The 72,089-nt window shown below is 47.4% G+C and overlaps 1 protein-coding gene and 1 long non-coding RNA gene across 5 annotated transcripts; one reads left to right on the top strand and one right to left on the bottom strand.

Moving 5' to 3' along the window:
- Positions 1-29,066: 29,066 nt before the first annotated feature.
- Positions 29,067-37,081, bottom strand: LOC139262385 (uncharacterized). Of its 4 annotated transcripts, none has more exons than XM_070877571.1 (3): positions 36,992-37,081; positions 36,365-36,501; positions 29,067-32,014 (listed from the first exon to the last, which is right to left on the bottom strand). In XM_070877571.1, the coding sequence occupies exon 3, from the start codon at positions 30,591-30,593 to the stop codon at positions 29,298-29,300; it is 1,296 nt and encodes a 431-aa protein (XP_070733672.1). In that variant the 5' UTR covers positions 30,594-32,014; positions 36,365-36,501; positions 36,992-37,081; the 3' UTR covers positions 29,067-29,297. The 4 variants fall into 3 exon arrangements, with proteins under 4 accessions (XP_070733672.1, XP_070733675.1, XP_070733674.1 ...); XM_070877573.1 differs by having other exon boundaries at positions 36,365-36,496; XM_070877572.1 differs by lacking the exon at positions 36,992-37,081 and having other exon boundaries at positions 36,365-36,535.
- Positions 37,082-37,215: 134 nt separating this feature from the next.
- LOC139262384 (uncharacterized) lies at positions 37,216-50,808 on the top strand. The gene is made up of 3 exons (XR_011592962.1): positions 37,216-37,319; positions 39,075-39,195; positions 50,712-50,808. It is a non-coding gene; the product is annotated as an uncharacterized lncRNA (long non-coding RNA).
- The last annotated feature ends 21,281 nt before the right edge of the window (positions 50,809-72,089 follow it).

The raw sequence follows: 72,089 nt of genomic DNA, 5'->3' as shown, positions 1-72,089 counted from the left end.
TGACCCCTGGTTCTGGACTTCCCCAACATTGGGAACATTCTTCCTGCATCTAACCTGTCTAACCCCGTCAGAATTTTATATGTTTCTATGAGGTCCCCTCTCATTCTTCTGAACTCCAGTGAATACTAGCCCAGTTGATCCAGTCTTTCTTGATAGGTCAGTCCCGCCATCCCGGGAATCAGTCTGGTGAACCTTCGCTGCACTCCCTCAATAGCAAGAATGTCCTTCCTCAGGTTAGGAGACCAAAACTGTACACAATACTCCAGGTGTGGCCTCACCAATGCCCTGTACAACTGTAGCAACACCTCCCTGCCCCTGTACTCAAATCCCCTTGACGCACAATTCTTCAGCACGGCAACCGGGATGTTTTTGGGGCCCAAACACTTTGCTGTATCCAATGTGCTCAGACATTCCTTGATATCACGCAGAGTTGGCTGAAGACTGGCTTCTGTGATGGTGAGGATCTGAGGAGGAGGCCGAGATGGCTCATCCACTCGGCACTTCCGGCCGAAGATGGTTGCAAATGCTTCAGCCTTGTCTTTTGCATTCTCGTGCTGGGCTCTGCCACCTTTGAGTATGGGGATGTTCATGGAGCCTCCTCCTCCCGTTAGTTGTTTAATTGTCTACATCCATTCACAACTGGATGTGGCAGGACTGCTGAGTTTTGATCTGATCCATTTGTTGCAGGATCACTTAGTTCTGTCTATAGCATGCTGTTTAGCATGCATGTAGTCCTGTGTTGCAGTTTCCCCAGGTTGGCACCTCATTTTCAGGTACATCTTCTATACCGCTCATTGAACCAGGATTGTTTCTCTGGCTTGATGGTAATGGTAGAGTGAGAAATATGCAGGCCATGAGATTACAGATTGTGGTGGAATGCAATTATGCTGCTGCTGATGGCCCACAGAGCATCATGGATTTCCAGTTTTGAGCTGCTAGATCAGTTCTGAATATATCCCATTTAGCATGGTGGTATGCCGCACAGCAAGTTTACATAGGATTGCATTGGATATATGGCACAGAAACAAGCCAGTCGACCCAACCAGTCCATGCCGGCGTTTATGCTCCACTCGAGCCTCCTCCCATCTTTTCTCATCTAAATCTATCAGCATAATTCTCTATTCCCTTTTCCCTCATATTCTTATCTAGTCTCCCCTTAAATGCATATTTGTTATTTGCCTCAACTACTCCCTATGGTAGCGAGTTCCACATTCTCATCAGTTGAAGGGTATCCTCCACGTAAAGATGGGACTTCGGCTGCACAAGGGCTGTGCGGTGATCACTGCTACCAATGTTGTCATGGACAGATGGTGGGGCAGGACATACCCAGGGATAATGATGATGGAGTCTGGGACATTGGCTGAAATGAATGGCTCTGTGAGTACGACTATGTCAGGATGTTGCTTGACTAGTCTGTGGGACAGCTCTCCTAGCTTTGGCACAAGTCCACAGATGTTAGTGAGGAGGATGCTAGTGAGGGTTGATTTGGCAGACCTGGTGTGCCTTGTCCGTGTCTGAATCTGGTGACTGGGTTGATGTCGGGCGGGCCCTCCGGACCTTGCAGGACAAGGTTGGGCACAACCACGGGCAACAGGAGCTAGCCAGAGGGAGACAGGCACACCTGCATGTCCTAACCTCCATGGAAGAGACGGTGCTGGCCATTATTGGAACGGCCATTGCTGTGGCTGGGGCCAGTGGCAGGGCTGAAACCATTGAAGATGATGGTATCCTCAATCCTAATCCTTCTTCTCACATCCCACTTCCCCCTCAACCCACAATCTCTTCTGACTTACAAGCTGTAGATGGTGTAAGCATGCACCTCTTAATTTACCTGTCCCTCTTTTCACCACAACTTTACTCTTGTGTCTTTTTCCTTTCAAATACCCAAGAGGTGCAACCTGGCCAGGCCGTGCAAGAATAGAGTGATGCTGAAGACACATCACCGTCACTTTATTTTACACTCACAGCCATCAGCTCAGATAGCGACACTGCGCGTATCTTGGAGGATAGATTAGAGGCGGGATCTGCTCATGGTGAAACACTGAGCATGAGTGCGCTGCAGCCAGGGCAGGGGGCAAGGATAGCACAGGTGCCAGCTCGCTGGAGTGTGAAGTGACACATGGGTTCCGCTGCAGAGGACTCAGATGAGGACTTTGATGGGGCAAAGTACAGAAGAAGGCCGATGGGTATGCACAATGAAATGCTTGTTGCACTGGGAAACCTGCATTCAATGTCAAGGAGCATGGAGGAGTCTGGCACCGAGTTGGCACAGGGCTTTGTGCAGCGTTTGGAGCCCATTCCTTCCAGCATGGAAGTGGTGGCCAACTCCATTCGCAAGCTTGTTGACCCAACCATGATGCAGCGTCTGATGGTAATTGTCGTAAAAGACCTCCCTGCTCCGATACTCAAATCCCCTAGCTATGAAGGCCAGCATGCCAAAATTCTGGTAAACCTACGCTGCACTCCCTCCAAGGCCAATATATCCTTCCTAAGGTATGGTGCCCAGAACTGCTCACAGTGCTCCAGTTGTGGTCTAAGCAGGGTTCTGTATTGCCGCAGGATAACTTCTACCCCTTTTACTCTAGATCTCTAGATATAAAGGCCAGCATTCCATTAGCCTTTTTGATTATTTTCTGTACCTGTACATTTTAATGATCTATGTACCTGAACCCCCAAGTCTCTTTGAACCTGCACTATTTTTAGCTTTTCACCATTTAGAAAGTACCCTGTTCTATTCTTTTTAGGTCCAAAGTGGATGGCCTCACACTTGCCCACATTGAAATCCATTTGCCACAGTTTTGCCCATTCACTTACTCTATCGATATCCCTTTGTAATTTTATGCTTTCATCTACACTGCCTACAATGCCACCTATCTTTGTGTCATCGGCAAATTTAGATACATAACTTTCAATGCTGTCATCTAAGTCGTTAATACATATTGTGAATAGTTGAGGCCCTAACACAGATCCCTGCGGGACACCACTAGTCACATCCTGCCAATTTGAGTACCTACCCATTATCCCTACTCTCTGTCTCCTGCCGCACAGCTAATTTTCTAACCAGGTCAATAATTTGCCCTCAATTCCGTAGGCTTCTACCTTAGATAACAGTCTCTTATGGGACTTTATCAAAAAATCTTATGGAAGTCCATATAAATAACATTCATAGACATGCCCCTATCGACTACTTTTAGTCACTTCTTCAAAAAATTCTATCAGGTTTATCAGGCATGACCTATCTTTCACAAATCCATGCTGGATCTCTCCGATCAACTGAAAGTTTGATGTGTTCAGTCGCTCTATCCTTAATTATAGACTCTAGCAATTTCCTGATAACAGGTGTTAGACTAACTGGTCTATAATTCCCTGGTTTCCCTTTCTTGTCCTCCTTCTCCTCCCTCTTCTAGCAGTTTGTCCTGCTCTGTGTGGCCTCTGCTCATTCTCCCAGTCATGCTCCATTCCAAGGAGAAGGCCTACTATTGCACCCATGTCTAGGAGCAACTGGTTTGTGCAGAAGGCTTGAAGTCAGAAAAAAGTCCTTCAGTACATGCCACACCACTTCCTATAGACTTTTACAACTTGAAAGAACAATGGAAAGCTCTGAATCATAGCAACAGCCAGAAGAAATCAACCAGCAACTAAGCTGAAAGTAGTTGATGATCCCTTTAAATAGCGCTGTTGGGGGGATCTTCCTGCTGCTTAATGCGTGTTCAGCTGTGCGAGTTTAAGAGAGAGCTTCGGCTGGAACGTTGAGCACCAAAATGGCACCGCTGGCTGGCGTCAAATCAGCGTTGCACGCTGATTGACATCATGATCTGCCTGCTAGTGTCAGATGTCGCTCAGTTGGTAACACGCTCGCTTCTGGGTCAGAAGGTTGTGGGTTCAGGTCCCACTCCAGAGATTTGAGCACAAAAATCTAGGCTGACACTCCAGTGAGGGAGTGCTGTGCTGTCAGAGGTGCCATCTTCCGAATAAGACGTTAAACCGAAGCCCTGTTTGCTCCATCAGGTGGATATAAAAGATCCCTTAGAAGTACAGTCATAATCCCACCATGGCAATTGGGGAATTTAAATTCAGTTAAATAAATAAATCTGTAATTAAAAAACAGCTAGTATCAGTAATGGTGACAATGAAAGTACCGGATTGTCATAAAAACCCATCTGGTTCACTAATGTCCTTTAGGGAAGGACTCCAGACCAAAGCATTGTGGTTGACCCTTAACTGCCCTCTGAAAAGGCCTAGCAAGCTATTCCTTTTTCTGATACAAAGAAAATGCAGATGTCCAAGATAGGCGGCTCACCATTTTCTCAATGGCAATAAAAATGCTGGCCTTGCCAGCAATGCCCACACCCCATGAATGAATTTAAAAACGTTTTTCTAAAGAGGAGCAGGGGAGTTATCCTCAATGTCCTGGCCTATATTCACATCACTAAAACAGATTATCTGGTCATTATCATATTGCATTTTCTATACTACAACAGTGAGGATACTTCAGAAGCATTTCATTGGCTGTAAAGCACTTTGGGATGTCGTGAGGTTGTGAAAGGCTCTATAGAAATGCAAGTCTTTCTTTTGGCTTTCTCTGCATACTTCCGTCAGACGTTAGCTGTGCATGCCAACACCTTCACTAAGATGGTGTCCGGAGCAATTCACGGTAGAAGTGTGCGTGCGCATCGAACGCCATATTGGTTCCCGAACAGCACGTGTAGCGTCCAAACAATGGGCACTACCGAGCAAAATTTCAGGCCTCTGGTATTTAATTACAACAAAGGTCTCTTTTAGCTTTCTTTCAGAGGAGTAAGAAACTTTTCTTTTTAAGAAGAAATTAAGTTTTGGGATGAGAAAAAAACAGATTCAATATGCCAGTTAGAAACTAAAATGAATGGACATTTAACAGAGTGACTATTTGTATTACTTTTCTGTGTGTCCTTCTGCCCATGCACGCATTGGATCCCGCCCCCTTTTTGAGTACGGGCCCTCAATTAGGTCGCGCATGCGCAGTGCGACGTATAAGGAAGCCGGAAGTCAAGCATTATTTGGAACATTTTCACAGCCTTCTGTGGGAGAGAAAACATTGAAGTGGGAGAGAGAGAGAAACTGCGGGGGTGGGGGGGGGGGGGGGCGTTGCGGGGGATCTCAGATCTCAGATTTCTCAATTTCTCAGAAAGCTCGGTGCGTATGTGACAGGGGACATTGTTGGAGTGGATGAAATCCGGAAGTCACGACATTGTCATTATTCAATTCATACACAATAAGCCTGTTAACAATTCGTGACCCACTCACAATGCCCCATCTATGGCAGGGTGGCATAGTGGGGGGGGCGGGGGGGGTTAGGTCAGGAACTTGGACTGGGATTCGGGTCAGGAACTTGGGCTGATGGTATCAGGAACTTCGGCTGGGGGAGGCGTGAACTTGGGCTGGGATGGGGTCAGGAACTTGAGCGGAGAGTGTCAGGAACTCAGGCTGGGAGAGGCATGAACTTGGGCTGGGATGAGGTCAAGAACTTGGGCTGGGATGAGGTCAGGAACTTTTGCTGGATTGGGGAGCTCTATACTCTCTGGGTTCTGAAGTCAGAATGGCTCGAATTACACTCTGCAAAGTCACTCAGAACTTACGCTGGGCAGTTCCAATTACACATTCCAGAGAAACTCTGGGTGTGGCTTATCCTCCATGGGGACCAATCAGCAATCAAGTCATGTGATAATGGAAAGCCAATCAGAGCATTTTTCTGGTGCAAAAGACTCCATCCAACTTTTAAAAAGAATCTGAATTGGTTCTTATGAAGGATAAATGACCCATTATCAACTCTCACATTGCAGGTGTATTTGTATATTGTATCGTTAGTTGATAATTGTGATAAATATTAAAGATATTAATTGCTATAGTGTGTAAACCTCTGCTCTGTGAGAAAAGTTGATATCTTCCAGGATATTCACAGCCCGTGATATCTGATCATCACACCTTTTAGCCATCCTGAGAGGTGCAGTCCATCTGGCCATTAAAGGTAAATTCAGAGACAAGTGTGCAAACAACAGCATCTGAAACTGCTTCTAAAGCTAATAGATCTATTAAGAAATCCAAAATGGGAGATTTAGGTTCCATTGTGCCCCGACTCTTCTCAAATCCTGTTATAAGAATAAAAGTGTTTAGTAATGATAAAATTGATTCTGTATGTGTGTATGTACATATATATATATATATGTTAAAAGTGTAGATTCTACGGAAAGGCTGCAATGTTGAAAGAAACAAAATGGATGTCTTCCCCAAGTTCATATCTCCATGGCTTTGAAACTCACCAAACTAGAAAAGGTGTCAATTGGAAAGCCATTAACCTAATTAAGGAATGGAACCGACCCTCCAGACATACACATGTATGAGGAGAAGCCAATCAGGAATGACCCTGGAACCAAGACCCAATCCTGAGGCTTTCTGAGAAACAATGGCCTTAAAGGATATAATAAGTTGTCTAAGTTCCCGGGCAACTATGGCAGTGCGGCATTCCAGTCTGTCGCTTTTGGAGTTGTCCATGAGGGTCCTGACGTTCCAGGTCCCGAACTTCCTATTGAAGGGCGGAAGATGCCTGTGCGTGGGTTCTTTTAACGTGGGGTGGCCTTTGCTACCACATGGGCTTAGCTGAGCAAGGTCTTAGTGCAGTGGCAAGGGGGTCCACAATGACTGGAGACCAGGCACTGCTGTATGGGCCTAATTTCCTACAGCGAGATGTATCTCGGCGCTGAGTATCACCCTTCGGTGAGATGGTAAGTGATCCGAGGCTTGGCATTGGGAAGGAGGAAAGGTCAGGGTGTTCAGAGTGGAAGGAGGAGAGGTCAGAGATGTCAGAGTGGTCACAGCCATTGTGCTCACCTCGTGCTGGAGGAGGAGAAGCCAGGTTGTCGATGGATGGAGGGAAGCCTATTTGTCGATGGATGGATGGAGGGAGGCCCGGTCGTTGCTGATTGGTGGAGGCCCGAAGGGAAGGCTCGCGCATGAGGTAGGCCCAAACCTGTTTTTGTAGCTGGTCAAAGGTTCACCGGGGGTTGCTTGGAGAAGCTGAGTCGTCCGTGAGGAGTGAGAAGCAAGGGTCCAGCTGGAAGAACTTGGCAGCGAGGAGATCGGCCTGGAAGGTAGGCCGCAGTTAGGAGGTGGGGGATGGGCAGTGGGCCCTTGTAGTACGGTTTAAGGGGTAGAAGGAGTGCTTTGAGGGTCAGGGTTAGGACCAGAGAGGGCTTATACAGTGAGAGGGAGGGGGAGATTTGAGGGAGAGAGAGGTGGAAGATGGCATCAGATGGTCAGATGAGAGCTTGTTTAAAACAACAACCCAACTCGGGAGCAGTAAAACAGTATTACATTCGGCTTAAGGCCGAGGTCCAACAAAAAACCCACGACCAAAAGAATAGATGGTGGATGGAGAAAGCACAGAAGATTCAACAGCTGGCCGACAGCCATGATATGCGAGGATTCTTCATCGCAGTCAAGGCTACCTACGCCCAAGCACCCAAGGCCCCACCCCACTGCTGGCCAAGAATGGGAAGACACTCATCAAGGACACTGAGGCAGTCAGGGCCCACTGGAAGGAGCACTTCGAAGATCTCCTTAACTGAGACTCTGCCTTTAACTCGGGTGTCCTCAACTCCATCCCGCAGCATGCTACCCGCCACCCCAGCCCTGTGCGAGGTAGAAAAGGCCATCCGCCAGCTCAAGAACAAGGCATCGGGAGCGGATGGAATCCTCGCTGAGGCATTAAAGTATGGCAGAGAGGCACTGTTGGCACAAATGCATGACCTCATCTCTCTCATGTGGAAGGAGGAGAACATGCTGGGAGATCACAGAGATGCAGTAATCGTGACCATCTTTAAAAAAGGGGACAAGTTGACTTCGGCAACTACAGAGGAGTCTCCCTGTTATTAACCACTGGGGAAGTCGTCGCTAGAATCCTCCTCAACCGTCTTCTCCCTGTGGCTGAGGAGCTCCTCCCAGAGTCACAGTGTAGATTTCATCCTCTTCGGGGTACAACAGACATGATCTTTACGGCGCAACAGCTGCAAGAAAAATGCAGGGAACAGAATGGCCTTCTTTGACCTTACAAAGGCTTTTGACACTGTCAACCACGAGAGACTATGGAGCGTCCTTCCTCCGTTTCAGCTGCCCCCAAAAGTTTGTCACCATCCTCCGCCTGCTCCACGAAGACATGCAAGCTGTGATCCTGACCAATGGATCCATTACAGACCCAATCCATGTCCAGACCGGGGTCAAGCAGGGCTACGTCATCATGCCAACCCTCTTCTCAATCTTCCTCGCTGCAATGCTCCACCTCACAGTCAACAAGCTCCCCGCTGGAGTGGAACTAAACTACAGGACCAGTGGGAACCTGTTCAACCTTCGTCATCTCCAGGCCAGATCCAAGACCATCCCAACCTTTGTCATCGAACTACAGTACGTGGATGACGTTTGCGTCTGTACACATTCAGAGACTGAACTCCAAGTCATAGTGAACATCTTCACTGAGGCGTACGAAAGTATAGGCCTTACACGAAACATCCGTAAGACAAAGGTCCTCCACCAACCTGACCCTGTCATACAGCACTGCCCCCCAGTCATCAAGATCCACAGCGCGGTCCTGGACACTGCCTCCAGTGCGCCAGTGCAGCCTTCGGCCGCCTGAGGAAAAGAGTGTTCAAAGATCAGGACCTCAAATCTGCCACCAAGCTCATGGTCTACAGGGCTGTAGTGATACCCGCCCTCCTGTATGGCTCAGAGACGTGGATCATATACAGTAGACACCTCAAATCGCTGGAGAAATACCACCAACAATGTCTCCGCAAGATCCTGCAAATCCCCTGGGAGGACAGACGCACCAACATTAGCGTCCTCGATCAGGCCAACATCCCCAGCATCGAAGCAGTGACCACACTCAACCAGCTCCGTTGGACGGGCCACATTGTTCGCATACCTGACACAAGACTCCCAAAGCAAACGCTCTACTCGGAACTCCTACATGGCAAGCGAGCCCAAGGTGCGAAGAGGAAACGTTTCAAGGACACCCTCAAAGCCTCCTTGATAAAATGCAACATTCCCACCGATACCTGGGAGTCCCTGGCCAAAGTGGAGGAAGTGCATCCGGGAGGGCGCTGAGCACCTCGAGTCTCATCGCCGAGAGCATGCAGAAAACAAGCGCAGGCAGCGGAAGGAACGTGCGGCAAACCAGTCCCACCCACCCTTTCCGTCAACCACTGTCTGTCCCGCCTGTGACAGAGACTGTAATTCCCGTATTCATAGAAACATAAAAACATAGAAAATAGGTGCAGGAGTAGGCCATTCGGCCCTTCGAGCCTGCACCACCATCCAATATGATATGTTCATTCACCTAAGGACTCACTTTTAGAGTGGAAGCAAGTTTTCTTTGATTTTGAGGGATTGCCTATGATGATGAATAAGTCAAGCCAAAGATTTCTGGGTCTCTTCTCTTTTTCTTCTTAAGCACACGGCAAAAGCAGGACCTTCCTCTACAGACCAAGAAGCAGGCCGTGTGCTTTGCCAGAGGGAAGTGACTTATACCTTTTTATAAATCATTATTTTAACAGTTGTAACTAAGTAGATCTGTAGGATAGCTGACGACTGCTGATAGATGTGCATGTGTGTGTTTAATAAACTATTCCAAATTAAAATAATCGGTTTTGCTGTCAATTTAATGCCAGAGATTTAGAAATCTTACACTGTGGTGACTCTTTAAACTGTTTAAGGTGAACAAAGCAGTTTGGGGAAATCAAATACCTGTTCTCTTCCACTTTTGACACCCTGTGTCAATAACCAGCACTTCAAGGACAGATAGACCATGATTACATGCAAAGTAATGTCCCTTCTGCCCAACCCCAGCAATGTGCATTAACTCCCCCTCAGAAGTGTTCTCCCTGCTTTTACCAGCCATGAGTTTGACAACATTCATTCTTAGTGCATTATCTATTCCTCTGAGGATTTAAAAACATGAATCATATCTCCTCTCAGTCTTTTGCTGAAAACAAGTTTGGCACTTTATAACCTTCGACCCAAACCTGTGGAATCAACCTTGTTGCTCTCTGCTGAACTTGGTGCAATGCAACATGTCCCTTTCAAATTAGGTTCCCAAACTGACAGTGTTCTAAATCTAACCTCATCAATGATATATTGACTCTTATAGTCAAATTCCTCGCATGGACCTTCCAGTAAGATTAGTCTTGTTAACAGCAGCTTTACATTAACTAGATTTAGTCAGTTAATAGTTAATGATCACATACAAATCTTTCAACCAGCCAACCTTAAGAGGTTGTAGCCCCTCTTCTACTATTTGGCTGCACTTCAGTCCTACACTCCTAATCTTTGTTTACCTGGTATGGGTGGGGGAGGAGCGGGCAGGTCAGAGGGTCTCCTCCTGGGACTTCTCCTGGGCCTGGCCAAGGTGGCCATCAACAGGTCCAGGCAGTGGGCAGTCGAGGGGGCCGCTCAGCCCGACTGCCTGCCTCTCTTCTGCGGCTACGTTCACGCCTGGGTGTCCCTGGCGATGGAGCATGCGGTGTCCACCGGCACACTCAAAGCTTTCCGCAGCCGGAGGGACTGGAGTGCGGGAGTCGAGAGAGGCAGCGGCCTATAAAAGGCTCAGCAGTCCGGGGAGCGTCGAGAGAGGCGGGAGTCGAGAGAGGCAGCGGCCTATAAAAGGCTCAGCAGTCCGGGGAGCGTCGAGAGAGGCGGGAGTCGAGAGAGGCAGCGGCCTATAAAAGGCTCAGCAGTCCGGGGAGCGTCGAGAGAGGCGGGAGTCGAGAGAGGCAGCGGCCTATAAAAGGCTCAGCAGTCCGGGGAGCGTCGAGAGAGGCGGGAGTCGAGAGAGGCAGCGGCCTATAAAAGGCTCAGCAGTCCGGGGAGCGTCGAGAGAGGCGGGAGTCGAGAGAGGCGTACCGGTGCAGCTCCAGCTGGGAGAGAAGGCAAAAAAGAAGGAGAAAGAAATCAAAAGGTGACGTCACAGCCAACGTGGTAAGTGATTGGCTGCTGATTGGTGAGTAGTTTTTCTTTTTCTTTATTAGTCAGTAACTTTTAACATTGTTGTCGGCAATTTAAGTGTATCTAAGGGTTAAGTCATGGCAGGACAGCTCGGTCATGTGATATGCTCCTCCTGTACCATGTGGGAACACAGGGACAACACCAGTGTCCCTGACGACTACATGTGCGGGAAGTGTGTCCACCTCCGGCTACTGACGGTCCGCGTTGCGGAGTTGGAGCTGAAGGTGGATTCACTCTGGAGCATCCACGATGCTGAGAATGACGTGAGTATCACGTGTAGCGAGTTGGTCTTACTGCAGGAGAAGGGTCCACAGCCAGCGAGGGAATGGAAGACCAGCAGGAAGAGTAGTGCAAGGAAGGTAGTGCAGGGGTCCCCTGTGGTCATCCCCCTGCAAAACAGATACACCGCTTTGAGTACTGTTGAGGGGGATGACTCATCAGGGGAGGGCAGCAGCAGCCAAATTCATGGCACCGTGGCTGGCTCTGTTGCACAGGAGGGCAGGAAAAAGAGTGGAAGAGCGATAGTGATAGGGGATTCAATTGTAAGGGGAATAGATAGGCGTTTCTGCGGCCGCAACCGAGACTCCAGGATGGTATGTTGCCTCCCTGGTGCAAGGGTCAAGGATGTCTCGGAGTGGGTGGAGGACATTCTAAAAAGGGAGGGAGAACAGCCAGTTGTCGTGGTGCACGTTGGTACCAATGACATAGGTAAAAAAAGGGATGAGTTCCTACGAAATGAATTTAAGGAGCTAGGAGCTAAATTAAAAAGTAGGACCTCAAAAGTAGTAATCTCGGGATTGCTACCAGTGCCACGTGCTAGTCAGAGTAGGAATCGCAGGATAGCTCAGATGAATACGTGGCTTGAGCAATGGTGCAGCAGGGAGGGATTCAAATTCCTGGGGCATTGGAACAGGTTCTGGGGGAGGTGGGACCAGTACAATCCGGACGGTCTGCACCTGGGCAGAATCGGAACCAATGTCCTCGGGGGAGTGTTTGCTAGTGCTGTTGGGGAGGAGTTAAACTAATATGGCAGGGGGATGGGAACCAATGCAGGGAGATAGAGGGAAACAAAAAGGAGGCAAAAACAAAAGACAGAAAGGAGATGAGGAAAAGTGGAGGGCAGAGAAACCCAAGGCAAAGAACAAAAAGGGCCATTGTACAGCAAAATTCTAAAAGGACAGAGGGTGTTAAAAAAACAAGCCTAAAGGCTTTGTGTCTTAATGCAAGGAGTATCCGCAATAAGGTGGATGAATTAACTGTGCAAATAGATGTTAACAAATATGATGTGATTGGGATTACGGAGACGTGGCTCCAGGATGAGCAGGGCTGGGAACTCAACATCCAGGGGTATTCAACATTCAGGAAGGATAGAATAAAAGGAAAAGGAGGTGGGGTAGCATTGCTGGTTAAGGAGGAGATTAAGGCAATAGTTAGGAAGGACATTAGCTTGGATGATGTGGAATCTATATGGGTAGAGCTGCAGAACACCAAAGGGCAAAAAACGTTAGTGGGAGTTGTGTACAGACCTCCAAACAGTAGTAGTGATGTTGGGGAGGGCATCAAACAGGAAATTAGGGGTGCGTGCAATAAAGGTGCAGCAGTTATAATGGGTGACTTTAATATGCACATAGATTGGGCTAACCAAACTGGAAGCAATACGGTGGAGGAGGATTTTCTGGAGTGCATAAGGGATGGTTTTTTAGACCAATATGTCGAGGAACCAACTAGGGGGGAGGCCATCTTAGACTGGGTGTTATGTAATGAGAAAGGATTAATTAGCAATCTCGTTGTGCGAGGCCCCTTGGGGAAGAGTGACCATAATATGGTGGAATTCTGCATTAGGATGGAGAATGAAACAGTTAATTCAGAGACCATGGTCCAGAACTTAAAGAAGGCTAACTTTGAAGGTATGAGGCGTGAATTGGCTGAGATGGATTGGCAAATGATACTTAAGGGGTTGACTGTGGAAGGGCAATGGCAGACATTTAGAGACCGCATGGATGAACTACAACAATTGTACATTCCTGTCTGGCATAGAAATAAAAAAGGGAAGGTGGCTCAACCGTGGCTATCAAGGGAAATCAGGGATAGTATTAAAGCCAAGGAAGTGGCATACAAATTGGCCAGAAATAGCAGCGAACCTGGGGACTGGGAGAAATTTAGAACTCAGCAGAGGAGGACAAAGGGTTTGATTAGGGCAGGGAAAATGGAGTATGAGAAGAAGCTTGCAGGGAACATTAAGACGGATTGCAAAAGTTTCTATAGATATGTAAAGAGAAAAAGGTTAGTAAAGACAAACGTAGGTCCCCTGCAGTCAGAATCAGGGGAAGTCATAACGGGGAACAAAGAAATGGCGGACCAATTGAACAAGTACTTTGGTTCGGTATTCACGAAGGAGGACACGAACAACCTTCCGGTTATAAAAGGGGTCGGGGGGTCGAGTAAGGAGGAGGAACTGAGGGAAATCCTTATTAGCCGGGAAATTGTGTTGGGGAAATTGATGGGATTGAAGGCCGATAAATCCCCAGGGCCTGATGGACTGCATCCCAGAGTACTTAAGGAGGTGGCCTTGGAAATAGTGGATGCGTTGACAGTCATTTTCCAACATTCCATTGACTCTGGATCAGTTCCTATGGAGTGGAGGGTAGCCAATGTAACCCCACTTTTTAAAAAAGGAGGGAGAGAGAAAACAGGGAATTATAGACCGGTCAGCCTGACATCGGTAGTGGGTAAAATGATGGAATCAATTATTAAGGATGTCATAGCAGTGCATTTGGAAAGAGGTGACATGATAGGTCCAAGTCAGCATGGATTTGTGAAAGGGAAATCATGCTTGACAAATCTTCTGGAATTTTTTGAGGATGTTTCCAGTAGAGTGGATAAGGGAGAACCAGTTGATGTGGTATATTTGGACTTTCAGAAGGCGTTCGACAAGGTCCCACACAAGAGATTGATGTGCAAAGTTAGAGCACATGGGATTGGGGGTAGTGTACTGACATGGATTGAGAACTGGTTGTCAGACAGGAAGCAAAGAGTAGGAGTAAATGGGTACTTTTCAGAATGGCAGGCAGTGACTAGTGGGGTACCGCAAGGTTCTGTGCTGGGGCCCCAGCTGTTTACACTGTACATTAATGATTTAGATGAGGGGATTAAATGTAGTATCTCCAAATTTGCGGATGACACTAAGTTGGGTGGCAGTGTGAGCTGCGAGGAGGATGCTGTGAGGCTGCAGAGCGACTTGGATAGGTTAGGTGAGTGGGCAAATGCATGGCAGATGAAGTATAATGTGGATAAATGTGAGGTTATCCACTTTGGTGGTAAAAACAGAGAGACAGACTATTATCTGAATGGTGACAGATTAGGAAAAGGGGAGGTGCAAAGAGACCTGGGTGTCATGGTACATCAGTCATTGAAGGTTGGCATGCAGGTGCAGCAGGCGGTTAAGAAAGCAAATGGCATGTTGGCCTTCATAGCAAGGGGATTTGAGTACAGGGGCAGGGAGGTGTTGCTACAGTTGTACAGGGCATTGGTGAGGCCACACCTGGAGTATTGTGTACAGTTTTGGTCTCCTAACCTGAGGAAGGACATTCTTGCTATTGAGGGAGTGCAGCGAAGGTTCACCAGACTGATTCCCGGGATGGCGGGACTGACCTATCAAGAAAGACTGGATCAACTGGGCTTGTATTCACTGGAGTTCAGAAGAATGAGAGGGGACCTCATAGAAACATATAAAATTCTGACGGGGTTAGACAGGTTAGATGCAGGAAGAATGTTCCCAATGTTGGGGAAGTCCAGAACCAGGGGTCACAGTCTAAGGATAAGGGGTAAGCCATTTAGGACCGAGATGCGGAGGAACTTCTTCACCCAGAGAGTGGTGAACCTGTGGAATTCTCTACCACAGAAAGTTGTTGAGGCCAATTCACTAAATATATTCAAAAAGGAGTTAGATGAGGTCCTTACTGCTAGGGGGATCAAGGGGTATGGCGAGAAAGCAGGAATGGGGTACTGAAGTTGAATGTTCAGCCATGAACTCATTGAATGGCGGTGCAGGCTAGAAGGGCCGAATGGCCTACTCCTGCACCTATTTTCTATGTTTCTATGTTTCTATGCATCATCACAACCGGGAACAAAATTTTAATTTGATTTATTAAGGTTCCTTTAAACGTTTTTCGTTCATTTACGGGTTCAAGTGGTTGTGTCTTTTTAACAAGGTGGCACATGGTTGAATTGGCAAATCGCCAGCATTTAAAAGAGTTGAAAGCTTGGTGTTCGAGTGGTGCAGCAGGGAGGGATTCAAATTCCTGGGGCATTGGAACCGGTTCTGGGGGAGGTGGGACCAGTACAAACCGGACGGTCTGCATCTGGGCAGGACCGGAACCAATATCCTAGGGGGATTGTTTGCTAGTACTGTTGGGGAGGAGTTAAACTAATATGGCAGGGGGATGGGAACCAATGGAGGGAGACAGAGGGAAACAAAAAGGAGATAAAAGCAATAAAAAGAAAGATGAGAAAAAGTGGAGGGCAGAGAAACGCAAGACAAAGAACAAAAAGGGCCACTGTACAACAAAATTCTAAAAGGACAAAGGGTGTTAAAAAAACAAGCCTGAAGGCTTTGTGTCTTACTGCAAGGAGTATCCGTAATAAGGTGGATGAATTAACTGTGCAAATAGATGTTAACAAATATGATGTGATTGGGATTACGGAGACGTGGCTCCAGGATGATCAGGGCTGGGAACTCAACATCCAGGGGTATTCAACATTCAGGAAGGATAGAATAAAAGGAAAAGGAGGTGGGGTAGCATTGCTGGTTAAAGAGGAGATTAATACAATAATTAGGAATGACATTAGCTTGAATGATGTGGAATCTATATGGGTAGAGCTGCAGAACACCAAAGGGCAAAAAACGTTAGTGGGAGTTGTGTACAGACCTCTAAACAGTAGTAGTGATGTTGGGGAGGGCATCAAACAGGAAATTATGGGTGCATGCAATAAAGGTGCAGCAGTTATAATGGGTGACTTTAATATGCACATAGATTGGGCTAACCAAACTGGAAGCAATACGGTGGAAGAGGATTTCCTGGAGTGCATAAAGGATGGTTTTCTAGACCAATATGTTGAGGAACCAACTTGGGGAGAGGCCATCTTAGACTGGGTGTTGTGTAATGAGAGAGGATTAATTAGCAATCTCGTTGTGCGAGGCCCCTTGGGGAAGAGTGACCATAATATGGTGGAATTCTGCATTAGGATGGAGAATGAAACAGTTAATTCAGAGACCATGGTCCAGAACTTAAAGAAGGGTAACTGAGAAGGTATGAGGCGTGAATTGGCTAGGATTGATTGGCGAATGATACTTGAGGGGTTGACTGTGGATGGGCAATGGCAGACATTTAGAGACCGCATGGATGAACTACAACAATTGTACATTCCTGTCTGGCACAAAAATAAAAAAGCGAAGGTGGCTCAACCGTGGCTATCAAGGGAAATCAGGGATAGTATTAAAGCCAAGGAAGTGGCATACAAATTGGCCAGAAATAGCAGCGAACCCGGAGACTGGGAGAAATTTAGAACTCAGCAGAGGAGGACAAAGGGTTTGATTAGGGCAGGGAAAATGGAGTACGAGAAGAAGCTTGCAAGGAACATTAAGACGGATTGCAAAAGTTTCTATAGATATGTAAAGAGAAAAAGGTTAGTAAAGACAAATGTAGGTCCCCTGCAGTCAGAATCAGGGGAAGTCATAACGGGGAACAAAGAAATGGAGGACCAATTTTTTAAGTACTTTGGTTCGGTATTCACTAAGGAGGACACTAACAGCATTCCGGATATAAGAAGGGTCAGAGGGTCTAGTAAGGAGGAGGAACTGAGGGAAATCCTTATTAGTCGGAAATTGTGTTGGGGAAATTGATGGGATTGAAGGCCGATAAATCTCCAGGGCCTGATGGTCTGCATCCCAGAGTACTTAAGGAGGTGCCTTGGAAATAACGGATGCATTGACAGTCATTTTCTAACATTCCATTGACTTTGGATCAGTTCCTATCGAGTGGAGGGTAGCCAATGTAACCCCACTTTTTAAAAAAGGAGGGAGAGAGAAAACAGGGAATTATAGACCGGTCAGCCTGACATCGGTAGTGGGTAAGATGATGGAATCAATTATTAAGGATGTCATAGCAGCGCATTTGGAAAGAGGTGACATGATATGTCCAAGTCAGCATGGATTTGTGAAAGGGAAATCATGCTTGACAAATCTTCTGAAATTTTTTGAGGATGTTTCCAGTAGAGTGGACAAGGGAGAACCATTTGATGTGGTATATTTGGACTTTCAGAAGGCTTTCGACAAGGTTCCACACAAGAGATTAATGTGCAAAGTTAAAGCACATGGGATTGGGGGTAGTGTGCTGACGTGGATTGAGAACTGGTTGTCAGACAGGAAGCAAAGAGTAGGAGTAAATGGGTACTTTTCAGAATGGCAGGCGGTGACTAGTGGGGTACCGCAAGGTTCTGTGCTGGGGCCCCAGCTGTTTACACTGTATATTAATGATTTAGACGATGGGATTAAATGTCGTATCTCCAAATTTGCGGATGACACTAAGTTAGGTGACAGTGTGAGCTGCGAGGAGGATGCTATGAGGCTGCAGAGCGACTTGGATAGGTTAGGTGAGTGGGCAAATGCATGGCAGATGAAGTATAATGTGGATAAATGTGAGGTTGTCCACTTTGGTGATAAAAACAGAGAGACAGACTATTATCTGAATGGTGACAGATTAGGAAAAGGGGAGGTCCAACGAGACCTGGGTGTCATGGTACATCAGTCATTGAAGATTGGCATGCAGGTACAGCGGGCGGTTAAGAAAGCAAATGGCATGTTGGCCTTCATAGCGAGGGGATTTGAGTACAGGGGCAGGGAAGTGTTGCTACAGTTGTACAGGGCCTTGGTGAGGCCATACCTGGAGTATTGTGTACAGTTTTGGTCTCCTAACCTGAGGAAGGACATTCTTGTTATTGAGGGAGTGCAGCGAAGGTTCACCAGACTGATTCCCGGGATCGCGGGACTGACCTATCAAGAAAGACTGAATCAACTGGGCTTGTATTCACTGGAGTTCAGAAGAATGAGAGGGGACCTTATAGAAACGTTTAAAATTCTGACGGATTTAGACAGGTTAGATGCAGGAAGAATGTTCACAATGTTGGGGAAGTCCAGAACCAGGGGTCACAGTCTAAGGTTAAAGGGTAAGCCATTTTGGACCGAGATGAAGAGAAACTTCTTCACCCAGAGAGTGGTGAACCTGTGGAATTCTCTGCCACAGAAAGTTGTTGAGGCCAATTCACTAAATATATTCAAAAAGGAGTTAGATGTAGTCCTTACTACTAAGGGGATCAAGAGGTATGGCAAGAAAGCAGGAATGGGGTACTGAAGTTGCATGTTCAGCCATGAACTCATTGAATGGCGGTGCAGGCTAGAAGGGCCGAATGGCCTACTCCTGCACCTATTTTCTATGTTTCTATGTTTCTAACTCATTGCTACTAAATTCACATTGGGAAAAATACATTGCAGCTTCTAAGGAGTTGAATCTCCATCAAAGACAGGACTGGCTCTATTGTACTGAAAATGTCAAATTGAGATAAAGGAGGATTTAATTCCTGGATTTACACTTATCCTTGCCAGGACAGGCTGTACTAATTCCTAAAAATAACTTTGCTTCTTGATTTAAAAGCAATGGGAGGCTTTTCAGCTTTCAAAATGCAGTCCTTTTCTTTCATAGATGATGTACAAAAGCAATGATTTACAGCTTCCTGAAGTGTGATTGAGAGAACTAGAGGTGTGTACCAGCCCTAAAAGCATTTCTCATTGCTTTGTACTTTTCTTCAAATTGAGTGCTTTCTTCCATACAGCTCTGCAACTGCAGTGGGCTGGTGAGACCCTATTGACCTCCTGGCTACTGTCCTTCTCCATCTGCTCGGCTTTCTGTTTAATGGTGGATTGACCTTCTGGTCTGTGAAGGGCATTACTCCAATCCTTCGCACTGTAAAGGTCCTTATCAGCAAGTGGATCTTTCTACACTTTACTGCTGTAAATGTGTTTACTCCAGAACTGGATTCACACACTGAGTATTTTTCATAGCTTTTGCATGCCTCCTAGGAGGGGGTTAATAAATGATTCTTTTCCTTTATTGCGGTTATTTTGGATTTTGCATTCATTGCAATGCAAGAATGCGATGAGTAAACCAAAGTGTTCCCGTGAGTGCGCTAACGGTAAGGGAACGAAAACGATGAACACATATACCACACATTCAGTGTGCTTAAAAGCAAATTAAACCCCACAGATCCAGTGACAAAAATTAGAAATGTGAAAGAGAGCAAATTTGTCTAAACAAATGATGAGAAAGAGAGAGACGAGAAATAAGAGAGAAGGGAGAGAGTAAGATAGGTGACAGAGAGAAACACTTGTGAGAGAGGCAAGAAAGAGGGAGAGAGAGAGAGAGAGAGAGAGCTATGTGAAAAGATTCAAACAGCCACTGCAAAGGAAGGTTATCTCTGAGCACCACGACACTGCAGTGATTGATCAAATGGCTTTGTCGCTGAAACCTTATCCTCTGCAGTAGTTGAACATGGTGGTTCAGTTCATTTAATGAAGCTGAGTGGGTCACACAGTTCATTCCATCAGAAGGGTCTCGCAGTCCTGTCTCAGCAGAAGAAGCGTTGTGATCTTATCAGACAGAACATGGTTGACATTTCTATTTCCATTATACACTGCAGGGTTGTGCATGCCACAGAAATGGCAAACTGTGCTCCAGCACGGTCACATTCTAGACGTTACTGCACACAAGGTGAGGGTATTTAAAAATGACTTAATTAATGGCAACTTTTGCTCAAGCAGTCAAAGGTCTGACACTCTACGTAGCTCACTTGCTGATTCCCTGTGCTGTCAACTAGCTCTGATCTGTAGACTTGTTCACTTATATAAAAAATACTCAGTACTCAGTAGAGAATACGTACTGTTAATGGTCAGACATGGACTGAAATGCAACACAAGTTGCTTTCCTGCAACTTCTTTCATTTAATGGATCCCCTACCGTCAACATCCTGGGGCTCACCATTGACCAAAAACTTAACTGGACCAGCCACATAAATACTATGGCAACAAGAGCAGGTCAGAGGCTGGGTATTCTGCTGTGAGTGTCTCACCTCCTGATCCCCAAAGCCTTTCCACCATCTACAAGGCACAAGTCAGGAGTGTGATGGATTACTCTCCACTTGCCTGGATGGGTGCGCCTCCAACAACACTCAACAAGCTCGACACCATCCAGGACAAAGCAGCCCGCTTGATTGGCAGCCCATCCACCACCTTAAACATTCACTCCCTCCACCACCGGCGCACCGTGGCTGCAGTGTGTACCATCTACAAGATGCACTGCAGCAACTCGCCAAGGTTTATTCAACAGCACCTCCCAAACCCGCCACCTCTACCACCTGGAAAGACAACGGCAGCAGGCGCATTGGAACACCATCCTCACTTGGAAATATATCGTCGTTCCTTCATCATCGCTGGGTCAAAATCCAGCACTAACAGGACTGTGGGAATATCTATGCCACACGGACTGTGGTGGTTCAAGAAGGCAGCTCACCACCACTTTCTCGAGGGCAATTACAGATGGGCAATAAATGCTGGCCTCGCCAGCGGTGCCCACATCCCAGGAACAAATTTTTTTTTAAACTTGAATGGATTCTTTGATGAAGTAATGGAACGGTTGAAGAGGGTATTGCAGTTGATGTTGTGCATATTAGCTTTTAAAAGGCATTTGATAAAGTCCCACACAAGAGATTAGTGTACAAAATTAAAGCACATGGTATTGGGGGTAATGTACTGACGTGGATCATGAACTCGTTGGCAGACAGGAAGCAGAGAGTCGGGATAAACGGGTCCTTTTCAGAATGGCAGGCAGTGACTAGTGGGGTGCTGCAGGGCTCAGTGCTGGGACCCCAGCTATTTACAATATACATTAACGATTTGGATGAGGGAATTGAGTGTAATATCTCCAAGTTTGCAGATGACACTAAGCTGGGTGGCAGTGTGAGCTGTGAGGAGGGCGCTAAAAGACTGCAGGGTGACTTGGACAGGTTAGGTGAGTGGGCAAGCGAGTGGCAGATGCAGTATAATGTGGATAAATGTGAGGTTATCCACTTTGGTGGCAAAAACACGAAGGCAGAATATTATCTGAATGGCAGCAGATTAGGAAAAGGGTAGGTGCAATGAGACCTGGGTGTCATGGTTCATCAGTCATTGAAAGTTGGCATGCAGGTACAGCAGGTGGTGAAGAAGGCAAATGGTATGTTAGCCTTCATAGCTAGAGGATTTGAGTATAGGAGCAGGGAGGTCTTACTGCCATTGTACAGGGCCTTAGTGAGGCCTCACCTGGAATATTGTGTTCAGTTTTGGTCTCCTAATCTGAGGAAGGACGTTCTTGCTATTGAGGGAGTGCAGCGAAGGTTCACCAGACTGATTCCCAGGATAGCAGACTGACATATGAGGAGAGACTGGATCGACTGGGCCTGTATTCACTGGAGTTTAGAAGGATGAGAGTGGGGATCTCATAGAAATATATAGAATTCTGATGGGACTGGACAGGTTAGATGCAGGAAAAATGTTCCCGATGTTGGGGAAGTCCAGAACCAGGGGACATAGCCTAAGGATAAGGGATAAGCCATTTAGGACTGAGATGAGGAGAAACTTCTTCACTCAGAGTTATTAACCTGTGGAATTCCCTACCGCAGAGAGTTGTTGATACCAGTTCATTGGATATATTCAAGAGGGAGTTAGATATGGCCCTTACGGCTAAGGGGACCAAGGGGTATTAAGAGAAAGCAGGAAAGGGGTACTGAGGTGAATGATCAGCCATGATCTTATTGAATGATGGTGCAGGCTTGAAAGGCCGAATGGCCTACTCCTGCACCTATTTTCTATGTTTCTATGTTTTCTATGTTACCACAGAATAGACTTGTTAACAAAATTGAAGCTCATGGATTAAAAGGGTTCTTTTTGATATATATAAATGACCTGGCCAAGTTTAGAAGGTTGGTAAAATGGCATACTATATCTTTGACTTTATAAATCGAGGCATAGATTACAAAACCAAAGAAGGTATGCTAAACATTTACAAAACACTGGTTAGGCCTCAGCTGGAGTATTATTGCCAATTCATGGCACCAAACATTAGGAAAGATGTCAAGGCATTAGAGAGGGCACAGAAGAGATTTACTTGAATGGTACCAGGGACGGAGGGTTTCGTTACATGGAGAGACTAGAGAAACTGGGGTTATTCTCCTTCAAGCAGAGAAGGTTCAGAGGAAATTTGATAGAGGTGTTCAGAATCATAACGAAGGGGAAAGTGCATCCAGTGACATAAGGGTTAGTCACCAGAGGACACAGATTTAAGGTAATCGGCAAAAGAATCCTAGGCAGGACGAGGAAAAAATATTACTTGCCAAGTTGTAATGCTCCTGAATGCACTGCCGGGAAAGATGGTGGAAGGAGATTCAATAATAACTTTCAAAAGGGAATTGAATAAGTACATGAAGGGGAAAAATTCACAGGATTATTGGGAAAGAGCAGTGGAGTGGGACTAATTGGATAGCTCTTTCAAAGAGCCGGCACTGGCTCAATGGGCACAATAGCTTTCTTCTGTGCTGTGTCATTCTACGGTCAGTTGATGTTTTAACTAAACTTCTGCCTGCTTTGTACAGGTTCTCATTGTAAAATCTCCTAACACTTTAAAGTTCGTCACTGGCAATGTGCCAGCGTTTGTGAGTAATTCTGATAAGAAGTTGTTGCTCCAGTCACTGTCCTTTCCCCCAGATTGTTAATGTTCTCACACATGTTATCCTGGGCACATCATCAAAAGCTTTCCCGGATACAAGAGATACTCTCGAGGCTATAGGGTGTTAAGACTCATGCACAACAGTAATCTAAGATAGAGAAGCTGAAAAATCGAGGGTAGAAGAGAATCAAAGATGTAGCAGTGTGCTCTACCCACCCTTCCTGAAATGCCTGAGCACAAAATAAATGGATAAGCTCCCTTTCGATACAGAGACATTTTAAAATTAAATTGTTTTTTTTCTCCTCCTCCGCACCTGACGTTGCTGGCTCATGCTGGGTCCACTTCTCCAGGCATTGGCAGCCCTCCAGTACGATGCCCAAACTGCCTGTTTTGCACAGCCTTTTGATGATACAAAAGAACCAGAGAGAAAAATAATGGCCCAGAAATTACAGACGGCGGGTTCCCGCGGGCGGATACCTCAGACTGGAAAAGTTTCCACGCATCTACCTGGTTCTCCCGGAGGTTCAGAGGCTTCTGCTCCTGACCCTCTATGCGAGATGCACACGTATCCCAGGATCGTAAGGGTTCCATACGCATCAATGGGATCACGTGGGCCGGCCCAACTATCAGACTAGGCGCATCACCATTCATACTTATGGTGATTCCGTATACACAGAATGGGAATACCCCAAAAACACAGAAACACTGAAAATAACTTTAAAAAAACCATCACATATTTCAAGTTGATAAAAATTGAATTCAATTAATTATTTAAAACAAAAACAAAAATGTTTTGAAAAATAAATTTACATATTTTAAAGGTCTAAAAATAAACTTACTTTATTTAACAGGATTTTAAATGTTTAAATTATTTTTTTTAAATATCATTTTCTGTACTTTAAAAGTCTTACGCTGATAAAAGCGGGCCTTACGCTTGCTTTTTTCAGTCGTAAGAATTTGAAGGAAATTCGCTGGGCAGGCGTTGGGCAAATAGCCCAACTCTCCACCCGCGGAGGCCCTTTAGTTTTGCAGAATTTTTGACAGATTGCAAGTGGCGGGTTTATGTGCATGCGCTTCGCATGCCTAAACCTACAACTTGTGGGGACTCCATGGGTTCGTGCGCACCTTGTACGTGTCCGTGGGGTGCGTGATTTCATGCCCAATATGTAAGCCTGCGTAGTGAGTGTTAAGACAGTTATTCAACTCCGGGGAGTATTGCAGACCGGCTCAATGCTGTCCTTGTCTGACCTTCACAAATGTCCACTTCCAGGGTGAGTCACTGGTCACTGATCAGAAATGGTAACCAGGGCTGATTTCCCCCTGCCTGACCCAGATGGGTGTTGTTTCTACCAACATCTTGGCTGAGCATTAGCTAACAATCTGAAACAGGTGATCCGGCGCAGGCTTACTTATGCTCCATGGTTCAGTGGAACACCATGTGACACATTTACCTGTGGGAAAAAAGAAAGGCTTGCATTTATATACCTCCTTTCACAACCACCAGACATCCCAAACGTTTTGCAGTGTAGGCACTGTTGTAATTTAGGAAATAAGTTATCAGCGGAGGGAAGGTGGTTACAAGAGAAAACTATTATTTCTAAAAACCTACAACCAGGAGGTGCTCTGTGGGCAAGTACTTATCACTAGTGCTCAGTCATCAAGCTACCTTCCTTTAATTACTTATCGTTCATATACTCACCCATTTAATGACCTCCCCCTTTAATAAGCATTAACTATAATGACAATATTAATTCACATTGTTATCTCTGTCACTAAATAATATTAGGAAAGTTACGGAAAGAGTTTCGCTATAACCTATTGTAAATTATTGACGAAAAAAATCAGACACAGGAATGTGTTGGACCACTAGGTTAGCTGGTTGTCTCACTGCACAGCTTGGAACCATGTTAAGGATGGAGTATAAAGTAGGGAAGTCCTGCAACAACTGTACAGGGCATTGATGAGACCACACCTAGAGTATTGCATACAATTTGGGTCTCCTTATTTAGGGAGTGATATATTTGCATTTGAGGCAGTTCAGAGAACATTCACTAGGTTGATTCCTGGGATGAAGGGGTTGTGTTATGAGGTTGGACCTGTACTCATTGGAGTTTAGAAGGGGAGGTGATCTTATTGAGACATAGAAGATTCTAAGGGGATTTGACAGGGTAGTTTTGGGTAAAGACCCTTTGCCTCTGGATGTCCTCTTTTCTTCCACCTAGGTTAGTACCGGCTCCCTAATGTCAGTTTTCTTAACTTCAGGGCTTGCAAGTTATCAGTCCCTCTGTGGTCCACCCTTTATATCTGGGTAAGTCCAACTGTCAGCATCCACCATGACCATTTTTGATCTTGGTCAGTGGCTCTTTGACTTGCACGGTGTATAGCAGGTGCCACACAAGTAAATTTCCAACCTCGTTCCTCCGGGAATGTTGGTTCTGTTTCATTTGAACAAAATCTCATCTTGAGCAGACATCTCTTCGTCTCTCGAAATGGTGGCACTATCTGATCTGATTAGCAATTGTGGAATCAAATAGAATTCTAATTTTTGCATTTTGGTCAAACTTAATGACGGGGTAGATTTTCATCTTCACCGCATGGATAGCAATCAATGGATTGAAAATTCAGCGGCTTCTAATAAAGTGTGGGCAAACTGCTCCGCTAGATTACAGCCCAGGAGGTGAAGTTGAAAATCTACCCCGATATGTTTCAACTTTTACAAGGCTTGATCTGCCTGGGTTTTCAGTTGAGATTGGAAACAACTGTACCGTGTTTATACTCACAGTTCCTTTGCTGAACTCATCTTCAGCTTCAGTTTCTCTTCTTGCCAATATTTTCTTTCCCCTGTCCTCCTACTCCCCACTCCATCTCTGCTGAAGGCATTGATTTTGTGATGGGGTGTGGTTCCATAGGCCACTGGTCGCCCTCTGATATTCCAACCATGTAGCCATTGTGAACTTGGCAACTTGGCAGTAAGTGTTGGAAGGCCGTTTGACTGCAAAGGGCATCACAGCCAAGCCTATGGCTGCATTGGTGGAACCTGAGTGAACCTCGCAACAATCAGGGCAACAATCAGGGCATCCCTGGCATCCCGGGCAGCAGTGTGCACAGCTGGTGCTACATTGCCCTCATCACTTTCCTCCTCCTCCTCGACTTCCTCCTCGGAAGCCGCCGAAGAGGATCTGCACTCTGTGCCTTGTTCCTCCTGCAGGTCCAATCCTCGCTGCCATGCAATGTTGTGCAGACCGCAACATACCACGACCAAAATGGAGACTCTGGCTGGTGAGTACTGAAGGGCGCCTCCAGATCTGTCAAGGCACTTGAAGCGCATCTTCAGCATGCTGATGGCTTGTTCGATGACACGTCAGGTAGGTGATATGGCACTGATTGTAGCACTCTTGGGCATCATTCCTCGGGTTTCTGAGAGGTGTCACCCGCTACGTTTTAAGTGGGCATCCCTTGACTCCTCGCGGCCACCCTGTGGTAACTCTGCTTCCAGGTACGAAGATGTCAGGGAGATTGGACTGCCGCAGGATGAAAGCGTCAAGGCAGTTTCCCTGGAATCTTGTGCACACCTGCATAAAGATCTTTTTGTGGTTGCGCAGTGGCTACACATTGATGGAGTGGAAGCCCTTGTGACTGACAAACATCCTGGGTGATCTGTGGGTTTCCTTCTTGCCACATGTGTGCAGTCAATGACACCCTGTATTGTGTCTGTAAGCACTCTAGTAATGACTCCATGAGGTAAGGTATTGCACTTGAACTGTTGTGACCTTAGTCCATTTATTTCAGCTCCTGAATGAGGGTACAGTAAGGTGAGCTCCATTTTATACCTGGTTACCTGCAGTGTGCAGGTGACCCCTAGGTCTCCACCAGTTGCACCCTCTGGTGGTACAGGCATAGTGTATACAGTGTGAAGATACATTCAATGGTCTTATATAACTGTGCATTAAGTGTACAGGGTATATACATATACAACACCCTGCACTTATGGGAAGCCAGCCAGAGCCACAAAATTGAACGCTGGCTCATTCTGACTGGCATTATCGCATGCAAGGTTGACATAAGTGGAGACCCCGGCAAACAAACCATCAGTCATCTGTCTTGTGCATTTGTGGCCCGCTGACTGGGAGATCCTGCACATGTCTCCAGAAGAGCCCTGTAAGGATCCAGAGGTAAAAAGGTTGAGAGCAGTGGCGACTGTGACAGTCACTGGTAAAGCATGGCCACCAGGTCCAGCTGGTAGCCGATGTCTGCTACCATCTGACGTGACCATCTGAGCCTCCTGACACACTGCTGTTCCGACATGTCGAAGAAGCTGATCCTCTGCCTGTAGACTCTGTGTGGTGCATATTGCCTCCTGTGAGCTGCACCTCTCTGCTGATCCCCTCTCTCCTGTGCAGCTAAGGTCTGTGACCAACAGGCTGGTGCTGGTGTTGTTGCTGGTCAGCTTGGTCCTCATCTTCAGCCCAATTTAAGGCAGCATAAGCAGCACCTATTCTGATGTGATGGATCAAACCTCTAAAGTGCAGAAGAAACCTAGGATGTCAAGTACTGTGAACACCCTTTCTTCGTAGCAGGTAAGAAAGAAGATGTGAGTATTCATAGAAACATAGACATAGAAAATAGGTGCGGGAGTAGGCCATTCGGCCCTTCCAGCCTGCACCGCCATTCAATGAGTTCATGGCTGAACATGCTACTTCAGTACCCCATTCCTTCTTTCTCACCATATCCCTTGATTCCCCTAGTAGTAAGGACTTCATCTAACTCCTTTTTGAATATATTTAGTGAATTGGCCTCAACAACTTTCTGTGGTAGAGAATTCCACAGGTTCACCACTCTCTGGGTGAAGAAGTTTCTCCTCATCTCGGTCCTAAATGGCTTACCCCTTATCCTTAGACTGTGTCCCCTGGTTCTGGACTTCCCCAACATTGGGAACATTCTTCCTGCATCTAACCTGTCTAACCCCGTCAGAATTTTAAACGTTTCTATGAGGTCCCCTCTCACTCTTCTGAACTCCAGTGAATACAAGCCCAGTTGATCCAGTCTTTCTTGATAGGTCAGTCCCGTCATCCAGGGAATCAGTCTGGTGAATCTTCACTGCACTCCCTCAATAGCAAGAATGTCCTTCCTCAGGCTAGGAGACCAAAACTGTACACAATACTCCAGGTGTGGCCTCACCAAGGCCCTGTACAATTGTAGCAACACCTCTCTGCCCCTGTACTCAAATCCCCTCGCTATGAAGGCCAACATGCCATTTGCTTTCTTAACCGCCTGCTGTACCTGCATGCCAACCTTCAATGACTGATGTACCATGACACCCAGGTCTCTTTGCACCTCCCCTTTTCCTAATCTGTCACCATTCAGATAATAGTCTGTCTCTCTGTTTTTACCACCAAAGTGGATAACCTCACATTTATCCACATTATACTTCATCTGCCATGCATTTGCCCACTCACCTAACCTATCCAAGTCGCTCTGCAGCCTCATAGCATCCTCCTCGCAGCTCACACTGCCACCCAACTTAGTGTCATCCGCAAATTTGGAGATACTACATTTAATCCCCTCGTCTAAATCATTATTTAGTGCTATAGTTCCCTGAGATTGAACCCTCAATTGATGTTGTGCTCTCGCCTTGCTTTCACTGGTTAGTCCCCGAAAACCCATGACTCACACGTTAAACTGAGAAATCCGTGTCAATAGTGCTCTAATTGAGCGATTAACATATGGTAATTGCTCTCCCGAGGGGGTTGCGTGCGCACACAGCCTAACGCGTAGAACTGAAACCCAGAGTTGGCAGGTTGGAGCCAGCTTCCCGACGCGCTGTCAATTTTATAGAATCAGAGAATGGTTACAGCACAGGAGGAGGCCATTCAGCCCGTCGAGCCCGTGCCGGCTCTCTGCAAGAGCACCAGTTAGTCCCACTCCCCCTGCCCTTTCCCCGTAGTCTTGCAAATGGGTGTAACTCTTCAAGTATGCCAAAAAAAAAGCTTTGGGGAAAATTGAGCCCAATATGCTGTGGTCTTTTCAATGCAGAAATAAGAAGCAGTATTGTTACCTTAAGTAAAGATTTTGCATTAAGCCAAAACCATTACGAAGCGAAGGTAAAATACAACCATATGTCCCCACCGTGACGGTATTGGCTTATCTGTATGCTGCAGCAGAAAGCTCACCTGTACGCTGTATTGATGGGTTACATGGTTTTGACTGGTTACTATTGTGTACGTAGGCACTCTGTTAATGACTCCACGAGGCAGGGGTATGGTACTTAAACTGTGAAGACTGAAGTCCTTTATTGCAGCTCCTAGAGTGAGGACACCAAGAGGTGAGCTCCCTTTTATACTGGGTTACCTGCACTGTGCAGGTGACCCTTAGGTCTCCAGCAGCAGCACCCTCTGGTGTGCAGGTATGGTGTGTATAGGTTGAAGGTACACTCAGTGTTACAGTACATATAACAATACATCATAACATTATAAGCATGCATACATAACAACACTCCCCCTCAGCATTTTTCAAAAGCTTATTGCTATGACCTGGGCAGGTGATCAGTAGTGGGCTATGGGAGGTTGTGGTGAGGGTTTGTGGGTACCAAGTGTGATCCTTGTGCTTGAGGCTGGCCTCATACATTTCCCCCTCTTTACACACAGACCATGTGGGTGTCACTGTTGTGGGATCCCTCAGTGGTGGAGTGGGTAGGGTACATTCTCTGCAGAGTGGGTAAGTGTTGGTGTGTGGTGCTGGGCAGGGCCACAGGACTGTGTGGGCTCCTTGTCCTCCATTGGTGGTGAAAGTCTGGTCATCCCAGGGTCCTCCAGGAAAGCTGGAGGGTACTGGCCTCTCATTCCTGGTGCTGGTCCTGGTGGCCAGGGGGTGTAGGGCCGATCTGGGGCAGGTTGCCAGTGGTGGTGGCTGTGCTGCCCATTGATCGCTGTCCCTGCAGTGGGTCTGCTCCCACTGGGTGTGTGTGAGCCCTTCCTGGGGCATCACATTTGTCCCAAAAGTCCAGGCTACATGGTCAGGTAGCTGGCTGGACCTGGGGGTCTCCCACGGGGGGATTTCTCTGGCATTTACATGGTCCCTGTAGAACCCGGTGTCCTTTAACAGTCTACTTCCTGTATACGTGACACATTGGCTCCGATCATACATAGTCGAGTCTACACTGTTATCTCTCTTTACATTGTTAATTACAGCATTTACATCACTTTCTTGTATCTCGGTCTCTCCATACATGGTTACATTTGTCATTTTAAAATTTCTATCATCATCATTAAGCCTTACAAACTTGTTCTTAACATCACTTACACAAGCATGCATTACATTTTTCTCATCAGTTACTCCGGCATCACAATTCCACGTTACATTAGCATACCTGCATTTGCTAACTGCATTTTTAACTTCAAAGTCCTTGTCATCTTTAGAGTGAAGCTGTCCCTTTAAATTCTTTGGGTTACCGGTCTCCTTTAAGGGGGCCTTCCAATCCGGTTCGCCGCTCGGTGCCACGTGTCGCTCCTCCAACGCTGCTCCTCGTGGTCTGGTCGCGGCCATTTTGATTCCAGGTTCTTCGCCTCGTGGTGCGGCCGCCATCTTCTGGCTCTCCTCGAGGTCGGCTGTGGTGATCGTTCTCTTCTCAGGGTCAGCCCCAGACGTCGGGAATCCACTTTTTTTGATGATCTTCTTCCCTCGGAGTCCTGCCACGGCCCGGAAGGAGAGGTCTGGACGTTCGGTTTGGGTGATCTCGCCACGGTGTTGTGCAGTCATCGCTGTGCAGTCGAGGTGGACGGTAGGATTTCTAGGTGCAGCGATGGATCCAAGTTCGGGGCTGCGTGGGATGCTGGGGCTCGGAGACCGTCGTCACTCCGACCGACTTGGACCTGCTTCATCCAACTTCTTCCCAGCAGCATTGGATCATCGCCGGCAATGATCCACAGGGAGAGCTTGTTCATCACGCCGCCCTGGGAGATCTGGGCATCCACGCTGCCAATGACTGGGATTTTACCTTTGGTGTAGGTGAGCAGCTTCGCCTGGACAGGAGACAGGTTTGGTCGTTTGGCGGGATTGATCCAAAGTTTTTCAAAGGTCATCTGGCTCACCAAAGAATGGCTCGCCCCTGTGTCGATCTCCATCGAAACTGGAACGCCGTTGATGTTTATTTCCATCTTCCACGGGGAACTTTCGGTGGAGCAGGTATAAATTCCATACTCTTCTTCCAGGGGTTGAACAGCTTCGTCTTCATCTGTGTCGGAGCCCCGGTGGTCAGCCAACTCTTCGGCGTCGCGGTGAGTAAAGCTTTTTCTGCACATTCTCTGAAGGTGACCTTTCGCGTTGCAGCCTTTTGCAGGTGTAGTCTTTGAAGCGACACTGGTGGGCCCTGTGGTTTCCTCCACAGCGCCAGCACGGAGCTAGCTGGTTGGCCCCATGTGGCGGACTCAGGGTTGCGAGACTCGGGGCAGCATTTCTGCCTTTAGAAGTCACCATTCGGTTCACTGTGCTCGTCAGTTTAGAGTCCTGGGTGAGGGTCATCATTCGCTTGGATTCGCCGACCGAAATCATGTAGGCCTGGCTCACTTTAATTGCCTTCTGCAGGGTGACTGTGATGTCTACAGAGAGCAGTTTGTGGAGGAGGCCTTCGTGGCCGATTCCTATAACAAATATGTCCCTTAGTGCTTCGTTAAGGTGGTCGCCAAAATCACACGGTGCAGCCAATTTTCTTAAATCTGCAGCATACTTAGCAATTTCTTGGCCTTCGGGTTGTCGGTGAGTGTAGGACCAGTGCCTGGCTGTGAGGATGCTTTCTTTGGGTTTTAGTTGCTCTTGTATTAAGGTTACACGTTCCCCATAGTTCTTGGTTGTTGTCTTTGCTGGGGCTAGCAAGTCCCTGATGAGGCAATTGATAGTGGGCCCACAACTATTAAGCAGGGTGGCCCTGCGCTTGTTCAGCAGTGTAGCCGGTGTGTCCCCATCCAGGTAGTTGGCTATGAAGAAGTGTTCTAATCTTTCCGCAAAGGAGTACCATTCTTCCCCATCGGTGAATTGTTGAAAGTTGCTGAGACTCGACATGTTGTGCGTGAAGTTCGTGACCTCGTCGCCAGTTATTGTGTATACAGACACTCTGTTAATGACTCCACAAGGCAAGTGCATGCTACTTAAACTGTGAAGACTGTCGTCCTTTATTGCAGCTCCTAGAGTGAGGACACCAAGAGTTGAGCTTCCTTTAATACTGGGTTACCTGCAGTGTGCAGGTGACCCTTAGGTCTCCACCAGCAGCACCCTCTGGTGTACAGGTAAGTTGTGTACAGGGTGAAGGTACATTCAGTGTTACAGTACATATAACATTATAAGCATGTATACATAACAGTTACATTATCATCAATACCCAGCACACAATGTATGAGGCTGTTATGTATTGATGCTTGGGGTCCCCAGACACCAGGAGGCGCCACTGTCAGAGGTCATCGGGCTGCACGTGCGTGTGTGCAGTCACTGGTATATAAGCATGGGTACCATGTCACGTGGGTACTTTGAGTGCACATAAAGTTGGATCAGGTTTACACCTGAGGCCGTTTACAATAACAAGACTCTTGAGTCATTACAGAGTCCATTAGCAATGGCTTTGCTAATCTACACCACAGCTCTTTGGACAAGTAAATGGTGTGTGTCCCATGGGGAGAGAGTGCATTACGTATTGGGAAAACTGAAATTTTATTTGCATAGATTTCTCAATAGCTTGGATTGGAGACTCGTTAATATGGCAATGGGTTTCCAAGCATATTAAAACAAAATATTTCTTCTTACTATAATCCCTTTTTTCTTTGGAAACACAGGCAAAGGCTGATTTTATGAATGGGTGCTCCCAACATAGAGTCTCACCCATCAGAAGTGCATATTAGGAAATTGGGGGCCGCTCCCCATGATATTCCATCCATCCATTATCCCAATAAGCAGTGCATTGGATCAAAGTCTACCTTAGTTTGGAGGATTTTCCTGATCTTTACCAGGACCACATGCCAAAAGAAAGGTTATTGAGTAAGTTCAGAATTTATGGAGTAGGGTACCCCACCTACCCGCAGTTCTTCGGACAACCTGCTACTACTGTTGGGGGTCTAGGCATACAGACAAACAACTTGACTCTCACATCGGGCCATACGAATTCTACAGCTATTCCTGCACACTCCAACCTTCACTGCGGGATGCATTGGAATAGAAACATAGAAACATAGAAAGTAGGTGCAGGAGTAGGCCATTCGGCCCTTTGAGCCTGCACCACAATTCAATATGATCATGGCTGATCATGTATCTTCAGTACCCCATTCCTGCTTTCTCTCTATACCCCTTGATCCCTTTAGCTGTAAGGGGCCACATCTAACTCTATTTTGAATATATCTAATGAACTGGCCTCAACAACTTTCTGTGGTAGAGAATTCCACAGGTTCACAATTCTCTGAGTAAAGAAGTTTCTCCTCATCTCGGTCCTAAATGGCTTACCCCTTATTCTTAGACTGTGACCCCTGGTTCTGGACTTCCCCAACATCGGGAACATTCTTCCTGCATCTAATCTGTCCAATCCCGTCATAATTTTATATGTTTCTATGAGATCCCCTCTCAGTCTTCTAAATTCCAGTGAATATAAGCCTAGTCGATCCAGTCTCTCCTCATATGTCAGTCCTGCCATCCCGGGATTCAGTTGGTGACCCTTCGCTGCACTCCCTCAATAGCAAGAATGTCCTTCCTCAGATTAAGAGACCAAAACTGTACACAATATTCAATGTGTGGCCTCACCAAGGCCCTGTACAACTGTAGTAAGACCTCCCTGCTCCTATACTCAAATCCTCTCGCTATGAAGGCCAACATGCCATTTGCCTTCTTCACCACACATGTACCTGCATGCCAACTTTCAATGATTGATGTACCATAACACCCAGGTCTCGTTGCACCTCCCCTTTTCCTAATCTGTCACCATTCAGATAATATTCTGCCTTCCTGTTTTTGCCACCAGAGTGCAAAACCTCACATTTATCCACATTATACTGCATCTGCCATGCATTTGCCCACTCACCTAACCTGTCCAAGTCACCCTGCAGCCTCTTAGCATCCTCCTCACAGCTCACACTGCCACCCAGCTTAGTGTCATCTGTAAACTTGGAGATATTACATTCAGTTCCTTCGTCTAAATCATTAATGTAGATTGTAAATAGCTGGGGGCCCAGCACTGAACCTTGCGGTATCCCACTAGTCACTGCCTACCATTCTGAAAAGGACCCGTTTATTCCTACTCTTTGCTTACTGTCTGCCAACCAGTTCTCTATCCACGTCAATACATTACCCAGAATAACATGTGCTTTAATTTTGCCAGACAATAGCCAGATACAAGGCCAAGACCCAGATCCCGTCCTTCAGTTGAAGTTTACTCAATGGCCTGTTGGAAGAGGATCCTCCGCCCAACCCAAGGTGGGGCATCAGAGGCGGGTGCCCCCTACATTGGAAATTCCTTCATAGCGGCCTTGCAGTGGGTCCCAGCATATGGTCAGCAGCTATTCATGTGAACAGACCTGACCATCAGTGGTGCTGGTGACCAGCTGGGCCTCAATCATAGCCTGGACCCCAGATGAAAAGGGAAAATTTAAAAAAAGAGTCAATTTGGCCCTCTGCAAAGGGGGCCAGGAGCAGAAAATTATTCCTTCCAAAGTTGGCCCTGGAAGGAGACCACCCAGAACTTACAAATTTTAAAGAGTGAGGAATGCTTTTTGTACTGGCAGCTTTCTTTACATCTCTTACAAGGATGACTTTAACGCTGTAACAAATAAACGTGCGTCACTGAGTTGGAAATGTTTTTCCTTTGCCTAGAGGGGACTGAAAGTCACACAGACTAATGAGTATACTGGTTGACAGCAGTATCGCTTTGCAGGCTTTGTTGTTCAAGATGAAAATTGTTCAGCAAAAAAGTACCACTCAAACCAAATTCGTACACCTTGTATGAACTATCCCATCACACAGTGAACCAGCAGGTTCCACTGCTGAGACTAATCAATGAATGAAAGAGTTGCAATTTGGCAAGACTCTCATTTCCACATCAATTTCTGTTATTTTATAGAAAGTGCGCACCAGACTCAAAGCACAACATGGGACAAAACACCATGTCTAATGAGCAAAGTTAGTGAGCCCCTGCTCAGTTCCAAAATGGTTGCTGAGTTTCGTCAACACAGAACTGGCTCTTTCCAGTGTTGGACAAGATACAGATTTCCAGATCAATCACTGAACTGTCTGGGAAAGAGAGAATTAAGGGTTAGATCTGAGGACTTCCATTTCAAAGAAGTGTGTAAAATGTAAACCTTTGGTGTATCCTTAAATCTTTTTCTTCCTTACACACCAAAAAAGCCATTCACATCATAGAAAGCTGCAGTAGATTAGATTAGGTGCCATCCTGCAACTTACTCCTAGTTATCCATTATTCAACATATAAACCATCTGACCCCCGTCATTAAATTTCAGACTAACTCACTCCTGTCTGTATACACACGCATTTTTGGTTAACTAATCTTCCATTTTACTTTAAAAATTCAAAGGCGGGGGAAGGAAGTGATTGAGCAGTTTTGTTCATCTCTTTGATGCTCAACTCACAGATGCTCGCGCTTCAATTGTGACAGACGTGACTCCAAGATGCCCTTTTATGCTAATTTCCTTATTCTAACCGCATATTGCATTTATGATGCGATGATCCTGGTTGCCATAGTGAATGAGATTAAAGAGAGACAAGCGATCACATTGTACCGGCAGAGAATGTATAGGATCACAGAGAGCTGGCGGCACTCTAGAGTTCAGTAATGTAAGCAAGTGCTTCTGATGGCTTCATTAGCTGTGAGAGTGAAGCCCCAGATTGAATTACTGGCTGAGCCTCAATATCCTGCATGATAATGTATTATTTATCCTTTATAATATATCAGGGCTGCTTTATAATACTTTTAATCTGGATGCAAAGGTTAGTATGTCAGGGCCCAAATTTGCCCAGGAGTTGCTCCATTTTCTTTTTGGAAGCAACTTGATTTTTCTGGAGTATCTTAAAAATCCCCATTCGGCACATTTAATTTGCACCAGTGTAAGTGAGTTAGTTAGGATTTTCTTTAAATTTAGTTTTTTTTTCCAAAAGGGGGCGTTACCAGCCACCTACGCCTGTTTTGGCCATTTAAGCCAGTTTGCACAGCTAATAGTTGCTCCAAACTAACTTAGGCCAGCGTATGTGGCCACTTGTGGCCACACAGAAAACCCTTGCGGAGAGTTAAGAAATCCGTGCAGGTAGCCAGAGCTAGGGGGGGGGGAAAGGAAGCGGAGAGGACCTTGCAAAGCACTAAACATTTTCACAACCATTAATATAGATCTTGTACTGTAACTTTTGCATAATTTGCACATTCCACTATTTCAAGCTTCATAAAAGATGCATTTTTTAATATAATTTATATCAGAAGACAAAGGGTTTCATAAAACCATTTATGAATCAAATATTTTGCTAGCAGAGTTATATTAATGCAAGTTATTACCTTGTGTCATCACACCATCATGAGGTAGTGATTGTGGGTGGTGCAATGCTAGGCCTTGTTGTCATCGGGTTAGGGAACGGAAAATCAACCGGGGTTCCAGCTCCTGGTCACTATCCATTGAGCCTGCTGGAACTGTTCTATGTGTAGAAGTCAGATGAAAAATGGAACAGACTGTGATGCCCCTCGTGGTCACATAGCCTGCCTTTCTCTGATTGTCAAGGCTCGGGCTTACACATGAATGAATGATTGCGCAAGGTACCTGAGGGTGCCCATACAGTTACTCCCCAGTAAGGCACCCGTGGGTGCTGATGGAATGTTCCCAACAGGGTATCTACGGGCACCCATGCAGTTGTTCACTAAGAATTGGTGGGATTTTTAAAAAATTGACCTATGTCATGATTACTACCAAAACAAAAGCCACAACCAGATATTTGCTGGTACTGAGACACCAAACCTAAGGAAAGTTTTCTCTGGTCATTCTCACCTCTTAACAGCCAGTTGCATTGTGCCATTGACAGAGACTTTTTCTAAATCATTTAAAGAAACTCTCCTCCTTCCCCTCCGCCGCCCCCCCCCCCTCACCGATCAAAACTCTTCCCCCCTGATCAAAAGTCTCCCCACACCAACCTGTTCCTTGTAGCCCTCAGCGCAGGAAGGCAGTGGTGGCCGGCCTGTGCGGCAGGCCACTCAGCCCAGGATAGGGGCAGGACGCGTTGGGTCCCAAGCTGCAGGCGCACATCATCACAATCATGGGAAGAGCTACTGCACATGCGCGAATGCTCTACTGAGCATGCGGACAGCTGCCGGCATTCTTTTAGGTGCAGGGCCCTAGCTCCGCCCCCCCCCCAATGGACTCGACGCACCGCGCCAAGCCCCGGGAGAGTCGGTAGAAGGGCCAGAATACGAGGATATCTTTTTGGTGCCGTTTTGAGCGCAGGAAGTCGGCGCACCTCACGTAAGTGTGCCGAAAAAACTGGAGGGCCAAATTTGGGCCCTCAGTCTTGCATTATTTGCAAATGATTTAAATACTGCTGCTCAAGTGTGGTTAGAGAGCCTGTTTTGATGTGCAAAAACAAGTTAGGAGCTTCAACATCTTTGCTGTTTGATCTGCTATGGGAAATAAAGCAAACTAATTAAGTGAGAGAAAGTTTCATCTTAATGAAAATCAGATTCTACTTCACATAGATATGAGAGAGGGAGAGAAAGAGTTTGCATTTAAATAGCACCTTTTTCATCCTCAGGACATTCACAGCTAATGAATGACTTAAATCGTAATCACTTATTATGCAGGCTGTAAGAACTAGTCGATTTCATACATCACATCCATGAACTAACAATCTACCCTTACAGTTTTAGTGCGATGTAATTTTTTACGTATTTCCTATCAGACCCTCATCGTCACAACCTGGAGCTCACTTGATCCCAGATAGATTACCTTGCACATTACTGCCATGAAGCACCAAAATGATTGCTCCATCTTTGTAGCACACGACCGATTCCATCTATATTTCCTACATTACAACAGTGACTACACTTCAAAAGTACTTCATTGGCTGTAATCGCTCTGGGACGTCCTGAGGTGCTATAGACATGCAAGTCTTTTTTTTAATATCGCAGTGTAATGTATTCAGCTTTGAGCATGTTGCGCTGTGAGTGTCTTAGCCATTCACATGATGTTCACAAGATGCAATAAAACCCCAGTTAATTGAGTTCAGGTTCTCCACGATGGGGCGTGCAGCTGTGAGCCTGGTGGATGAACTGGTAGTGTTTAGTTTGATTGTTAAACCTTTGCTAATAAACCAGCAAATGTGTAGCTATGAATTCTTAAGCAAAGAATCCACGAGGCAAATACATTCCTACTTTACAAATTCAGCAGCCAGCCACAACAGCACGTTTTCCAGTCCCCTGCACACCACAGTTGGGTGGATGAGAACGTTAGTAGTTATATAGGGATTCATTGGCAAATTGGGTCAGTGTGCAGTGTTAAAGCAGCTTATTTCAGATGAGCCATATTTAGTTGATTTTCTGGCATTCCTACTGTTGAATATGTGCAGGAAAATGGCCACCAACGGGCAATTTGATTTAACAGATGTTAAAATAACAACACAATAGATTTATCTTTACTGAACAAATGGAAATTTATATCAATTTCGTCATTTTTGGCGGTTTTGGATTTGGTGGAGGCCCTGAATGCCAGTCATCAGAAGGAAAATGTGTGTCTCCCAATACTCCTATTGTTTACTGAAGCATTACTTAAATCTAGCAGCCACTGAACTTATCTTGTTTGTCACATCGCTCGCTCTAATTGACTGAAGCATCTTGATGTGCCCACAGGATATCAAGCTCTCAGCCTTTGAATCATATCATAAAGCTTCAAAGCTTTTGGTATCTGTAATAAACCATTCTAGAATTAATTATACAATGCAGCTTAGTATTATGATCACACCATAATCATCTTTTTTGAAATGTAAAAATAACGGGATGAAATGATTTAAAATTTAATTGGTCTGATTATAAAAGGAGCAATTATGGTGGACTTGCAGCAGCTCATGATTATCTGAGATAACAGGAAGTAGTAAAGCAGCACTGAAGGGCCACATTGTTTGCTGACTTTACCCCAGAACTGAAGTTTTTGAAAGTTAAAGGTGATAGAACTGCAAGTTAGACATTTCACAAGTGAGAAATAAAAATATATTTTTTTTAACTGGAGTGGAACAAAAGCAGCCTCCTTTGAAAATAGAAGACAACTTACACCAAGTAGGAAATGAATACCTATATGTGTTGAAGAAGGCTAAACATACACCAGGATTCGTTTCCAAGGGCACTTGTCGGTAAGTCCAAAGATAATCACCCAGATTTTGGGGTAGATATTAACTGTGAGGCTAACGGTGCTCACCGTTATTAACGTGTAAATTGGACAGGTGCCCTGCACAATAATCGCAAGTGTCTGGAGTGTCCCCCAGATCGGGGGGCACTTGATCTAACGTTTATTTTGTTCCCCCCCAAAAGAGTTGCACAATAATCGTATCTTGCTGAGAGACACGCCATTGAAATACATTGAACAGCATGAAGCTGCTGTACTTAGCTGTTATATACACGCTAAAGTCACAGGACAAAGTTAGGGCTTGTCCATTCCAGTGTAAGTATCCTTTTAAACGGCATGGTAAGTATTAACTACTGCCAAACAACCTCCCTGGCACTGAAAATTAACAGTGTGGAGTCTCATTGCTTCAGATTTTAATTATTGTTGGAGATATAAAAAAAAAATGTTTTTTACTTTTTCATTCTGTCTCTTTTATCTTTCTCTTAATTCAGTGTTTCTTTCTCTTTCTTTATTTCCCTTTCTGTATCTGATTTGACATTGATTTCAATATTCCAACTGACACTTCCTGTTTCAGATTCTGCACTGCTCATTAACAATTCTTCAATCTGATTGGTTAAGGAGATATACAGTTGCTTGCACCATTCACACAGGTCCCAGATGCTCTGTAGAGGGCGCTGTTCTTTTTCGCTAGTTGGCTGAGAGGAACTTCCGTGCAAAAGCCCATAAAACATCGATGGGCAAGTGGAAATTTAATGAAGGGCTTCGCTGCTGACTGCAAGATTCAGCCCATTAATGTAACCTTGTAGAGATCACTTGCAATACTATGTATACAAGAGTAGATTTTACAAAATCACGCTCCTGGTAAGGAGTCTTGCACGCTGAGAGCGCATACTGAGAGATTGTGGGTCTGCTCCCTATGATTTTTCATCTACGAAAACTAATGGACAGAAAATTGTGAGGAGCATGTCTGCGATTACCCAGTCTGCAAAATCAGCCCTATAGTGAAGGACATTAAGGCTTTGAAGAGGATTCCGAGTAGACTGACAAAAAATAATTCCAGGGTCACAATTATGAGGAAACACTTTTACTCCTGAGCTCATTGTCATTGAAGAAAAGATTGAGGGGAGACATGATCAAAGTTTTTTAAAATGCTAAGATGAGTGGATAATGTAAATGCAAGCAAATTATTTAACTTGGACTCCAACTGAACATTGAGAAGACCATCATCATCACAGGCAGTCCCTCGAAACGAGGATGACTTGCTTCCACGCCAAAAAAAAATGAGTTCACAGGTGTTTCAATGAAGGACACGAACTACATCCTGAAAGGTGGAAGATGCCTGTGCGTGGATTTTTTTAACGTGTGGTGGCCATTGCACACCAGCCGGGCTTGACAGAGCTAGGTCTTGGTTCAGTAGCAAGGATTAACCAAGACGACTGGAGACCAACTCTGCTGCACGGGCCTAGTGCGCACACATATCGCAGTGTGGGCTGGCCCATGCTGCCCCTGGGCCCTCGCCTCTTCTGGCCCCGAACTCACGCCTCTCCTGGGTCCCAATCACATCCCTCTACATTTTCTCGCCGCTCCTTCGCCCCGACCTCACCACTCCTGCTGTACCTGCCCACGCTCCAATCACCGACCTGGACCTTGATGACGTCACTCTTTGCTGCCATTTCCCTCCTGCACCAGCTCGCGCTGTACCTTGCCGTGGTACGCTGCTCGCCGCTCCTTTTACGCCCCCGACCTGCGAGAGACCATCAGTGGGAAGACCAAAACCATCGTAGTTACCTGCCAAATATTTCTATACTTCTCCCTGTCTGCTCGTTCAGGCTGTACCAGATGGTGTGCAATCTCAGTGGCTTGGTTGACCCTGAGCTGAGCTTGGTGGTGGGTAGGTATACCCAATAACCTACCTACCACCAAGACCGCTTACTTCGCATGCTATAAAATTACCTGCCTCTGCATTTATCTCACTCTTACTGCTGCTGAAACCCTATCCACACTACTGTTACCTCTAGACATTGCCCATTCTGCCTTGCTGGCCTCTCAAGGTCCATGCTGCACCAATCCAACTCATCCAAATGAGTTGTTGCCCAAATCCTGAACTACACTAAGGGGGAGAAATTCATTGTAGTCCTATTTGGGGGCGATAACATTTAAGAGGGGGGAAACTTAGCGCCAGACACTAAAGTTTCACCCCTCTCAAAAAATGTGTAAAATCAAGCGCTCCGCTTCCTTCTTGGAGTGCTAACAGGGTGGACGCCACAGCAGTGCTGCATACTGGGCCGTGTTCAATGGGCCCTCCCCTCCCTTAAAGGAAAGGGCCCACGCTGCAGACTCTGCAAAGGGAAAAGGGACCTACCTGGACCACCCAGGTAGCGGGCCTGCCGTGCGATCAGCCAGGTACTCGAGCAGAGTTCCGGGGTGAGCGACTGTGGCCAGGTCCCTGCGAAGAAATTGGAGCAGCACCGTGGAAACCAAGGTACGTTTTTTATTTACTTACCTCGGCCGCCTCGCCTTTAATTATCGACCCGGTAGTGGCCGGCCACCCGATCGGCACCTCCAGCAGCTATCGGTGTTTTCGCTCGGCACTGCTGCAGGGCGAGAAACTCAATTTTGGGGCTGGGACACTAACGGGGCGATGCATGCGGCAATGCCGTGACGGTCTCCAGGCACACGAGATTGGGGTGTAAAGCTGTAACACCGCCCTAAACTCCCACCCAATATGGCGGGAGTCGTTGCCAGCGCATGCCCGGTCAGTGACGCATTTGCGCCCCATTAACGCCCCCCCCCCCCCCCACCCCGGGGGGCACTAACGGGAGACGCAAATGCATTGAATTTCGGCCCTTAAGCCTTGCTCACCTCACTCCTGTCCTTGCTGATCTTCATTGGTCCCCCAGTGCATTAAACTCAAAATCCTCATCCTTGCTTACAAATCGCTCCATGGTCTCACCCACTCTCCCTTTGTAACTTCCTCCAGCCTAATATCCCAGCCTGTGCTCTTCAGTCCTCTGACTCTGGCCTTCCATGCATCTAAACCTCACTGTGGAGCACTCTGCGTCTCAGCACTATTCTCTCCTCACCACCTTGTCCAACTTCTTCTTCGGCAGTCCCCTGGAGTCGAGGATGACTTGCTTCCGCACTAAAATGAGTTCTAAGGTGACTAATGAATCCAATGTGGGACCTACAGTCTCTGTCGCAGGTGGGGCAGATGGTGGTTGGAGGGACAGGTGGGTGGGGTGCTTGGTTTTTCTTACGCTCCTTCCGCTGTTTGTACTCGGCTTCCCGACAAAGAAATGTCTTCTCGGATGCTTCTCCTCCACTTTGAGCGGTCTTGGGCCAGGGATTCCCAAGAGTCGGTAGAGATGTTACATTTTATCAAGGAGTCTTTGAGGGCATCCTTGAAGCGTTTTCTCTGCCCTCCTGGGACTCGCTTGCCGTGACATAGCTTGGAGTAGAGTGCTTGTTTCGGGAGTCTTGTGTCAGGCATGTGGACAATGTGGCCCGTCCATCGGAGTTGATTGAGCGTGATCAATGCCTCGAAGCTGGGGATGTTGCCCTGAGAAGGAACACTGATGTTGGTATGCCTATGAATTTGCAGGATTTTGCAGATGTAGGTAGGGTTGGTTGTACTTCTCCAGTGCCTTGTCCAACACCTTCCACATGACTATTTCTCTCCTTACCTTTAAAAGTTGGTGGCATATCATGACACCACTATCCCCGGCCAGAATAAAAATTAGGAGCAGGAATACGCCATTCGGCCCCACAAGTCTGCTCTGCCACTCAGTAATTCATGACTGATCTTCTACCTCGACTCCACTTTCCTGCAATGTCCCCATATCCCTTGATTCCCTTAGTATACAAAAATCTATTGATTGCTATCTTGAAGATAAGAACATATAGGAGATGATGGGGTAATCACACCTGTCAATCACACATGGACAGTAGCTGTAGCTGTAGCTGTCAGCTGTGGCTCAGTGAGTAACACTCTCGCCTCTGAGTCAGAAGGTTGTGGGTTCAAGTCCCACTCCAGAGACTTGAGCACAAAAATCTCAGCTGACACTCCACTATGCAATTTGTTGGATGAGATGTTAAACCTGCTCTCTCAGGTGGATATAAAAGATCCCATGGCAGTATTTCAAATGAACCCTAGTATCCTGGCCAATATTTAACACCTAAAATACCCACTTATCCCTAATTCAACACTATCACATTGTTGTTTATGGGAGCTTGCTGTGCACATATTGGCTGCTGTTTTTCTAACGTGACAACAGTGACTACATTTCAAAAGTACTTCATTGGCTGTAAAATGCTTTGGATGTTCTGAGGCTGTGAAAGTTGCTATGTAAATTTTAAGTCAAAAGTGACGAAGATTGGTGTTACACACACAATTTATATTTGCAACTTTCCTGCACTTCCTTGCATTTTGTTGGAGAGATCACCCTGCTTTTGTTGGAAGATGTTGCTATAGTTTCGGTCATGAGTTCCGTTCGCTGCAGTTCATAGAGACTCTTCAGACTGTTTGCTGTAGTGTGCTGTTTAAATAAACTGTTTGCTGAGTACGTAGACTTTGTTTTGCTATGAAATTGACTGCTTGCTGTGAATCCTGCTGTAAGTTCCACCCCGCCTCCAGCACATGGGCTGACACCGTGGCGTCAGTAGATACTCGATTAATAGTCTCCTCAAAATCTATTTGACCACGTTTTCCAAAATCTCTCCAAATTTGATGTCTGTTTCCCTTCCGTGAAGCGCTTTGCTGGGTTTATTACATTAAAGGCAATGGCCATGAAATTCCGGTAACACCATTCCCGCGGGCAATCTGGTAAAATAAAGAAAAAAAATGTGCACTTACCTTTCTCTCCTAGGCTTGTATTCATTGGAGTTTAGAAGGATGAGAGGGGATCTCATAGAAACATATAACATTCTGACGGAATTGGACAGGTTAGATGCAGGAAGAATGTTCCCTATGTTGGGGAAGTCCAGAACCAGGGGTCACAGTCAAAGGATAAGGGGTAAGCCATTTAGGACCGAGATGAGGAGAAACTTATTCACTCAGAGAGTTGTGAACCTGTGGAATTCTCTACCACAGAAAGTTGTTGAGGCCAGTTCATTAGATATATTCAAAAGGGAGTTAGATGTGGCCCTTATGGCTAAAGAGATCAAGGGGTATGGAGAGAAAGCAGGAATGGGGTACTAAAGTTTCAATGTCAGCCATGATCATAGTGAATGGCGGTGCAGGCTCGAAGGGCCGAATGGCCTACTCCTGCACCTATTTTCTATGTTTCTATGTTTCTCCTGCGCCCTCTTGAACTTCCAATTCCGTGATGAAGATTCCCGGGCAGCGTGCGCGAAGCCTGTGGCTTCTTTCGAAGTCTGTCCCCGCCCACAGGAGCTGTCAAAAGGAGCTCATTTACATATGCCCTGCCCCCATTTTTTTTTACCTTCAGTTCTACAGCTGGTTTAGAGATCACGACAAGGCTTTGAAAGGTGAGGTTTTTCAATGATTTTTTAAAATTTTAGAATAGTTCAAAGATTGTCTCATTTATTTTAAACATTTTAACAGTTTTAAACACTTTAAAAGTTAATTAAAGCAATATAAAGACTTTAAAAATGTCTTGCATTTCTGAACGGGTGGTGGTTGTGCAGTGTGTAATAGCATGGCCAGCAAATAAAAAGTAGCGACTTCTAAACTGCATGTACAAATGGAAGGAGGAGAAAATGTTCATAAGATTGATGGCCACAAAATTTCTGGTTTGGGGGAGGGTGTAAGTTGGCGAGGACAGGAATTGTTGGCTGGGCCGATGTGTGACAGAACACACTGAAGAAGCAACTGCCCTCCCAGTGCAGCAGCGTACAAATGACGGAATTAGGATGGGATGACAGCATTTGTCCTAAATTCCAAAACTCCTGTCCTCCCATCTGTTCTCGAGAAGCTGAGCCTCTATGTAAAAAGTGCAGTTTGCCGGGACCCATTCACCAAGGTGGAAGTACGTGGTTGAAAGTACGCTGTTCAATTGAGATTGTTTGTGGAAACTTTTGGCCATATTTTGGGACTCACTACAATTGCTGGAAAGCCTTTGCACTAAGAAGCCATCCTCTACATTCTGCATTATCCTTGGAAAGCATTCTATCTCAACACAATTACTGAGCTAGGTACTATGTGTCTGACTTTAAAGTTGATTATATTTTACAAGCCAAGCTGCAATAAACAACACGGTACCTCAAATGTTATAAAAGTTGGAAGATTTGAATCTCTCATTACTTTGAGAGGAAGCTGCTTGTTTCCATTTCCGGCTGTTTATTGAGTTTGTGTTAAGTTTTTACTCTGCAGAACTCCTCAGCATCGACTGCTGCTAATGCTGAAGGCTATTGAACTGTTTGAAGCAAAGTTTTAGGTAGATGCTCACAGAATGCAGGCTGTATGCCTGCTTTATCTCACATAGAACTTTCGTGCCCTAATCCTGGGCAGAAGATTTCTAAAACTCTGATTTCTGCGCGAGAACTCATCGCACGGACAAGACCTGTCAAGCTCCCGCTGGACAGGTCGGAAAAGTCGGTTTTCAGGGCAAGAGCATTGTGTGCTGAAAACGGGCTTTTCCGATGCCTTCCCGGGTCAGTAGATACTTCGTACGGACCCGGGACATCGAAATTTCAGGGCTATTATGTGTATAGGAACCCAATTGCCATTTTAGGATAGAACTGGTTGGAGCAGTGCTCTGCACTGGCAACACAGGCGAAGAGGCCCCAGGGCGTACCCTCCAGTATGTTTCTCGATGACAGAAGCCATCTTAGATCTGGTCCTGTGTAATGAGACAGGAAAAATAAACGATCTCCTAGTAAAAGATCCTCTCGGAATGAGTGATCACAATATGGTTGAATTTGTAATACAGATTAAGGATGAGGAAGTTGTGTCAGAAACGAGCGTACTATGCTTAAACAAAGGGGACTACAGTGGGATGAGGGCAGAGTTGGCTAAAGTAGACTGGAAACAAGGACTAAACGGTGGCACAATTGAGGAACAGTGGAGGACTTTTAAGGAGCTCTTTCATAGTGCGCAACAAAAATATATTCCAGTGAAAAAGAAGGGCGGCAAGAGAAGGGATAACCAGCCGTGGATAACCAAGGAAATAAAGGAAAGTATCAAATCAAAGACCAATGCATATAAGGTGGCCAAGGTTAGTGGGAAACTAGAGGATTGGGAAAATTTTAAGCAACAGCAAAGAATGACTAAAAAAGTAATAAAGAAAGGGAAGATAGATTACGAAGGTAAACTTGCGCAAAACATAAAAACAGATAGTAAAAGCTTTTACAGATATATAAAACGGAAAAGAATGACTAAAATAAATGTTGGTCCCTTAGAAGATGAAAAGGGGGATTTAATAATGGGAAATGTGGAAATAGCTGAGACCTTAAACAATTATTTTGCTTCCGTCTTCACAGTGGAAGACACAAAAACCATGCCAAAATTTGCAGGCCACAGGAATGTGGGAAGGGAGGACCTTGAGACAATCACTATCACTAGGGGTGTAGTGCTGGACAGGCTAATGGAACTGAAGGTAGACAAGTCCCCTGGTCCTGATGAAATGCATCCCAGGGTATTAAAAGAGATGGCGGAAGTTATAGCAGATGCATTTGTTATAATCTACCAAAATTCTCTGGACTCTGGGGAGGTACCAGCAGATTGGAAAGCAGCTAATGTAACGCCTCTGTTTAAAAAAGGGGGCAGGCAAAAGGCAGGTAACTCTAGGCTGGTTAGTTTAACATCTGTAGAGGGGAAAATGCTTGAAACTATCATTAAGGAAGAAATAGCGGGACATCTAGATAGGAATAGTGCAATCAAGCAGACACAGCATGGATTCATGAAAGGGAATTCATGTTTAACTAATTTACTGGAATTCTTTGAGGATATAACGAGCATGGTGGATAGAGGTGTACCGATGGATGTGATGTATTTATATTTCCAAAAGGCATTCGATAAGGTGCCACACAAAAGGTTACTGCAGAAGATAGAGGTACGCGGAGTCAGAGGAAATGTATTAGCATGGATAGAGAATTGGCTGGCGAACAGAAAGCAGAGAGTCGGGATAAATGGGTCCTTTTCCGGTTGGAAATCAGTGGTTAGTGGTGTGCCACAGGGATCAGTGCTGGAACCACAACTGTTTACAATATACATAGATGACCTAGAAGAGGGGACAGAGTGTAGTGCAACAAAATTTGCAGATGAAACTAAGATTAGTGGGAAAGCGGGTTGTGTAGAGGACTCAGAAAGACTGCAAGGAGATTTGGATAGGTTAAGCGAATGGGCTAAGGTTTGGCAGATGGAATACAATGTCGGAAAGTGTGAGGTCATCCACCTTGGGAAAAAAAACAGTAAAAGGGAATATTATTTGAATGGGGAGAAATTACAACTGTGGTGCAGAGGGACCTGGGGGTCCTTGTGCATGAATCCCAAAAGGTTAGTTTGCAGGTGCAGCAGGTAATCAGGAAGGCAAATGGAATGTTGGCCTTCATTGCGAGAGGGATGGAGTACAAAAGCAGGGAGGTCTTGCTGCAACTGTATAAGGTATTGGTAAGGCCGCACCTGGAGTACTGCGTGCAGTTTTGGTCACCTTACTTAAGGAAGGATATACTAGCTTTGGAGGGGGTACAGAGACGATTCACTAGGCTGATTCCAGAAATGAGGGGGTTACCTTATGATGATAGATTGAGTAGACTGGGTCTTTACTCGTTGGAGTTCAGAAGGATGAGGGGTGATCTTATAGAAACATTTAAAATCATGAAAGGGATAGACAAGATAGAGACAGAGAGGTTGTTTCCACTGGTCGGGGAGACTAGAACTAGGGGGCACAGCCTCAAAATACGGAGGAGCCAATTTAAAACCGAGTTGAGAAAGAATTTCTTCTCCCAGACGGTTGTTTATCTGTGGAATCCTCTGCCCAAGGAAGCAGTTGAGGCTGGCTCATTGAATGTTTTCAAGTCAAAGATAGATAGATTTTTAACCAATAAGGGAATTAAGGGTTACGGGGAGAGGGCGGGTAAGTGGAGCTGAGTCCACGACCAGATCAGCCATGATCTTATTGAAAGGCGGAGCAGGCTCGAGGGGCTAGATGGCCTACTCCTGTTCCTAATTCTTATGTTCTTATGCAGGAATGCTCCTCTTGGCCCAACAATAATTATTTGGGCTGCTACTGCCTTGGGCTCCTCCACTCCACGATCGCGGCACCCCTTTCCCAAACTTAACGCTCCTGGGCCTCTGGCCCACCGGGTATCATCACAGAGCAGTCCCTCGGAATCGAGGAAGACTTGCTTCCACTCTTAAAATGAGTTCTTAGGTGGCTGAACAGTCCAATACGAGAGTCACAGTCTCTGTCACAGGTGGGACAGATAGTCGTTGAGGGAAGAGGTGGGTGGGACAGGTTTGCCACACGCTCTTTCCGCTGCCCGCGCTTGATTTCTGCACGCTCTCGGCGATGAGACTCAAGGTGCTCAGTGCCCTCCCAGATGCACTTCCTCCACTTAAGGCGGTCTTTGGCCAGGGGCTCCCAGGTGTTGGTGGGGATGTTGCACTTTATCAGGGAGTATTTGAGGGTGTCCTTGTAATGTTTCCTCTGCCCACCTTTGGCTCATTTGCTGTGAAGGAGTTCCAAGTAGAGCGCTTGCTTTGGGAGTCTCGTGTCTGGCATACGAACAATGTGGCCTGCCCAGCGGAGCTGATCAAGTGTGGTCAGTGCTTCAATGCTGGGAATGTTGGCCTGGTCGAGGGCGCTAATGTTGGTGCGTCTGTTCTCCCAGGGGATTTGTACGATCTTGCGGAGACATCGTTGGTGGTATTTATTATCTTTGCAATTACCATCGAATAACTCCACGAGACCTTGTACTGTGAGTAAGAGCTGTATGACTTCCGTCCATTTAATACGACTGCAACGTGGAGAGTAGCATGGCTGGCTGCCTTTTACATCCCCTGCACCCAACAGCAGTGTCCTCAGGTGATACATCGTACATAGTTACATAGTGGATACAAAGAGTTTGCATACATGACAGTATTTCTCCAGCGACTTAAGGTGTACATGGTCCATGTCTCTGAGCCATACAGGGTATAAGGTTGACTTGAATCTGGCAAGTTGCACCAGAGCACCCATTTGGTGCAGGAAATTACCAGCTCCATTTAAATGAGGCCGGGGGCTTTGGCCTCTTTTACATTGTCAGCTGCAACTCAGTGGCTGGCATGCTGCCCTTCCAGCTCTGGGATCTGGGTATGAACCCAGTCCAGAAAGGTGGGTTGGAAGTCTTCTTTCTCTGCTCTCTGCAATATTCTTAATTGAAATGAGATTACGAGAGTGTCAGCATAATCTGGTGATAGGCAGCACTAAAATAGGCAACGACTATAAGGCTACAGTCGGAGAAAGTCTCCTGATGTTGGAATTAAAGTACTGGGGTATATTTACCACAGTTCTGTTAATATGCAGGTACAGCAAGCAATTAGGAAAGCAAATGGCATGTTAACCTTTGTTACAAAGGGATTAGAGTACAAGAGTAAAGAAGTCTTACTAGAATTATACAGAGCATTGATGAGGCCACACCTGGAGAACTGTCTACAGTTCTGGTCTCCTTACCTAAGAAAAGACATACTTGCCTTAGAGGGAGTGCAACGAAGGTTCACTAGCCTGATTCCTGGGATGAGGGGATTGCCCTATGAAGAGAGATTAAGTAGACTAGGCCTCTATTTCTGAGAGTTTAGAAAAATGAGAGGTGATCTACTTGAAACATATAAAATTCTTAAGGGGCTTGAGGTTAATGCTGAGAAAATGTTTCCACTGGCTGGGAAGCCTAGAAACAAGGGTCACAGGCTCAGAATAAGGGGTCGGCCATTTAGGACTGAGATGAGGAGAAATTTCTTCACTCAAATCTTTGGAATTCTCTACTACAGAGAGCTGTGAATGCTCAGTCTTCAGTATATTCAAGAAAAAGGTTAATAAATTTGGGGGAATTAAGGGATATGGGACTAGATTTTCCATTATTTTTGCATGCATACCGCCCACTTAACATTTATTTTAATGCTGAAATGAGGTGTAACGCCCATATATCGACCATTTAGCCACAAACTGGAAACTGACGCCCATTTCTCGGTCACGTATCGGCGAGCGTTATTTTTGGCATGTGCGTAACGGCGAGAAAAAATAATACCGCCCGCCCACTTTTTTTGGGCGGAATCATCAGAATGGGCGATCCCAGCGCCCATATAATATCGGCCAGCATTACATTCGGCACGTAATTAACGCCGAGATTTAATAATACCGACCACCCACTGTTTTTTGTCGTAAAGCTCACATTCGCCAAAACTAATGCCCAGTATATCGCCCATTTTCACTTTCGGTACCACGCACATGTTTCACCCACTATATCGCTCGCCGAAAAAACCGCTGTGAAAAAGTTGAACTAACTGGAACTACTCACAGCGGTATGAATGCCATGTTCTAAATTGCAGGTTGCATCATTTAAAAGACTGTTCTGTTTCAACCTCAGGGGAGTTCGGATGTATTCTGGAGGTGTTTGGAGGTGATATGAACATCTGAACAAACATCTTACCTTACTGTGGATGAGTGGAATTTACGAGGGGTCTTAGTGGGGATAGTTATTCTTTGTGAACAATCGGTGTAAAACAGATAGCTACTGGAATGGGGCCTGTCATTTCTCACCTTCTCTTGATGACCACGCACATGCTGCAGACTCGAGATGGTAGTAAGTACATTCGACAGCATTATGTGCCCAATGTAAGACGTGCCAGACTGATGAGGAGGACCAGATGTTACACCCCCCACAAGTACAGGGAGAAGCAGTCTTACCTCAACTTGCCTTCGGAGACTGCGTTTCCACAAAGAGGTTATCACTGAGGTATGCCAGCTCATAAGGACAGATCTGCAGCCTGCCAGCACCATCAGTACTGCACTCTCTGTCGAGGTCAAGGTCACCACGGCACTGTCGTTCTATGTGTCGGGCTCCTTTCAGGCCTCAGCTGGCGACATTTGTGGTATATCTCAGCATGCCACACATTGCTGCATTAGATAGGTCACTGAAGCCCTGTACGCAGGATGGACTTTATCAGCTTCCCTATGACCAGGGAGGCACAGAGTGAGAGGGCTCTAGGATTCTCCAGAATTGCTAACTTGCCCAAGGTGCAGGGAGTAATAGACTGTACGCACATCGCGATGCAGGCACCTTTTCAGGATGCAGAGGTTTTCAGGAATCGCAAGGGATTCCACTCCCTGAATGTGCAACTCGATGTCGACCACCAGCAAATTATTATGGCAGTGAATGCTAAATTTCCGGGCAGTGTCCATGATGCTCACATCCTGCGTGAGAGCACTGTATGTGCACCAGCCATCACACGTTAAAAAAATCCAAGCACAAGCATCTTCCACCCTTCAGGATGTAGTTCGGGATCTGGAATATTAGGTCCTTCATTGAAACACCTGTGAACTCATCCCTTTTTGGCGTGGAAGCAAGTCATCCTCACTTCGAGGGACTGCCTATGATGATGATGATGACATATTTACCAATCAGCCACAAGGTCAATGCTGATGCTTGGTGACAAAGGATATGGCCTCGCCACCTGGCTGATGACCCCCCCTGCGGTACACCCACACCGAAGCCAAGAGGCAATACAACGAGAGCCACAGAGCCACTTGCAATATCGTGGAGAAAAACATTGGAGTGCTTCAGCAGCGCTTTAGATGCCTGGACCACTCAGGAGGCGAGCTCCAATACCACCCTGAGCAGCTAGCTCAATTCGTGGTGGTGTGCTGCATGCTGCACAACTTGGCTATCAGGAGGGGACAAGAATTGCCAGAAGGGTCTGACGGTCCACCTCAGGAGAGAGAGGAAGAGGAGGACGAGGAGGCGGACGCTGATATTGGGCCAGACAATCAGGCTGATGCTGAAGCCATGCCCCCGCCTCCTTCTAGACCGCAGGAAAAGGCCCGTGGTGACATCATAGCTGCAAGACTCTGACATCATAAATGAGCACTTTGCTTGAAAGAATGTTGGTGGTATTTACAAAGCTGACACACTGCTGAGTGTGCAGGTCATACATCAATGGTGTGCATCACCCTAGTGACAGTTAAAGCTTAAGTTGATTCAAATTAAGTGTAATTATATCCTTTCAAGTTAAGGAATCAACAGCGTGTAACGGTGAAGCTATCTGAGACAATGCGCAACAAGGTTTTGTTAAATAAAAAACATTTAATCCGATGTTGGTCTGAAATCATAAGTAAATCTGTAAAAAAACACTCCATCCCAGCCCACAAAAAATTTAGCACATTTACATCCTTACAACGGTCCCCATTTCCCGCAATACAGAGCACAAATGAGATAGCCCCCTTGCCCCTTGCCCCAACCCTCCCACCAAAATAGCAGCAGCAACCTAAAAATATGCCCCAGGCAACACCTGCGGCCATGCACCTCACTTTCCTTCCCCCCCACACCCCGCTTCTCCTCCCCATCTCTACCCCTTCCCCTTCCCCTCCTGATTCCAAGCCGCCTGGCCGATGAGCTCCTCAGGCGATGCTTCATTGGGGGGATGACGGCAGAACCTCTGCTTGGATGGATACGGGAGAGGACGGTCCCGAGGTGGGAACGTGCTCCGAGCCAGAAGCAAGATGTTCCTCCTGACTCTCGTGTCATTGGCAATGAGGGTGTGGCACCTTGGGGTGCAGTGCCGCGCTCCGGGGCCACTGGGAGCCCTCTGCCACCAGTGTTCCTGGCTAACAGCTCCTCCATCCCTTCCATGTTATGTATTAGCTGTTGGACAAAAACTCGGTGCCAATTATGTTCTTGGTGCTTAGTAGGCTTTTTGCTGCTGGTGAATCTCCCTCGTGCCTCCCATAACAGCCAAACAAGCACACACCACACCCATACATGCCTTCAGTCCCTCTGAGCTCCCTCTCTCTCTGTTTCCTCTTCTGCGCATGTCATGATGACCCCTGACCTCTTGAATTGCAGGAAACGAGCATTGCCATGCAGTTGCTATGGACAGCAACACTTTACGGTAGAAGGTCAGAGAGATTTAATGCTAACGCCCATTTCAGATCGCTCGCGGAAATGCCCAATTTTTAAAATGGAGACTGGGGGCTTTGAAAATGGACGACAAGCCGGCGATCTGAAAACCCATTTTTACTGCCCACGCCAGAAATAACGCCCATTTTGGGGCGATCTGCACAAAAGTGAAAAATATAGCCCATGGCGATAGTGCGAGAAGGTAGAGTTGATATAGAAGATCAGCCATGATCTTGTTGAATACCGGAGAAAACTCAAAGGTCCATATTTCTTATGTTCTTATGTTCATTAATATTAGTGAAAATGTTGATGTGAGTATAAAACAGAAAAAAAAAACATTTCCTATTCATGCTGCCTTATTGGTTAATCTTAATTATCGATGATCAGAGGAAAATACCCACTTGCGAGAACTGGAAGAGTTGGGGGAGCTTCCTTCGACATCTAACCCATGCTATTTCTGACACAAGAGTGCTGGCTGCCAAGTACCATTGTTTCATTTTCCATCATTTGCCGTAATTAGCAAAAAAGCACAAATATCGCATATTGAGGGAAGCAAGCGATATGGGGATAGTGCAAGAAAGTGGAGTTGAGGTAGATGATCAGTCATGATCTCATTGCATGGCAGAGCAGGCTCGAGGGGCCTACTGGGCTATTCCTGCTCCTATTTCTTATGTTCTTAAGAAAATAACATAGATCACACAAAGTCATACATCCATGCCTTGGCCTCAGGAAAAGCTAGTTCCTGAAGAGGAGACCAGGCATGGTTAAAAAAAATTTAAGTTGATAAATATGCTTTTGTAAATTGAATTCACTGCCTTCTTGAAACTAATAACTCAGGGTGCATACAGACCCCGCAGAGTGAGCCAAGACCAAATTAATCTTGACCTGTGGGTATGGAGATCACATTTATATTGAGGGAGGAGGAGAGGCTAACCGTCGTCACTGAACTGATCGCCTCCTCTAGCGACGGTGACCGGGCCCCTCCTCTTCAGCGACAACGGCTAGCCTCTCCTCCTCCCTCAACGACGCTGGACCTCAACTCCTCAACAGTGACTGGGCTTTCTTCCCCTTCAACGATGACTGGGCCTCTCCTTCCCCGCTGATAACCTGGCCTCTTCTCCCCCAGCACGTGGGGAGTGCCATGGCTGTGAGCACCCCGACCTTCCACACTGAACTCCAGGGGACCTCTGACCCTCCCAATGCCTGGCCCCAACCTCAAGCAGCAGGCCACCTAACATCAAGGGCGCTACCCAGCGCCGAGCTTGTGGCCAACATCTCGCCGTAGGCAACGAGGCCCATACAGCAGTGCCTGGTCTCCAGTCGTCTCGGACCCCCTTGCCACTTGGACCAAGACCTTGCTCAGTTAAGCCCGTGCGGCGGTCGGTGTACAATGACCACCCCACGTTAAAATAACTCACACACAGGCATCTTCCATTCATTTAATATGAAGTTTTGGGCTTGGAATGTCAGGACCCTAATGGACAACTCCAACAGTGACAGGCCAGAACGCCACACTGCCACACTGCCATAGTTGCCCAGGAGCTTAGACTCTTTGACATCGACATCGCTGCCCTAAGCAAGGCCCGGGGGGCAGGAACACGGTGGAGGTTATACCTTTTACTGGAAAGGAAAACCAGAGGAAGAATGCCGCCTTCATGGAGTCAGCTTCGCCGTCAAAAATGAACTGGTCAGCCGCCTCAAACACTCCCCTGCGGGATTAACGAACGCCTGATGACCCTTCGCCTTGCCCTATCCTGGAACCAATACACCACAGTCATCAGCGCGTATGCCACAGCACTCGATGCAACGGATGAGGCTAAAGAGCGTTTTTATTCCAACCTCGAGACATCCCTGTCCCGCGTCCCCACGGGTGACAAACTGATCCTCCTAGGAGACTTTAATGCCGGGGTCGGCAAAGACACAGCCCTCTGGGGAGGCGTGATTGGCAGAGAGGAGATAGGGAAAGCCAACTCCAGCAGCACCCTACTCCTGACAAAATGTCCAGAACATGAACTCCTCTTCACCAACACACTGTTCCGCCAGAGGGACAAATACAAGGCATCGTGGCAACACCCTCGCTCCAAACACTGGCACCTGCTTGACTATGTCATCGTCTAAGCCAGGGATCGCAAGAATGTGCGCATCACCCGTGGCAAGACAGGAGCTGACGACTGCTGGATGGACCACCGCCTAATCCGATCCATCATCAACATTAACATTGCCCCAAAGCAGAGGGGACAGCAGAAGCAGTGCCACAAAAAAATTAATGCCGGGGCACTTAAAGACCCAGCTAAGAGAGCCCTTAGTGGACTGGAAACAGCTACTTGAAATGGTGAGAGATTGGGAAATGTTGGTGCTCAGAGGGACCTTGGTGACCTTGTACACGAATCACTGAAAGTTAATATGCAGGTACAGCAAGCAATTAAGAAAGCAAATGGTATGTCGGTCTTTATCACAAGAGGATTTGAGTACAAGAGTAAAGACGTCTTACTGCAATTATATGGGGCTCTGGTAAGACCGCAGCTGAGTATTGCGTACAGTTTTGGCTGCTTACCTAAGGAAGGATGTACTTTTTATATGTTTCTATGAGATCCCCTCTCATCCTGTATTCACTGGAGTTTAGAAGGATGAGAGGGGATCTCAAAGAAACATATAAAATTCTGATGGGACTGGACAGGTTAGATGCAGGAAGAATGTTCCCGATGTTGGGGAAGTCCAGAACCAGGGGACATAGTCTTAGGATAAGGGGTAAGCCATTTAGGACTGAGATAAGGAGAAACTTCTTCACAGAGAGTTCTTAACCTGTGGAATTCCCTACCGCTGAGAGTTGTTGATGCCAGTTCATTGGATATATTCAAGAGGGAGTTAGATATGGCCCTTACGGCTAAAGGGATCAAGGGGTATGGAGAGAAAGCAGGAAAGGGGTACTGAGGTGAATGATCAGCCATGATCTTATTGAATGGTGGTGCAAGCTCGAAGGGCCGAATGGCCTACTCCTGCACCTATTTTCTATGTTTCTATGTTTCTAGAGCTAAACTACAGAACCAGTGGGAAGCTGTTTAACCCACGCCACCTCCAGACCAGGTCCAAGACCATCCAAACCTCTGTCGTTGAGCTGCAATATGCGGACAACGCCTGTGTCTGCGCACATTGGGAGACTGAACTCCAGGATATAGTCGATGTATTCACCGAGGCACATGAAAGCATGGGCCTTACGCTTAACATCCGTAAGACAAAGGTCTTCCACCAGCCGGTCCTCGCCACACAGCACTGCCCCCCAGTCATCAAGATTCACAGCGCGGCTCTCAACAACGTGGATGACTTTCCCATACCTCGGGAGCCTCTTGTCAACAAAGGCAGACATTGATGCGGAGATTCAACATCCCCTCCAGTGCGCCAGTGCAGCCTTCGGCCGCCTGAGGAAAAGAGTGTTTGAAGACCAGGCCCTCAAACCTACCACCAAGCTCATGGTCTACAGGGCTGTAGTAATTCCCGTCCTCCTGTATGGATCAGAGGCATGGATGACTTCCCCAAGGAAGTCCAGAACCAGGGGACATAGTCTTAGGATAAGGGGTAGGCCATTTAGGACTGATATGAGGAGAAACTTCTTCAGAGAGTTGTTAACCTGTGGAATTCCCTACCATTGAGAGTTGTTGATGCCAGTTCTTGGATATATTCAAGAGGGAGTTAGATATGGCCCTTACGGCTAAAGGGATCAAGGGGTATGGAGAGAAAGCAGGAAAGGGCTACTGAGGGAATGATCAGCCATGATCTTATTGAATGGCGGTGCAGGCTCGAAGGGCCGAATGGCCTACTTCTGCACCTATTTTCTATGTTTCTATGTAAGACACATTAAGTCGCTGGAGATATATCACCAATGATGTCTACGCAAGATCCTGCAAATCCTCTGGGAGGACAGATGCACCAACATCAGTGTCCTCGCCCAGGCTAACATCCCCAGCATTGAAGCACTAACCACACTAGATCAGCTTCACTGGGCAGGCCACTTAGTTCACATGCCAGACACGAGACTCCCTAAGTAATTGCTATATGCGGAGCTCCTTCATGGCAAACGAGCCAAAGATGAGCAGCGGAAACGTTACAAGGACACCCTCAAAGCTTCCCTGGTGAAGTGCGACATCACCATTGACGCCTGGGAGACCCTGGCCGAAGACCGCCCTAGGTGGAGAAAGTGTATCCGGGAGGGCGTTGAGCTCTTCGAATCTCAACTCTGTGAGCGTGAAGGGGTCAGGCGCAGGCAGCGGAAGGAGCGTGCGTCAAACCAGTCCCAACCACCCTTTCCCCCAACGAATATCTGTCCCACCTGTGACAGGGTCTGTGGCTCTCGTGTTGGACTGTTCAGCCACTAAAGAACTCACTTTAGGAGTGGAAGCAAGTCTTCCTCGATTCTGAGGGACTGCCTATGATGATGACATTGTGGCAAAGGCCCTGCCCTTTTTTGGGCTTGAAATCTTCAACTGCGGCGGATTCTTTAGTTCTCCAAGTGCAATACGGAATCAGTTCGCCAAACTGACTTTGCATTTTCACTCCGGCCTTTAATGTCACAGAAAAGCGGAGGCTGCCCTGAAGTCGACCTAAAGCACACTCTCCAGAATAAAACCATTGCAGCATGGTGTTCTGCAAAATGTCGTGAACGTGAATCATTTAATGAATTTAGTGTTGCCCAGAATGTAGAGGTTAATCTTTTAATTGCCTCTCCTTCTTTTCCAGTATTTATCCAACCTGCTCGCCTGACTCTAATTTACAATAAATCCTTTTTGCTATTTCCTTTGTTTTTTAATTATTTTCTGCTCATTTCTTCATTTTCTTTTAATGATTCCACTCGTTGTCAAAGCCCCGTTAATGTAAACCACAGGTTAAATAATTAATCCCAAACATCTTCAGTTTCAGGCGATGGATCTCTCATGTCCGATGTTTGAAGGTTTTTAAAGCCCACAATCTACACTTTGCCAGGTCACTTGATTAACCTTTCACCACAGATTGATCCACTGATGAAATCAAAATGTAAGGCCACAATTCCTGCTGGCCTGTAAATCGGCCATTACATCATCAATAATGTAGGGCAGAGAGATTCAAGCTACACAAACCAGTCTATCTTCTAACAGTTGGTTGTGGGAAAAAGAATGGCTTAATAAATTAGTACAAATGTACTTTTCTTCTTCAGTCAGAACCCCTAATCCTCCCAGATAGTTGTAGTTCAGGTGAAGCTAGTACATCTACTGAAAAGTAAATGCAATGTTCCTTACCCAAGCACCCGCTATTCAACCCTTGAGCCTCAATATTGTCAGCGGGCTATTCAAGATGGGTAGCAATTCAGCTGGGCCTCATTCTGTCCTTCCCTGACATCCACACATTTGTGTCAGTCATGACTCAGTGGGTAGCCCTCTCGTCTGAGTCAGAAGGTTGTGGGTTCAAGTCCCACGGCAGGGACTTGAGCACATAAATCTGGGCTGACACTCCAGATGAGATGTTACACCACTCTCAGGTGGATGTAAAAGATCCCATGGCACTATTTCGAAGAAGAGCAGGGGAGCTATCCCTGGTGTCCTGGCCAATATTTATCCCTCAATCAATGTCAGTACAGCAGATTATCTGGTCATTATCACAATGCTGTTTGTGGGAGCTTGCTGTGTGCAAATTGGCTGCCCCGTTTCCTACATTACAACAGTGACTGCACTTAAAAAAGAAAAAATACTGTGTAAAGCGCTTTGTGACGTCCAGTGGTCACAAAAAGGCGCTATATAAATGCAAGTCTTTCTTTCTTTTACTTGTATTTCCAGCAAGGATCCCTGGATAATGGTCAGGCGTGGGCATATTGCCCCATTTTTTCCCACGCTGCCTAGCCAAGGCACCATCTCAGCTGAGATCAGTGCGCTCAGCACAGACGGGAAATTGTATCTCGGGCCTTCCTGTTCTGCGTGACTGAATTACTCACTGCCTTAAATAACTGAGTCATGAGGAGAGTTGCTGTTCTATTTGGATTCAAAGCATTCTCCTTGTTATGTATTTAACCATTGGTAACCTGTATCACACCACCACCAGAGGCCATCCGTTGGGAGCACGGTATATAAGCAGGTCACCCAGGCGGTACCTGCACTCTGGAGTCTTATTAAAGGAGCTGAGGTCACACTTACTCATTGCTCACAGTACTCAGTTTCATCCTTTATTATGAGTGTATCACTCCTCTTCCCCTGTTTTTGTGACTCTAACCTAGAACTTCCGCTCCTTCTTCAGCAGAAGTCCACCGTGGTGGTAACGGGAGCAGTTGGGCCCAAATCTGGGTGTGCTGGGTTTCTACCGCTTCAGGGCTGGAGCGACAAATCCTGATGGAAGGGGCCGGGAACTTCGTCTGCTTACATGCTAACTTCAGTTTGCAGCATTCCTGGACTTCCTCGGTCCACTGTAAGGACCGGCGGTACATATGTAGTATCTGGGCTGCATGTGGGCCCCACCAGGAAGAAATCGAACGGGATCAGGGGGATTGTTTGCCGTTTGATTCGGAGTCTGGCAGTGATGGAACAAAGCTTAAAAAAAAAAGGTAAGTGCACTTGAAATGTTCAGCTCCACTGGCCTGTGACTCCCCTCTTGGAGTGGTACGCTGAGATTCCAGGAGCTCCATTGGCTGGTGCCCAGCTCTTGCTTTGGTAATGGCCCTATCCCTGGGATTAGAGCTAGGCTGTTCAGGGGTGTTGTCAGGAAGCACTTCTTCACACAAAGGGTTGTGGAAATCTGGAATGCTGTTGAGCATAGGTCAATTGAAAATTTCAAAACTGAGGTTGATAGATTTTTGCTCGGCAAGTGTATTAAGGGTTACCGAACTAAGGCAGCAAGGTGGAGTTAAGATACAGATCAGCCATGATCTAATTGAATGGTGGAACAGTCTCGAGGGGCTGAATGGCCTACTCCTGCTTCTATGTTCCTATTCAGGGCACGGTCATGGTGTTGCCAAAGTGGTCAGTTTAAGTTTCACCCCGTTGCAAACGCTATGTTTCTTGGCTTCACTTCAACTTTTATTTGTGTTTTTCACCCTCTATTTCCTACCTGAGGTAGCCCGCACATCTTTCTCCTCCCCTTCCTCCTGGGTTGTGTTACGTCTCTCCAGGGCAGAGACTTGTGTGCTGCACACATTCATCTTCCCCATAGGGAGGAGAGAAACCTTTTCATTGCTCACTGAGTTTGACCTTCTTGTCTTCACTGATATACTGCGACATTTAGCTTTGTTAATCAAATAAGGTCAACTATTTTTATTGGTTCAGTGGGTCATTACTGTCTTCAAATAAGAACATAAGAACATGGGGCCCCGAGTTTGGTGAAACCTAAGTTCTGCCCAAGTACTGTCCAAAGGACTGATAAGATCCTGACGGTACTTTGGGCGGAAGTTTCGTGAAAAAATGTGGGAAAAACCACCTGGCGGCAAGGATGGGCCTTGCATGCCGATTCTGGGTGGCAGCGGGCAGTATGTCGGATTCTGGGCGGCAAATGCGATCCTCGGCAAAGTACCGCCGAGGATAGAGTCGGGCCCAGGGAGGGGGGAACAGGGAAATTAAAACATTTTTAAAACCAAAAAAACCCACCAGAAATCCCTGAAAAATAAATAAAGAAAAGTAGTGCACTAACCTTTTATTGCAGGTCTTCATACTTACCGTTCAGGTAAGACCTGCCTCCACACAGCGGTCTTTTTCTCTGCTGGAACGGAGGACTGCCTGGACCAAACTGGGGACGCAGTATGCGGGAGGACTCTGGTGGGCGTTGCACGCCAGCGGATGCCAGCGGATGGTACCCAGCGGTCTTCTCTTTCCAACGGCGTGAGGACCTGATGAAGCTCGCTCGGAGGGGAGAGTGCCCAAAAAGCATCGAGACCGCCGAGAAAACTCGGCGGCAGCCGGTGGTGAGTCGACCAAACTCGGTCCCTATATAAGAATTCGGAACAGCAGTAGGCCATATGACCCCTCGAGACTGCTCCGCCATTCAATAAGATCATGGCTGATCTTGGACCACAATTTCCTGCCTTATCCCCATATGCCTTGATTCTTCTGGAGTTCAAAAATCTCTCCATCTCAGCCTTGAATATAATCAATGACTGAGCAACCACAACACATTGGGGCAGAGAATTCCAAAGATTCATGAACCTCTGAGTGAGGAAATCCCTTCTCATCTCAGTCTTAAAAGGCCGGCCCCTTATCCTGGGTCCATGTCTCCTGATTCTGGACTCCCCAGCCAGGGAAAACACCCTCTCAGCATCTACCCTGTCAATCCCCCTCAGAGTCCTATATGTTTCAATGAGATCACCTCTCATTCTTCTAAACTCCAGAGCGTATAGGCACAATCTACTCAATCTGTCCTCATAGGACAACCCTCTCATCCCAGGGATCAATCTAGAGAACCTTTGTTGTCCCACCTCTATGGCAAGTATATCCTTCCTTAACTAAGGAGACCAAAACTGTGCACAGTACTCCAGGTGTGATCTCATCTGATCCCTGTACAATTGTAGCAAGACCTCCTTACTCTTGTACTCCAACCCCCTGCAATAAAGGCCAACATGCCATTTGTCTTCCCAATTGCTTGCTATACCTGCTGCTAACTCTCCGTGCTTCTAGGATACCCAAATCTCTCCGAACACCAATATTTAATAGTTTCTCACCATTTAACAAGTATTGGGCTAAAAATTTGGTAGCGCCCCGTTTGGGGCATTAAATTTTGAAAAGTTGAAAAAGTAGCACCAGGCACTAATCATTCTCTCCTCCAGTGATATTCAGCTTTAATGCTCCAAGAGGGAAGTGGAGCATTAAGTCAAGCGCTGACCACTTCTCTTAGGGCGCTAAAGTCCGAGAGCGGGACAGTAGCGGCAGAGTGCTGAACAATTTCGAGCGTATTGGTAATGGCATGAGAGGCTGCTTCCCTCGCTTAAAGGGAAGGGCCAATGATGCTGCACAGGTTAGTTGTCGGCAGCTCTGTTTTGCAAGGCGTCCAGCGTGATTGCCATTACAGCCCCGAACACACTCACACAGTGGAGGGTGTAGATACCTTGCAGCAGTGAAACATGAAAAACTTTGCGCAGGCACCAGACTGGTGCAAGTAATAAAGGTTGCACTAGTTGAAAACCATCCCCTTTAATTATCGCTCCCCAAGCGGCCAGCTGAGCTCACAACTCATTCCTCTTGCTGGCGTTGTTGGCACGAGGCAATATAGCAGGGGGCAGGAGTCAATTTTACATCCAGGGCGATAATGGGGCGCTGCGTACTTTATGACATCACGATCTGCGAGGTGCTGGAGGCCCAGGGGGTAAGAGTGAGTGCCAGTGCTAAACTGGCACTGAAGTTCGCGGGCGTCACTACATTCGCGCGGTCGCTAACTCCTTCGTGCCCCCCAGGCGCTAACGGGAGGCGCTAACCTACCAAATATCTAGCTCAAATTCTGATTTTCTGTCCTTCCTACCAAAGTGAATAACCTCACATTTCCCCACATTATTCCACCTGCCACCTTATTCTCAGTCACTTAACCTATCTTTATCCCTTTTTGCAGGCTTTTTGCGTCCTCCTCACACCTTACTTTTCCACCTAGCTTTGTATCACCAGCAAACTTGGAAACATTGCACTCGGTCCATTCATCTGACTCATTAATATATATTGTAAATAGTTGAGGCCCCAGCACTGACCCTTGCAAGCAGAAGATTTTCCAACATGGCTGCACCAGTCCATATTGATGAGTTGACTTTACCACCAGTTAAAATTAGAGACACACTTCCTGAAGTTTGCCTGCTTCTCGCCCTAACCCATCTGGTTTGCTTCCCAATTGATAACCATGCCAATCAATGCTAAATTCAAGGGGCGCACCAATCGGAGATAGGCCTGCAGACCATAGGTTGTTCAATATGGTTAAATGTTAAGGTGGCATAATTAACAGGCATCACCCTAGGTTAATGATAATCATCTCCAGGGTATGCAGCTACTCAGGATGTCCATGTCTTTGGTCCCACCCAGGAATGTATTGCTCAGGAAATGGGGGAACCAAACATCAACCCGCCGAGGGAGGCAGCCAATGGGCAACAACAAAAGCAGCTTGCATTGAGATAAAAATGTCCCAAGGTGCTTCACAGGAGTGTTATCAAACAAAATTTGGCACCGAGCTGTGCCACGAGATAGTAGGACAGGTGAGGCGGGTTTTAAGGAGACTTCTTAAAGGAGGAGAGAGGGGTGGAGAGGTTTAGGGAAGGAATTCCAGAGCCTAGGGCCTAGGCAGCCGCCAATGGTGGAGCAATGAAAATCGGGGATGCACAAGAGGCCAGAATTAGACGAGTACAGAGATCTCAGAGGGTTGTGGGGCTGGAGGAGTTTAGAGACAGGGAGGGGTAAGGTTATGGAAGGATTTGTAAACAAGGATGAGAATTTTAAAGTCGAGGCATTGTCAGACCGGGAGGCAATGTAGGTCAGCGAGCACAGGGGTGATGGACAATGTTCCTGCGAAGCTGCGCGTCCGCGAATCTGTCTGTAGATCCCGCGCAGGCGATTACCAGCATTTGAATGGGAGATATCGCACATGCGCATAATTTTGAATGGGCCGCGCAGCCAAAAAAATTGGTCGAACGTTGGTGATGAGTGAACAGGATTTGGTACGAGTTCGGACATGGGCAGCAGAGTTTAGATGAGGGTGCAAGGTGGAAGGCCGGTCAGGAGAACATTGGCATAGTTGAGTCTTGAGATAACAAAGGCATGGCTGAGTGTTTCATCAGCAGGTGAGCTAAGGCAGGGGCAATACTCCATAGCCAAAAGTAGGCAGTCATGGTGATGCAGTGATTATGGGGTTGGAAGCTCATACCATCGTCAAATAGGACAGCAAGATTGTGAACATTCTGGTTCAGCTTGAGACAATGGCCAGGGAAAGGGAAGGAGTTGATGGTTAGTGAACAGAATTATTGGCAGGGGCTAAAGACAATTGGGGCCGAAATTGCCCTCCGCCCCATTTGGAGTGGATGCTTCAAATTATGGCAGGGGGATGGGAACTAATGCAGGGAGACAGAGGGAAACAAAAAGGAGACAAAAGCAAAAGACAGAAAGGAGATGAGGAAAAATGGAGGGCAGAGAAACCCAAGACAAAGAACAAAAAGGGCCACTGTACAGCAAAATTGTAAAAGAACAAAGGATGTTAATAAAACAAGCCTGAAGGCTTTGTGTCTTAATACAAGGAGTATCTGCAAGAAGGTGAATGAATTAACTGTGCAAATAGATGTTAACAAATATGATGTGAATGGGATTACGGAGACATGGCTCCAGGATGATCAGGGCTGGGAACTCAACATCCAGGGGTATTCAACATTCAGGAAGGATAGAATAAAAGGAAAAGGAGGTGGGGTAGCATTGCTGGTTAAGGAGGAGATTAATGCAATAGTTAGGAAGGACATTAGCTTGGATGATGTGGAATCTATATGGGTAGAGCTGCAGAACACCAAAGGGCAAAAAACGTTAGTGGGAGTTGTGTACAGACCTCCAAACAGTGGTAGTGATGTTGGGGAGGGCATCAAACAGGAAATTAGGGGTGTATGCAATAAAGTGCAGCAGTTATAATGGGTGACTTTAATATGCACATACATTGGGCTAGCCAAACGGGAAGCAATACGATGGAGGAGGATTTCCTGGAGTGCTTAAGGGATGGTTTTCTAGACCAATATGTCGAGACAAACTAGGGAGGAGGCCATCTTAGACTGGGTGCTGTGTAATGAGAGAGGATTAATTAGCAATCTCATTGTGCGAGGCCCCTTGGGGAAGAGTGACCATAATATGGTGGAATTCTGCATTAGGATGGAGAATGAAACAGTTAATTCAGAGACCATGGTCCAGAACTTAAAGAAGGGTAACTTTGAAGGTATGATGCGTGAATTGGCTAGGCTAGATTGGCGAATGATACTTAAGGGGTTGACTGTGGATGGGCAATGGCAGACATTTAGAGACTGCATGAATGAAATACAACAATTGTACATTCCTGTCTGGCGTAAAAATAAAAAAGGGAGGGTGGCTCAACCGTGGATCAAGGGAAATCAGGGATAGTATTAAAGCCAAGGAAGTGGCATACAAATTGGCCAGAAATAGCAGCGAACGCGGGAACTGGGAGGAATTTAGAACTCAGCAGAGGAGGACAAAGGGTTTGATTAGGGCAGGGAAAATGGAGTACGAGAAGAAGCTTGCAGGGAACATTAAGACGGATTGCAAAAGTTTCTATAGGTATGTAAAGAGAAAAAGGTTAGTAAAGACAAACATCGGTCCCCTGCAGTCAGAATCAGGGGAAGTCATAACGAGGAACAAAGAAATGGCAGACCAATTGAACAAGTACTTTGGTTCGGTATTCACTAAGGAGGACACAAACAACCTTCCGGATATAAAAGGGGTCAGAGGGTCTAGTAAGAAGGAGGAACTGAGGGAAATCCTTATTACTCGGGAAATTGTGCTGGGGAAATTGATGGGATTGAAGGCCAATAAATCCCCAGGGCCTGATGGACTGCATCCCAGAGTACTTAAGGAGGTGGCCTTGGAAATAGCGGATGCATTGACAGTCATTTTCCAACATTCCATTGACTCTGGATCAGTTCCTATCGAGTGGAGGGTAGCCAATGCAACCCCACTTTTTAAAAAAGGAGGGAGAGAGAAAACAGGGAATTATAGACCGGTCAGCCTGACCTCAGTAGTGGGTAAAATGATGGAATCAATTTTTAAGGATGTCATAGCAGCGCATTTGGAAAGAGGTGACATGATAGGTCCAAGTCAGCATGGATTTGTGAAAGGGAAATCATGCTTGACAAATCTTCTGGAATTTTTTGAGGATGTTTCCATTCGAGTGGACAAGGGAGAACCAGTTGATGTGGTATATTTGGACTTTCAGAAGGTTTTTGACAAGGTCCCACACAAGAGATTAATGTGCAAAGTTAAAGCACATGGGATTGGGGGTAGTGTACTGACATGGATTGAGAAATGGTTGTCAGACAGGAAGCAAAGAGTAGGAGTAAATGGGGACTTTTCAGAATGGCAGGCAGTGACTAGTGGGGTACCGCAAGGTTCTGTGCTGGGGCCCCAGCTGTTTACACTGTACATTAATGATTTAGACGAGGGGATTAAATGTCGTATCTCCAAATTTGTGGATGACACTAAGTTGGGTGGCAGTGTGAGCTGTGGGGGGGATGCTATGATGCTGCAGAGTGACTTGGATAGGTTAGGTGAGTGGGCAAATGCATGGCAGATGAAGTATAATGTGGATAAATGTGAGGTTATCCACTTTGGTGGTAAAAACAGAGAGACAGATGATTATCTGAATGGTGACAGATTAGGAAAAGGGGAGGTACAACGAGACCTGGGTGTCATGGTACATCAGTCATTGAAGGTTGGCATGCAGGTACAGCAGGCGGTTAAGAAAGCAAATGGCATGTTGGCCTTCATAGCGAGGGGATTTGAGTACAGGGGCAGGGAGGTGTTGCTACAGTTGTACAGGGCCTTGATGAGGCCACACCTGGAGTATTGTGTACAGTTTTGGTCTCCTAACCTGAGGAAGGACATTCTTGCTATTGAGGGAGTGCAGCGAAGGTTCATCAGACTGATTCCCGGGATGGCAGGACTGATATATCAAGAAAGACTAGATCAACTGGACTTGTATTCACTGGATTCAGAAGAATGAGGGGGGACCTCATAGAAATGTTTAAAATTCTGACGGGTTTAGACAGGTTAGAGGCACGAAGAACATTCCCAATGTTGGGGAAGTCCAGAACCAGGGGTCACAGTCTAAGGATAAAGGATAAGCCATTTAGGACCGAGATGAGGAGAAACTTCTTCATCCAGAGAGTGGTGAACCTGTGGTATTCTCTACCACAGAAAGTTGTTGAGGCCAATCCACTAAATATATTCAAAAGTGAGTTAGATGAAGTCCTTACTACTAGCAGGATCAAGGGGTATGGCGAGAAAGCAGGAAGCGAGTACTGAAGTTCCATGTTCAGCCATGAACTCATTGAATGGCGGTGCAGGCTAGAAGGGCCGAATGGCCTACTCCTGCACCTATTTTGTATGTTTCTATGTTTCTATGTAATTCTCTGGTGAATTACTGCCCGAATTGATGGGGCGTGGAATAGAGGGAAATTACCCTCTTTTCTTTTGAAATATTGTCGGGCGGTATTTGGGGGCGGGGGGTGGTAGAGGGGCAGAAGCAACTCGAGAGCGAGGCTGAAGCAAGTCGGGAGCGAGGTGGAAGCAAGTTGGGAGCGGGGCGGAGCGAGTGGGGAGCGGGGCGGAGCGAGTGGGGAGCGGGGCGGGTGCGAGGTGGAAGCAAGTTGGGAGCGGGGCGGAGCGAGTGGGGAGCGGGGCGGAGCGGGGCGGAGCGAGTGGGGAGCGGGGTGGAGCGAGTCGGGAGCGGGGCGGAGCGAGTGGGGAGCGGGGCGGAGTGAGTGGGGAGCGGGGCGGAGTGAGTGGGGAGCGGGGCGGAGTGAGTGGGGAGCGGGGCGGAGTGAGTGGGGAGCGGGGCGGAGCGAGTGGGGAGCGGGGCGGAGCGAGTGGGGAGCGGGGCGGAGCGAGTGGGGAGCGGGGCGGAGCGAGTCGGGAGCAGGGCGGAGCGAGTCGGGAGCGAGTCAGGAGCGGGGCGGAGCGGGGCGGAGCGAGTCGGGAGCGGGGCGGAGCGAGTCGGGAGCGGGGCGGAGCGAGTCGGGAGCGAGTCGGGAGCGGGGCGGAGCGAGTCGGGAGCGAGTCGGGAGCGGGGCGGAGCGGGGCGGAGCGAGTCGGGAGCGGGGTGGAGCGGGGCGGAGCGAGTCTGGAGCGGGGCGGAGCGGGGCGGAGCGAGTCGGGAGCAGGGCGGAGCGAGTCGGGAGCGAGTGGGGAGCAGGGCGGAGCGAGTGGGGAGCAGGGCGGAGCGAGTGGGGAGCGGGGCGGAGCGAGTGGGGAGCGGGGCGGAGCGAGTCGGGAGCAGGGCGGAGCGAGTGGGGAGCGAGTCGGGAGCGGGGTGGAGCGGGGCGGAGCGAGTGGGGAGCGGGGCGGAGCGAGTGGGGAGCGGGGCGGAACGAGTCGGGAGCGAGTCGGGAGCGGGGCGGAGCGAGTTGGGAGCGAGTCGGGAGCGGGGCGGAGCGAGTGGGGAGCGGGGCGGAGCGAGTCGGGAGCGGGGTGGAGCGGGGCGGAGCGAGTCGGGAGCGGGGCGGAGCGAGTGGGGAGCGAGTGGGGAGCGGGGCGGAGCGGGGCGGAGCGAGTCGGGAGCGGGGCGGAGCGAGTCGGGAGCGGGGCGGAGCGAGTTGGGAGCGAGTCGGGAGCGGGGCGGAGCGGGGCGGAGCGAGTGGGGAGCGGGGCGGAGCGAGTCGGGAGCGGTGTGGAGCGGGGCGGAGCGAGTCTGGAGCGGGGCGGAGCGAGTCGGGAGCAGGGCGGAGCGAGTCGGGAGCGAGTGGGGAGCAGGGCGGAGCGAGTGGGGAGCGGGGCGGAGCGAGTGGGGAGCGGGGCGGAGCGAGTCGGGAGCAGGGTGGAGCGGAGCGGGGCGGAGCGAGTCGGGAGCAGGGCGGAGCGAGTGGGGAGCGAGTCGGGAGCGAGTCGGGAGCGAGTCTGGAGCGGGGCGGAGCGAGTCGGGAGCGGGGCGGAGCGGGGCGGAGCAAGTGGGGAGCGGGGCAGAGCGAGTCGGGAGCAGGGCGGAGCGGAGCGGGGCGGAGCGAGTGGGGAGCGGGGCAGAGCGAGTCGGGAGCGAGTCGGGAGCAGGGCGGAGCGAGTGGGGAGCGGGGCGGAGCGAGTGGGGAGCAGGGCGGAGCGAGTGGGGAGCGAGTCGGGAGCGGGGCGGAGCGGGGCGGAGCGAGTGGGGAGCGGGGCGGAGCGAGTCGGGAGCAGGGCGGAGCGAGTCGGGAGCGGGGCGGAGCGGGGCGGAGCGAGTCGGGAGCGGGGTGGAGCGAGTCGGGGGCAGGGCGGAGCGAGTGGGGAGCGAGTGGGGAGCGGGGCGGAGCGAGTGGGGAGCGGGGCGGAGCGAGTGGGGAGCGGGGCGGAGCGAGTGGGGAGCGAGTGGGGAGCGGGGCGGAGCGAGTGGGGAGCGGGGCGGAGCGAGTGGGGAGCGAGTGGGGAGCGGGGCGGAGCGAGTGGGGAGCGGGGCGGAGCGAGTGGGGAGCGGGGCGGAGCGAGTGGGGAGTGAGTCGGGAGCGGGGCGGAGCGGGGCGGAGCGAGTCGGGAGCGGGGCGGAGCGAGTGGGGAGCGGGGCGGAGCGAGTGGGGAGCGAGTCGGGAGCGGGGCGGAGCGAGTGGGGAGCGGGGCGGAGCGAGTGGGGAGCGAGTCGGGAGCGGGGCGGAGCGGGGCGGAGCGAGTCGGGAGCGGGGCGGAGCGAGTGGGGAGCAGGGCGGAGCAAGTGGGGAGCGAGTCGGGAGCGAGTGGGGAGCGGTACCCCACTAGTCACTGCCTGCCATTCTGAAAAGTACCCATTTACTCCTACTCTTTGCTTCCTGTCTGACAACCAGTTCTCAATCCACGTCAGCACACTACCCCCAATCCCATGTGCTTTAACTTTGCACATTAATCTCCTGTGTGGGACCTTGTCGAAAGCCTTCTGAAAGTCCAAATATACCACATCAAATGGTTCTCCCTTGTCCACTTTATTGGAAACATCCTCAAAAAATTCCAGAAGATTTGTCAAGCATGATCTCCCTTTCACAAATCCATGCTGACTTGGACCTATCATGTCACCATTTTCCAAATGCGCTGCTATGACATCCTTAATAATTGATTCCATCATTTTACCCACTACTGAGGTCAGGCTGACCGGTCTATAATTCCCTGCTTTCTCTCTCCCTCCTTTTTTAAAAAGTGGGGTTACATTGGCTACCCTCCACTCCATAGGAACTGATCCAGAGTCAATGGAATGTTGGAAAATGACTGTCAATGCATCCGCTATTTCCAAGGCCACCTCCTTAAGTACTCTGGGATGCAGTCCATCAGGCCCTGGGGATTTATCGGCCTTCAATCCCATCAATTTCCCCAACACAATTTCCCGACTAATAAAGATTTCCCTCAGTTCCTCCTCCTTAATAGACCCTCTGACCACTTTTATATCCGGAAGGTTGTTTGTGTCCTCCTTAGTGAATACTGAACCAAAGTACTTGTTCAATTGGTCTGCCATTTCTTTGTTCCCCGTTATGACTTCCCCTGATTCTGACTGCAGGGGACCTACGTTTGTCTTTACTAACCTTTTTCTCTTTACATACCTATAGAAACTTTTGCAATCCGCCTTAATGTTCCCTGCAAGCTTCTTCTCGTACTCCATTTTCCCTGCCCTAATCAAACCCTTTGTCCTCCTCTGCTGAGTTCTAAATTTCTCCCAGTCCCCAGGTTCGCTGCTATTTCTGGCCAATTTGTATGCCATTTCCTTGGCTTTAATACTATCCCTGATTTCCCTAGATAGCCACGGTTGAGCCACCTTCCCTTTTTTATTTTTACGCCAGACAGGAATGTACAATTGTTGTAGTTCATCCATGCGGTCTCTAAATGTCTGCCATTGCCCATCCACAGTCAACCCCTTAAGTATCATTAGCCAATCTATCTTAGCCAATTCATGCCTCATACCTTCAAAGTTACCCTTCTTTAAGTTCTGGACCATGGTCTCTGAATTAACTGTTTCATTCTCCATCCTAATGCAGAATTCCACCATATTATGGTCACTCTTCCCCAAGGGGCCTCGCACAATGAGATTGCTAATTAATCCTCTCTCATTACACAACACCCAGTCTAAGATGGCCTCCCCCCTAGTTGGTTCCTCGACATATTGGTCTAGAAAACCATCCCTTATGCATTCCAGGAAATCCTCCTCCACCGTATTGCTTCCAGTTTGGCTAGCCCAATCGATGTGCATATTAAAGTCACCCATTATAACTGCTGCACCTTTATTGCATGCACTCCTAATTTCCTGTTTGATGCCCTCCCCAACATCACTACTACTGTTTGGAGTTCTGTACACAACTCCCACTAACGTTTTTTGCCCTTTGGTGTTCTGCAGCTCTACCCATATAGATTCCACATCATCCAAGCTAATGTCTTTCCTAACTATTGCATTAATCTCCTCTTTAACCAGTAATGCTACCCCACCTCCTTTTCCTTTTATTCTATCCTTCCTGAATGTTGAATACCCCTGGATGTTGAGTTCCCAGCCCTGATCATCCTGGAGCCACGTCTCCGTAATCCCAATCACATCATATTTGTTAACATCTATTTGCTCAGTTAATTCATCCACCTTATTGCGGATACTCCTTGCATTAAGACACAAAGCCTTCAGGCTTGCTTTTTTAACACCCTTTGTCCTTCTAGAATTTTGCTGTACAGTGGCCCTTTTTGTTCTTTGCCTTGGGTTTCTCTGCCCTCCACTTTTCCTCATCTCCTTTCTGTCTTTTGCTTTTGCCTCATTTTTGTCTCCCTCTGTCTCCCTGTATAGGTTCCCATCCCCCTGCAATATTAGTTTAACTCCTCCCCAACAGCACTAGCAAACACTCCCCCTAGGACATTGGTTCCGGACCTGCCCAGGTGCAGACCGTCCGGTTTGTACTGGTCCCACCTCCCCCAGAACCGGTTCCAATGCCCCAAGAATTTGAATCCCTCCCTGCTGCACCACTGCTCAAGCCATGTATTCATCTGCGCTATCCTGCGATTCCTACTCTGACTAGCACGTGGCACTGGTAGCAATCCCGAGATTACTACTTTTGAGGTCCTACTTTTTAATTTAGCTCCTAGCTCCTCAAATTCTTTTCGTAGGACCTCATCCCTTTTTCTACCTATGTCGTTGGTACCAATGTGCACCACGACAACTGGCTGTTCTCCCTCCCATTTCAGAATGTCCTGCACCCGCTCCGAGACATCCTTG

Source organism: Pristiophorus japonicus, chromosome 4 (assembly GCF_044704955.1).
Source record: "Pristiophorus japonicus isolate sPriJap1 chromosome 4, sPriJap1.hap1, whole genome shotgun sequence".
Classification (NCBI taxonomy): Eukaryota; Metazoa; Chordata; class Chondrichthyes; family Pristiophoridae; genus Pristiophorus; species Pristiophorus japonicus.
The sequence above is the reverse complement of the archived record's forward strand: the minus strand, read 5'-3'. Positions and strand labels throughout refer to the sequence as shown.

What these genes read in the sequence shown, in the direction of transcription:
- LOC139262385 (XM_070877571.1), bottom strand. Translation starts at nt 30,593, where the DNA reads ATGACTGCACAACACCGTGGCGAGATCACCCAAACCGAACGTCCAGAC.